Raw genomic sequence first — 72,089 nt, forward strand, 5'->3', positions numbered from 1 at the left:
GCCATCTGCTCTCAATCCCCTTTCTGTATCCTCCACGAGCTTTCCCTTCTGTGGCTTTAATAGTTCAAACTTCTTTTCTTTTATGCTTTCTTTCCACACAATCTTCTCAATCACTCTCGCCATATTGTTGTCACTTCTATTAATCAGGCCCAACCTGGCCAAATCCTTCACCTCACATTCCGGCAACGTATTGAGAGATCTCAACATTCTCTTGAAGTATTGAATACCATCATAACGCTTCACCACAAACAGCTTCATCTGTTCATCATAAATCCAACAGATAATTCCCTTCTTCGACTCAGCATAGCCTTTGATGTTATAACTCTTCTTGAACATGGCTGGAACAGCAGGCTTCTTGGTCTTAATAAACCAATGAGCACAGCCTTCCTTCCACCTAGGCTGCTCCTCCCACTCAGTCTCATCCATCTCAGCACCCATGTCGGCTTTCTCAACATCAGGGATCTCGTGTTCAATGTCTTCTTCTACTATCTCCCCCTCTTCTATTCCATCTTCAATCACAATCTGCTCACCGATCTTCTCAATCATATCACTCGGTAGCACATCTTCATCAAATAACACATCATCGCTAAACATGTCATCGTCAAGCTCCTTCAGCGCATCAATCACGTCATCCTCAACTAACACCACATCATCACCACCAGCCGCGTCGGTAGACTCCCCCTCAGCTGTGGAAGTACCAAGAGCTTGAGAAGTTCTTGGCAGCTCACCACCTGCATCTTTCGATGCATTGGGATCATCGTCACGGTCGTTTCTCTTCTTCGTTCTGAGCTCGTCGCCCTTACAGCTCATCTCCCCCTGAGATGCCAAGAACTCCTTCAAGGCATCTATAACTTTCCCGTGCTCAACCAGGAGGGATGCCTGTAGTTGATTTGCTTCCACTAGGCTTTGAATAGTCTTAGATTGCTCTGCCACGATCCGCTCTAGTGAAGCTATTCTCTCTGAATCTGAAGTAGGCGAAGGCGAGACACCAGAAGCAGGCGTAACCGCAGGTGGTACCATACCTGATAACCCTGCAGCAGTAACGACCGTTGACTCTACAAATCGTGCAGCTACCACCGACTGAGTAAGCGTTGGAGGTGGTAGTGACACGATCTCCGGAGTCAACGTCTGGAGAGCAGTGATGGATGGAGTGCCAGCAGCTGATGTAGCCACCACGGGAACATCCGCAGCGCTTGTACTTGTAACCTGTACAGAAGAAGGAACAATAGACATACCAGACAGTGCGGCCGGAGCAAAACGTACAGTCCTTGAAGTCTCTCCAGCTCCCATGCCAGCACCTGTCCTTTCCCGTCTTGATCTTCTTATCAGCTTATGTATGTCTTCTTCCTCTTCCGACTCATCATCATCCTCCGTTCTCTTCCTCTTCCCAAACGTTCTTTCTCGAGACACCATCAACCGTCTCCCCTCATTCATAATCTCATCCAAATCGGAGTCAGCCATCGACGTAGCTGCTCTAGTCATACTCACACCCAAACCTTGTGCAGCCGAGACCTGCACCTCTTCCACGTGATCCATATCAAAATAACCTTGACCTCCAAAAACAGCGTCAAGATCAATATCCTCTGCAGCAGACACAACAGGCACAGCAGGAGCAGGAAGAGCTTGAGTTGCTCTTGCCTGTTGCGGTTGAGGATCTCTGAACTCGTCCCCACCAGCAGGAACATACTCTGGGTTAATTAAAAAACCCAAACAGTGGAGTATGCCTGGGACGACGTTCAGGGTTGCTCCTCGCACTCGACGTGGGGCATTGAGCAAAGATACGTTTGCTCACTGATTCGACGTATCTGATCGGGCGTCTCTGAGGTAGACTCAGAGCCACATGGTTCAATATCATTTGGATAAAACGTGGGTACATAATGAACCGCTCCCGAGACATCGCCCTTCTTTGTCTGTCTATCTCGTAAATGACCATTTGACTGAAGCTATAACGTTTGTTATAGGTCAGTGCAGTCATTGCAGACTGCATGGTCGCACCCATGCCGTCAGTGCCCGCCTTCCTCCGAGACATGCAAACGATCATAACGTGCATGAGGAAGCGCCACTGATCTAGAAGGAAACCCTTCCTCCTCTGGGTATCTCCTAATGGACCAGAGTAGCCCATTCGGAGAAACGCTCCATCTCGGAACGGAGCTACGAACTCTGTAGGGTCATCCCTAGTCTCATCACCGAATCGTAAGGCCACCCGTATCTGTTCAGAATTGAACTGAACTTGTTGATTGTTCACCGTCGCTCGCATGACCAGGGGCTCAACACGACAGTCGTATTCGACCGTCTGCCAGAAGTCTTCGATATTCGGCAGAGATATCGGCAGAGTGTTTGTTATGGCATGAAAAATCCTCGAGCGCAGGAGGAAAGTTATGATCTCGCGGTAGTCGTCCACCCCGCTCGCCTCCGGGTCAAGTGTAATGTACATATTGTGACCCGGGAAGAATTGACGTTGGTTATCACCATCGTCTCCTCCTGCACCTCCAGCACCAACTAACGCAGCCATATCTGCAACAAACTAACCAAGTTAGAACGACACAAAGACATAGCACAAGTTCGCTTTGTTACCATGAGCGAAGTTGTGATAAACTCTGTATAGGCGAAGTTAAAGTTGAGGCGAAGTTGGGAACAACTTCGCTTCAGCTTTAAGTTCGTCTAATTAATACTAAGTAAAAATGATCTAGGCGAAGTTAAAGTTAACTTCGCCTCATCACAACATCGCCTCAGGCGAATTTAAGTTTCAGGCGAAGTTACGGATAACTTCGCCTCAGGCGAACTTAAGCTTCGGGCGAAGTTACGGATAACTTCGCCTCAGGCGAACTTACGTTTCAGGCGAAGTTACGGATAACTTCGCCTAAACCCTAACTTCGCCTAAATCTGAATCGGCGACAGTAAGATACTGCAAACATCGAAATCCGATGTTTCGGCTAGTTTAGACGATTAGGAATCCTTAAAACAAGCTTTTTAAGGACATGTTGACGATCATTATGGTGATTAACACGTAACAACAAGTTTCGAAAATCGGTTTCAAAACCGATGGTTCGAGGTTAATAACCGGGTCGAAACGACCCTTGATTATCATGAAAGAACTTGTAATATATGATAAAACAACATCTCGAACCTTTGATCGGTGTGAAAATCGGGAATAAATAACACGTAATCGGTGTAAATATCAAGTTCGCCGGAGAATAATAAGTTCGCTGTGAATAAGTTCGCTGGATTTTGAAAAACTGATGAACAGTTTGACGTTAAGTATCCCTTATATAGGGGATCTGTTGTACAGGCGAAGTTACAGATAACTTCGCCTAGGCGAAGTTATTCACAACTTCGCCTGTTCAACAACATCGCCTATATATTTACAAAATTTAACCTTATAGTTTGAACATTTTTCAATTAAGTTATAAAACTTTCCTTGAAGAGATAAATGACATGATCAATTCTAAGTAACCAGTTAAAAAATCATAAAACTATCTAAGTACAAAAACTTAAAAATTTAAAGTATAAGGGATCAAATTCAGTCTCGATAGGGACTACCACGTTTTAGAAAAGATCCGAACAGGAATCATACTAATTTCGTGACTGTCACATAGATCCGTGTTTAGCTGTATTATGACATATAGAGACAGGTTGTAAGCAGGTAATATACTTAAGATGGTTTTCATCGTTTCTGTGATACGAGTTATATTCAATTAAGCCTCAAAATTTAAGTGGGCAACAACTCTGAAATATTGATGCCTCCTATCTATCCTCAAAGCGTATTTGGCTTTCCCCAAGTCACCCCGAATTGACTTCGACCCATAGTGTTTGATTAAGTTGTAAATATTCTTGATCTGCTTCCCGTTCTTCTCTCTTACTCAATGATTGTGAAGTCTTGATATTGTCATCTCTAATATATTTCAATAACTCCAAATATATATATATATATATATATATATATATATATATATATATAATTTTTTTTTTAATAAAAATAGACTTCAAAGTAGAAATTAACTGCAAGTCCCGAATCTGGATCACTGCAGTATCTTGAAACGCTATCTTCACGGGAATCAGAACACACATGGGCTCGTGTATGACTGGGTAATCGCTTTTCTGCCTATCATTCGGACAGATATCTATGAAGACATGCAAAACTCTTAAGGAGTTTCCACGTAAAATCAAGTAAAATTAGTTTGTATCACATCTACTTTTACGCACCATAAAAAGTTACCATGACATACAATGACTGTCGTACAGCCTTTTAAGCCTAATAACTTCACTAGTTAAGCACACAGAATTAGTATATCTATCATTTTCCAAGGTTGGATCAATTTTTCGTTTAACATAGCTAACTAACTTCTTACGAAGTAATAGACTTGAAAAATAATTTCATTTCCCTTAAAAAAATTTTAACATTAATCGCCCCGACCAAAACAAAGTCTTTAGGTAAACGGCTATCCCGAAGACCCAATGGATCAGCTGGACCGACCACATACTAGTATGTGTCCTTCTAACTAAGTATGATCGACTAATTTTAAGCGAAAGAACGAAAAACTCATCATAAACCGCCCCGGTCACTATCAGTAATCTGGTTAATGGCTATCCTCAAAATCTACAAGTAGAAAATGAGGACCAAAACATGTCCGAAGACAAGTCCTTCAAACTGATGTAACCGACATATTTTTAAGCGATTAGTGACGTTTTTTTTTTTTTTTTTTTTTAAATATCACAAGAAAAGCATGGTTACTCGGGATTGATCATCCCATTCAGTTCAATAAGGTTTTGAAATCTGGATTTGTCAAACGCTTTAGTGTATAAATCAGCGAAATTATCAAGCGTATCCACCTATTCAAGAATTATCAGTTTCTTCTCAGCACAATCCCGTATGAAATGATGACGTATGTCAATGTGTTTAGTTTTACTATGTTTCACGGGATTGTTAGTTACTGAGATAGCAGCTGTGTTATCAATGCAAATAGGAGTAAGTAAGAAATTGTAAGTTACTGAGATAGCAGCTGTGTTATCAATGCTAGTTACTGAGATATTTGCATAACAGCTGTGTTATCAATGTCCTTACGCGCAGTACGCAAGCTGTTCCCGCAGGAAAAGCCTCCCAATGGTCGACGTACTTCGCCTGTTCCCGCAGCAACGGATACTAGCCATCAGGGAAGGCTACCCGCGCAGCAAGGCTACACGCACAAGGCACTTAACTCTTAAATAATTTAGTAGTGTCACCTGAAGAAGGAGTGAGCAAGCCGGGAACACTCCCGCACAAAGCCGGGAACACTCCCGCACAAATGAGCCAGTCCGTACGATACTGGAGGATCTTTTGTACTGTACCTGACGAGGTATGGACAAAAGATCTGACCAAAGATACGACAGCTCACTGACAACAGTATGACGAGCAGCACGCTCTTGTACTGTATGTCACTATCAGCCGCTGCCTACTCACCAACCTGTCGGAGGACGTGCATAGCCTGCAGTTGGTGGAACATGAATAGTACACAGCCGGCCTGGTCACTATCAGCCGCTGCCTACCCACCAACCACCAGCATGGCACGTGCGTAGCCCACAGTTGGCAGAACAGGAATACTATTCAGCCGGCTGTACCTGCTTGGAAACCTACCTTCGGCTATAAATACTCCAACACCTTGGAATGGTATGAGGACATGACATTACATTACATTACCTTATCATCATCTTATCTTTTCTAGCAATCTCTTAATATACACTTATATTCAAGAGCAATCTAGTCTGATTCTCACGCCGGAGGGTGGTCACAAGGAGGTACCCCGCCCCCTTCTCAGTGACGAGCTCACGGTGTCTGTTTTGCAGGTCACCAGAAGAACCATCTTTGCCGGACCTAACCCCTCGTGGGAAACATCTATTTAACCCCCAGATTATCCGTAATCTGCCCGGGGTCGATTAGTGTTTCTTCATTGGCGCCATCCGTGCATAAAAGCTAGAACTAATTCATTCAGTTTTTTCAAACCTCCGAAAAGATGGTTAACGTTACTCCGGTCCCCAGGCCAGGGAGTAACCAAGAAACCCCGGTAACCACAACCCCAGCTACTGGGGGGAACACCGGCGAATACACACAATTTACGAACACTACCCCGGTTACCCAAGCCGGGACAAGTGCAGTAAATTTTACGAACACTACCCCGGTTACCCGAGCCGGGGCAAGTGCAGTAAACAATCCTTCACTGGGATTCACCAATACCCAGTTGGAGAGACAACAGACGAGGCTCCCCCGCCAAACACTCGAACAAGTTAAAGCGTGGGCGGAAAAACGTCAAAGGGAATTCCAAGCTGAGTTGGATGAACGCTTACGTTCACTCCAACAGGCTGACGAATTCGGAAGCACTCGACAACAGCTCAACATGAGCAATGAGTGCGAGTACTTGGATGATGATTCGGAGGAATCCGACACCGACGTAAACCCTCGCCATAAGGCGAAAGGGAAGCGTAAGGAAACGGACTTCCAACCAAGAAAGAATTTTGGAGAAACCTTCAAACCAAAAAACGCGGGTGGAAACCCACGTGACTTCTCTAAAACCTTCAGACCAACCGCTGCAAATGCGGGAACCTCCAAGTTTGTAAGGGACATTGCGGAAGCAATCGCCCCAAGAAGTGCCAAACAGATGTCCAACATCGGCACCTATGATGGTATATCCGACCCAGACGATCATTTGAACAGATTCATAGCGGGGGCAACCGTCAGCAACTGGACGGAACCCACGTGGTGTTATATGTTCCAGATGACGTTGGTTGGAGCAGCCAGTGCGTGGTTTGACCGTCTACCGGTCCACCACATCTATGATTGGGCAGACTTCCAACAGAAGTTTAGCCAACACTTCAGCCAACAAAGAAAGTATACCGAAGAGCAATGGACAATCCTCAATTGCATTCGAGAGGAAGATGAATCTTTGCTAGACTTCATCACTCGCTTCAACTCAAAGAAGCTAAGTCTGGGTAATATTAGCGAAGATCTTGTTCGCGCTGCTTTCATCCAGGGCACAAAAGACCCAGAGCTCATCCGCACCTTAACGGGTAAAGATGGCATGCCATCCACATGGGATGCCATCATGACAGCAGCTAAACGCTTCGCGGAAACGGAAAAGCAACTGGGTAAAGATCTTCCCCAGAGCACAAACCTCTACACCCAGAAAACAAGAGAAAACAATGTCCTTACCGCCCGACTAAACAAAAAGAGGAAGCTAGGCATTTGGCAGTCAAGGGTAAACTTTGACACCTCATCCGGCTCGCACCCTCGGTTAGGGGGAAAGGATAACATGCCGTCGTCAAACCGGAACTCCAGATGGACGCCACTCACCAAAAGCGTCACCGAGATATTCGACACCAAGAGACTCCTATGGCCAAAGGCTTCAATAATCCGAGAGCGTCACAACGGTGATCAGTGCAAATTCTGTGACTTCCACAGGACAAGAGGCCACAACACCGAAGAATGCGTAGACTTGAAGGACATCGTCGAAGCATTTGTCAGAGATGGGACGCTCACGCACCTCGTGGCGTAATGAACGCTGAGCAGGTTAATGCGTGTAGAACCCCAGTTGGGGAAAACACGAATAAAACTGCAGCTTCAATGTCGGAGACTACATACTGCGTAAACAACGAGATTCCGAACCAAGTGCATATAGGCTCGAAAGGCTCGATGACACTCCCAAGAACATGGAAGGAAGCTCAATTACACAGTCTGCTTGTAGATCAATTCCAAACTTGTAAAAGAAAAGGCCCAGAGCCACTTCTAATGGAAATGATTCTCCTTATCACATTGACGCAGATGGTCTTACATTTATACTTAATGAACTTTCCACACTGATATGCCGGTCTTCACCGCATACATAAGTGGGAAAACAAGTCGTTGCGTGTGGAAGGCGGCAAAACCCGCATAAACACAAAAAACGGCAAACCTTCACTCATGTCAGTCATAGGTAAAGTTTGATCATCCTACTAAATGAAAGTGCCGGTCCTAACCGCACAAATCATGATAGATGACACCGAACTAACCTATTGACAACCGCCCGTCGAACGGTTAATTTATTCAAAACACTGATATGCCGGTCTTCACCGCATACAGAAGTGTGAAGAAATCGTTGCGTGTGGAAGGCGGCAAAACCCGCATAAACACAAAAAACGGCAAACCTTCACGCAGGTCAGTCATAGGTGAAGTTCGGTCATCCCACTAAATGAAAGTGCCGGGCCTAACCGCACAAATCATGATAGAGGAAACTGAACTTTAACCTATTGACAACCGCGCGTCGAACGGTTAACTTATTCAGAACACTTAGAAAATGTCTTCAAGGAAAAAATGAGGAAAACCTCCACGCATGTCAGATATAGATAAAGTTTAGCCATCCTACTAAGTGCAAGTGACGGTCTTACCCGCACAATCACGAAAGAGGAAGCAAAACTTTAACCTGTTATCTGCCACGTTGATAGGTTAACTTATTCAAACTACTTAAGAAATTTCTAAGTTAAACCAAAGCATGCACAAGCGAATCATATATTGTTTATGCAGCAAAACTAGTGCCAAATTAAACTATAATATGCATGAGCAAATCGTATAACGTTTATAAAGCAAGAGTGACGGTCCTACCCACACAAAAGATTTACATTCCATAAAAATTCAAGTGTTACAAGAATGGCCGGGTATCTACCCGCCTACAAGAGTGTAAATCTATACAAAAACATAAACCTATCCTAACAGTGGGAAGGGATCTAAAGGTTCAAGCTTCAGGACCACTCCCTCCAAACCCACTCGTACCCGCACCATCAGTTGGCTGTGGCGGTTCAAGGAAGGTCTTGAGAATGGTTAACCCATCATCAGTAGCAGCAACTTCGTTCACCTTCTCCACCACTGGATGCGGGAAGGCAGCATACTGGTTCACTGCTTGGTCATAAGCAGCTTCAGTATCCACATCATATAAAGGGAAGTTGGAAGGCGGGATGCCCTTCTCAACGAACCCTAGACCAAGCAGGAAGCTAGCCTTTTCCCCATCCTCATGAGAAGCGTTGAGGGTTGCGCTCATGGCATCGTCATATGATGTGTCCGTGAAGACCCGATGCACAACCTACAAGAAAAAATACAAGTATCAAAACCTTTTCTTAGTACAAAGAAAAGCGTAAAGACGTTATGAAGCTAAGCTTACCTGCGACAACGCTTCTCGTAGAAGCCATTCCATGGTAACCAGAGCCTCCTGGAGGGCAGCTTGAGCTTGGTTACGGGCGCGTTCGGTTTCACTTTTGTTAAGGTTGGCAAGCAACACTTCTTTAGCCGCAGCCTCTTCGACGCCCTTTAGCTTACGCTCAGTATGGTCAAGCACGCCCCTCTGGTCCAAGATTTCTTGGAGCTTCTTGGCGTCTTCCATGGCCAAGGCATCATGAGCCTGTTGGAGACTCTCTAGTTTGGCTTTAAATTCCTCATTCTCGAGGCGTAGAGGCTCAGCAACAGCTTCAGCCTTGGTGGCCCTCTCAGTTGCGTTCCGTGCAGTTTCCTTAGCCAGCCGAAGCTGTTCGTTAACAGCTTGGGCAGCCTTGGAACGGGCCTCGAGACGGGCCTGAACTTCAACCTCAAGGGCCTTGAAGGCCTTCTCCTTCTCCGCAGCAAGGGCGGAGAGCCTCCTGTTCTACTCCCGGACAGCCCGCGCCTGAGCTACTTCTTGGATACGAGCTGCTTTTAACTTGTCGTTTTCACGACAAAGCAGCTCGACGCGCGGCTGCATCCGGGCAAGGAGAATTCGAAGCTCGTTTGTCAGCCTAACCTCCTGGTAGCTTGACATAGCTTCTCCCAATGCACCACTGGGGGCGGCGTGGCGCGCCCACTCGACGCAGTCCACAGCCGTCCGAAGGGTGGTTCCCCGGCGGATGTTCCACCGAGGAACAAACACCTCATTCGAATCCGACACTGCAAAAACAAAAAGCAGTTAGGAAAAGATGATAAAAAAAAAAAAAACATAACAGGCCAAAATAACCCTACGCACCTGTAGGGTCGACGACAGGCCTGTAGCCGCCAAACCCATCACCCGAACCTAACGGATATCCATCCAAGAGGTCAGGCAGATGGGAAGGAGGCAGGGATTGGCTAGACGCCGCAACCCCGGACATACCTGAAGGACCGGCCGTAGTCGCCGGCGCCGGAGGAGGCATGGCGGAGGCCGCCGTGGTAGAGACCAACGGAGGTGAACTCACCGGAGGTGAACTCACAACCGCGGTCATCGCTGCGGAAGAGACCACAGAAAAACTCACCGCCGGCTCAGTGAAAGAATCAGTGAATATGGCACTGACAACCGGCGGAGACGTCGTCACAGTTGGAGCAGTTGCCTCAACCGACTGAGCAACTGAACCAACTGAAGCAGGCGCAGCCGCCTGGGTCATCGCCTCAGGTAGTTTGACCTAACCTACCATCATGGGTCCGGAGGTGCTCCTCCCCGCTCCACCCTGGAATGCGGTAGCATCCACGCCTACACGAAGACAAGATATATAAGCATAATGGCGGAAAGATATGAAGTTAAAATTAAAGGAAGTTTGTACTTACGAGTCCTCTTGAGCTTGAAGGTACGAACAGGCGGGGACGAACCCGATGGAACCGGCCTCTTTACGCCGGTCACCGTCGCTGTACTGGGCTGCCCGGAGGTGACAGCCGTCTCAACCTCCGGAGCAGTGGTCTCAACACCACCAGGGTTCCCCGCCACCTCCTCGCTTTCGGTCTCTGAGTCAGACCGATGCACCGGATCGGCAGTGGAGGCAACCTTCGCCTTCCCTTTCCCGCCAGCAGCCTTCTTCTTCCTCACGAAGAATGGACCATCTGCGGATTCCTTATCAGAAGATGACAAGATTAGAGGAATTCCAGCAGAGGTTTGAGCATTGACAGGTCGAGGGTTAAACAACTCCTTACCTGGCCGCGTGGCGCTTAGAATCGGGTGGCCCGGCGGGTAGACCTCCACGAACCGATCCGCCGTTTGCTCAAAGATGGGCAACTCGTTCTCATCTAGAACACGAGTACCCATCCGAGCGGGACCATCACTCTCCCGCGGCTGCAGGAGAGACTGCAAGTCGTTTCCCTCTGAAAACAAAAAGAAAAAACGGTTAGAACAAAAACCCTAAATTAACGGATAATATGAAGCATACCGTAAGGGACAGAGTTCAAACCGTATTCGAGGACGATGGGAATCTGTGACGCCTCCTTCCACACTCGGCTCATCCCGAGCATCACCATCCCGGACTCCGCAAAGCGGTAAACCGGAGACTGGATCCGGGAAACCTTGGAGAACCATTCCGCCTCCTGGTAGTTGGAGGCGTGAAGGTTCGGGAGAGCTCTCCCGTTCTTGAACGTCATCGCTATGGGGACGACGCGAGCGGAGATATAGAAGAACTCCCGCTTCCAAGATCGAAGACTGCGCTCGGTAGCGCAGATCTTCAAACCCTTGATCCGATTGACCAAGGTATACCACCCCTGGATGCACCTCCAGGAATAGAAGGTCATCAAGTGGTCAACATGGGGCTCCACACCCAGAATGAGACACACCCACTCGAAATGGTGGATCTTGGCGATCGCCATTGGGTGTACCTCAGTCAGATGCACACCGTGTCTCTCCAGAACACGGTATACAAAATTCGTCAATGGGAACCTGAGATTCCCATAGACGAAGAATGCAGCGTACACCCCTATCTTGCCCTTGGGGGCATCGTACACCGTCTGATGAGGTGCAGGAAACTCAGGCTCGAAAGGCTCGAGCATGAACTTCCTGACGACGTACTGATAAAGGTCGACCGGAAGAGCACACTGGCACTCGCCAGCAGTACTCTTGTCATCCTTGTCCGACGTGGACGACGGATTCTCGGCATACACGTCAGACTCCTCGGCGGTAGCCTCAAGATCATGAACAGAAGACATGTTTTGGATTTAAAAAAGAACGATTTCAGGAGAATGCTCGACAGAAAAGTTGGAGTATTCGCCGGAAATCGTTTAGAAGAAGAAGAGAGGTGAAACTGTGAGTTGAGATGCAACCTCTCCTCCCTTTATATACTCATCGCAATGAATGCGATGAATTTAATGCGGAAGAGAGAGGAAAACGCTGGTGCAATGAAACTATGACACGTGGAAAAAGCAAGCTGGCAACAGCTGTTGACAGGACGCGTGCCGTAAACTTCGCGGCCACGCGCCCGAAAACTCGCGCCCACGCGCCTGAAAAAGCGTCTGGAATGACCATATACTGTCACGTCGTCATAACTTCCTGCACGTCCTGACACTGTCAGAAGAAACCGTCGGACGACGTTTCAACAGTTTGGACTGTTCTTATCTTTTCACCAACTCTTCGAATTTCAAAAAGATTCAAAAGTAAGCGGGACTATACCCCTTACCTTGGCAACCAAGTAACTATAAGACAGGTGCGAGTACAGTGTTAAGGCACAACCCTTCACATACTTAGCACCTGCAGGGAATTGAAGCCAAGAATACCTCGGCGACCAAATAACTATAAGACGGGTGCGGGTACAGTGTCAAGGCAAAACCCTTCACATACTTAGCACCCGCAGGGAATTGAAGCCAGGAATACCTTGGAAGTAAAGTAACTATAAGATGAGTGCGGGTACAGTGTCAAGGCGAAACCCTTCACATACCTAGCACTCCGCAGGGAATTGAAACCAAGAAGGATCTTCTGGGCCATGCTTGCGGAAACGGGAATAACATCCCCGCATAGCGGGAACGTCGAGAACTAGATTGTTTGAAGCTCCAAGATGGAATTGGTTGTTTAAACATAATAGATCACTATGTTCAAAACTACCAAAACCTCATGCAGAATCTATACAAGTGGAACTCAACGCTCCTGACTTGCGAGGAAGTTAGAGACCTACCCGCATCATACCCAAAGATCAAGCAGAAAAGTCGGGAATTTCTGCACGTGACATTAGGACTTCCGCGGGAAGAATCCCCATGGAAAACCTTAAAACTAAAACCTTTTTCAAAACCCTTTGCTTAAGTCCAAAAGTTCACCTCACTTATTAACAATTCATGAGAAGAACATTGGACTGGGGGGACTTGAAGAGGTAGGTCCCAGCAGAGCCCAGTTGGACCCGCAAGACTCACCTCAAAGAGGGACGTCTGCGCAGTTGAACCTGCAAGACTCACCTTCAACAGGGACGTCTGCGCAAAGGCTAAACTCGCAAGACTCACCTTGAAGAGACGTCTGCGCAGAAACCAACTGGATCCGCAGGACCCACCATACTCAGAGACGTGACGTCCTTACGCGCAGTACGCAAGCTGTTCCCGCAGGAAAAGCCTCCCAATGGTCAACGTACTCCGCCTGTTCCCGCAGCAACGGATACTAGCCATCAGGGAAGGCTACCCGCGCAGCAAGGCTACACGCACAAGGCACTTAACTCTTAAATAATTCAGTAATGTCACCTGAAGAATGAGTGAGCAAGCCGGGAACACTCCCGCACAAAGCCGGGAACACTCCCGGGAACACTCCGTACGATACTGGAGGATCTTTTGTACTGTACCTGACGAGGTATGGATCTGACCAAAGATACGACAGCTCACTGACAACAGTATGACGAGCAGCACGCTCTTGTACTGTATGTCACTATCAGCCGCTGCCTACTCACCAACCTGTCGGAGGACGTGCATAGCCTGCAGTTGGTGGAACAGGAATAGTACACAGCCGGCCTGGTCACTATCAGCCGCTGCCTACCCACCAACCACCAGCATGGCACGTGCGTAGCCCACAGTTGGCAGAACAGGAATACTATTCAGCCGGCTGTACCTGCTTGGAAACCTACCTTCGGCTATAAATACTCCAACACCTTGGAATGGTATGAGGACATGACATTACATTACATTACATTACATTACCTTATCATCATCTTATCTTTTCTAGCAATCTCTTAATATACACTTATATTCAAGAGCAATCTAGTCTGATTCTCACGCCGGAGGGTGGTCACAAGGAGGTACCCCCCCCCCCCTTCTCAGTGACGAGCTCACGGTGTCTGTTTTGCAGGTCACCAGAAGAACCATCTTTGCCGGACCTAACCCCTCGTGGGAAACATCTATTTAACCCCCAGATTATCCGTAATCTGCCCGGGGTCGATTAGTGTTTCTTCAAAAACAAAACCGTACTCCAAAGATTTACACAACTACATATATTAAACAAATAATCACGAAATCAATCCCCTAAATCAACATACATACCCATTGCAGCCGACATTGAACAAAGTTTTTCTCGCGAATCTTGTTTTCTTCGGAATCCAACAGTCAGGCCTACGGTGTCTACGACTGCAACAACACCACATTATCGGAATCGCTTAAGTTAAAGAAGAGGGACAAAAGAGGCTGCACATTGTAGGTCTGCCGCCGCCATAGCTGCCCGTAAATGGCCGCGGACAACAGAAGGGCAACACCCTAGAAATCATAGGTTTACAACTCCCGGTCTCTCTATACAATACACGACCAAGGCCGCTGCCATAGAAGACCACAAGTGGCCGGTGATGACTCTAATGGTCGTTGACGGTGATATCAAGAGAGAGAGGCCATGGGAGGCACTACACACAGAGATAGAGAGCGTAATCAAAACAAACGTTTATAACTTTTTAAAGGAACTATTAACACATGGAGAACAATCAAATAAATAGAAAATATGTACAACATTCATAGGGATAATTACAACACATTAAGCACATTTAAGAACCAATGATCTTGTGAGTGATAACGTATTTGAAATATATAACGTATATAATTTCAATATTTACAAATGGTTTTTGAAGTGGGTTTAATTGACAAATTAAATGACATTAAATTAAGTAATGTTAGCTTCGGTTAGTCGGTTCTAAAGGTTTGAAGTTCAAATAAAAGAAAATGACATGGGCCAGGGTCGGTTCTGAAAAAGCAAAAAAAACTTTTGGGTCGAAGGCGGAAATTTTTTTGGGCCTTAAGTAAAATGAGTATTTTGTTATGTTTAAACAGTTAAATTTTTATATAAGCTTACATGGTTATAATTTGGGTTGTGTAAAAAACTTTTGTATAAAAAAAAATTAAAGATGTCTCAAGTGAGGCTAGAACCTACAACCTCTTTGTTGTAGGTAATACCCATTTGCCACTAGACTAAGTTAATGGTTATCTAATTGTGTTTAAACATTAAATATATATATATATTGTTTTTAATAAAAATACATATAATTTTTTTCAAAAAAAAAAAATTCGGACCTAGCGGGGTGTCAGGCCTGTGGCCGACGACCACCCTGCCACCTCCAATGGCTGGCCCTGACATGGGCCTATATGTATGCCGAGAATAAAGAGCCCGAGAAAAAAAATGAGGTCAAAACATTCACAATCCGTCCATCAAATTTAGTGAATTTATAATATAGAGAGTTGTTTAGGGTGTTGTGAGTCAAGGAGAGAGAAAATACAATGATGTTTCTTTATATTTGAAAAGCTTCTATATCACCCTATTAATTTTTTAATATTGTTTGAAAATGGTTCTGCGTGAATGAGAGAAAAAAGATAATGATAAATGTATAAAAAGTTTATTTAATTAAGAATGAGACAAAAATGTTATTTGTTTTAGTTAATTTTGGATTTAGAGATAAGGAAAAGGATATGAATGCTCTAAGAGCATTCAAGTTTTAACGTCAATTAATTTAAATTTTGTGTTGGGGGCTGTAAAAAAACAAAAAAACAAAAAACAAAAAAGAAGAAAGAGGAGAAGGCAGAACATGAGATAGAGAGACAAATAGAGATGGGGAGAATACAACTAGGAGAGGAGTCGGCTAGAGGAGCTCAACATCTAATCATTCAAACATTAACTTTCGGTTTGAATTGATGGTTTATACTATTAATTAGTTATTTGAACTTATTTATTATGGTTTGTTCATACTCTATGATTTTTGGCTAAACCCCTTTGTACTACCTAGGTTTTGATAAACATTGGCGTTGCTTGATTGCTTATTCGGCTTTGATTGATCACATGACTTGGTTGCTATTGAAAAGCTTTTTTTTTTAACTAATTTGATATTTGATGTGTTAAAATATTGTTTTTCTATAATTATTGCGTAGTAATTCCCCTTTTTCCCTTGATTGATTGATTTTGTGTCACCTGATTAGGGTTATTCTGTTAGGTCATAGACTTGGTGTTTTTGTTACCTGCTTATGGTTAGTGCAGCTATAGGAATCTTTTGTGTGATAAATTATTAAAATTCAGTAGATTCACATTCCTCGCGACCGAGGGGTAATAGGGAGTCGGCTTGTCTCGTTTATTTATTCGGTTAGGTTAGAACTGTGCGAGAGCGAGTTTTTGTCTTGTCCGGTTTAAATTTGCATGCGAATAAGTGTCCTAGATCGGTTAGATAATGTTACCCTTTATCCATAGAGTTGCTAGTGCCAATTTTAAGCGGGTTTTGTGCCGTTGAGTCCTAGAGTAGATGCGTTATTAGGGTACCTTAGTAATCTTTATCCCAATGTGTTTATTCAATTTTCTTAGATTTATGAGGGTTAGTTAGTGAGATCAAGAGGTGATCTAGCGAGCTTTAAAGAGTTAGTTGATTTACTTTTAGATTTAGGTCTCGTGTGGTTAGTCAATTCTGTTGACTGTTAAGCTGCTAATAGGATTTTGGCCTTGGTAGTCGTCCTCCATATTAGATAAGCTCCCGTTAATTTCGTTTAAGTTTTCTTGTTAAGTTAGTTATAGAATAATTTAAAATAAACAAATTAAGTCATTAGGCATACTTGGTTAGGGTTATTGATTTGATCCACCTCACGTGTCTTTTTGTTCGATACTTGGTTAGGGTTAGTGATTTGAGCCACCTCACATGTCTTTACTACCGCAACACCAACTGACTTCCCTCGGGGGCCGTCTTTGAGTGATATAAGCTAATACCAAGGTGGTGTCAACTTCTTTTAAAGGCCCGAAGTCAAACCGATCATAAACACTCCGCAGTAAATCACTAACACTTGCACCGTAATCAACCATTTCCTTGGTAGCCTTGAATTCCCCTATCTGAATGGGGAAAGTGGTGTCACCATTTCAACTCCTTCAACTATGTCTTTATCCTCATTGTCTTTAATGGTGATGGCACTAACATGTGCATTATTGGAATTGGATTAGCTGTTGTTTTGATGATTTGGGTTCTTCATGGTGTCACTTTGATGACATCCTGAATTATTCATTAACTTGGTCATTTCTTCCGCTAGTTGACTAATTTGTTTGTCTCTTGTTTCATTGGTCCTGTCTGCTATCTCTTTGTCTTTCTTGTACTCTTTTTGGCCTTCTAATACCAGTGTCATCAATGCATCTAAGTTGATACTCACATCATCTGAAGTTGATGAGTTACTCTGACTAGTTTGGTAACCACCTGAATTGTAACTGTGATACATCTGACCAGATTGGTACTCCATCTTCTATGAAAACTGCCCTGGAAATTTGGGTTTTGTTGAGTGTTCGCATTTCCGTAGATGAAATTAGGGTGGTTTCTAAGGCCCAAGTGATAGGTATTTGAGTTCATATTATTGTAATAATTACTCTGACCCTGTACACAATTGGCCTCTTTTACATTCCCATCATCATAAACAGCACCGCAATGTTATGCCCCAATTCTTTATATTGTTCACACACCCGAAATATTTTACCCATTTGATTATTTCCTTTCACACCGGTTACCGTCAACTTCTCTAGTGCCTTCTGCTTTTTAGTCATCCTGTCTTCATACGTCCCACTTTCCACAGCTTTTACAGTTGACCTCTTTACCATCCTATTTGATTGAGCTTGGCGTTTTGAGTTAATGGCATGCCTCTCCAAATGCTTCCAATCAACATTTTCATCATTAGTCATAAACGAACCATTTGTAGTTGACTGAAGGTCCTGAACATCATCATTTGAAAGGCAATCATGGAATGCCTTTATCAACTCCAACTACGTAATCCCATGATGTGAGCAAGTTCTTAATAGTAGCTTGAACATCTTAAATGTTTCAAGTAAGTTGTTCTTTGTGGTGCTTAGTACTCGTCTAAGAATTTTTGTTGCAGATTGTACCATGTATAGATGCAGGCTGATGATAGTGACAAAAATCACTACTTGGCTGAATCTTTTAAACTAAACTGAAAGACCACCAGTTTGACCTCATTTGTGAACCCCTGACTAGAAACAGTGGCATAGATGGAGTTGAAGTCATTCCCCTAGAGATATGGTTCTTCACTAGCTTTCCCATTAAAAACTGTGTGACTAGAAATAGTGGCATAGAAACAATTGGTGTTTAAGGAGTTTGTCAATGTAAAAAGAGGCAGGGAAAGGCGACCATAGTTTTCTTAGAGCAACAAAAAGAGGCGGTGAACCAAATTATGTAGACCGGGAACTGAAGACGGTTACTCGCCCTACGACAATCTGACTGGTGAAATGTTGCAAATAACTCTAGATCGTAAACGTCAAATAGGAGAGAAATATGGTTGGACTTGTAATTTTAAACTCTTCGTACGTTTTTGTTTTTCTTAAGTGATCGTATTTTAGTGCAATATTTTAATGAAAAAATATTTTATTTTTTTATTATATATGTTTAGCTTTTATTAAAAATGAAAAAAAAAAGATTTTGAGATAGTGGTTTTGAGGTAGTAGATGATGATTTTATATGCAAAGAGTCTTTAACCTACATGTGTAAGAAAGAAAGATTTTTTGGATCCTTAGATTAATATATTTACGGTCAAGATCATCGGAGACAACCAATAAGTTGGATAATCATTGTGCATAATTAGTTTTTGACCCTTACATTAAATTTAGTTGTGTAATTATTGTGTATAACTAGTAATATATGTCATGTAATTATTTTTGCATAATTAGTTATATGTTGATTAATTATTTTACTATATTCGTACGCTTTTAAGGTTAATATCTCTAGGTACTTTAACTCACCCATGCATTGAATGATCAATTTTATGTTTATGCTATGGGAATTCTAGGCATGATATTCATAAACATGGCACTTTTTTAAAACACACATTTTCGTAGTAGCAACGGATATTGTGACAAATTCACTTACACAACGACGGCCTATGTTAATCTACATATAGCACTAGCACATGCCAGGAAAGCAAAGGGCACCCGCACGAAGGTTGAGGTCTAAGCCAAGGCTTCATACACATGTGGTAATAGTCTAGGTGCAACAAATAGCTCAAATGCATTAGCTTTTTGAATAACTATTCAAGGACCTCCCGCCATGTCAATCTGCTTATTTGATGGGTTTTGGAACTTAAATCCATGTATTATGCTGGCTAGTATGAACTGCACAGCTTCAAGAGCGATGGACATCCCTGGGCATATTCTTCTACCACTTCCAAACGGAATCAATTCAAAATGTCGACCCTTTACGTCAATTTCTATTTTGCTTGTCAAGAACCTCTCAGGTTGGAATTCAAATGGAAAAGTCCATGTTTGTGGATCGTGATGAATCTTCCAAATATTTACCAAAAGGTGAGTGCCTTTAGGGATGGTGTACCCTCCTACAATACAATCTTCTGTTGACTCATGAGGAACCAAAAATGCTCCAGCTGGATAAAGTCGGAGGGTCTCTTTGATAATCGCTTGAAGATAGATCAAGCTATTCATGTCTGACTCTTCAACTTTTCTATCTCTTCCGACTTGGTTTTCAAGCTCTTGTTGTGCTTTTTTTAAGACCAGAGGGTTGTTGACTAGTAAAGCTAAAGCCCATGTTAGAATCACCGTTATTGTGTCACTAGCTGCTGCATATATTGCCTAAGAAAAGGAAAAAATATATAAGAAAGTTTCATAAATAAGTAGAAGTGGTGGACCTAAGATTTTTTTTTCCAATGGGTCCCTTTTTTTCGGTGCCCAGATTTCTCGCATCCAGATGTTATAACTAGGCATGCAAACAAACCGAACGAACATGAACACCTAATCGAACAAATATTTATGCTCATGTTCCATTATTTAAAAAATGAACGTGTTCATGTTTACTTGTGTTGTTTAAAATGTAACCGAATAGTTCATGAACATAAATAAACATAAATGAACAAAAATAAACAAACATAAATGAACATATTTGAATAAATGTAAATGAACACAAACAATTATAAACGAACATAAATGAATATACGTAAACAGGGCCGGCCCAATAATTTTAGTGGGCCAAGCTAGGGCTTGAGTCCTCAAAACAACAAAGGCCCCATTTTTAAAACTGATTTTTGTAAATATTAGCGGTTTTTTTATTTATTTATGCGATTGAAATTTTAACTAGAAATATGCCGAGAAGTCAGGAAATATGAATTGCCTATTTATTTATGTGATACGGTTTGCTGATATGAAAACTACAATTAATCATTTATCAAATTAAATTGCAATTAATATTGGAATTGGAAACTGTCACTATAAACTATGAATTGAGTATTGCCTTCAAATTAAAATTATACTTATTGTATTGTGTGGAACGTCCAGCCACCAAATTGTCAATGGTTTACAGCCCTCAAATTAATTATGCCAAACCTTAGAGGTTTGTGTCTCTAAATCTAATTATTTATTTAATTATGCGAATTGCTTGTTATTTGCTACTTAATTATTAGAACACTATGTTAGAACCCGTGTGATACATGGGTTGGTAATGGAATGAAAACAACGAAAAGAATGAAATTTAATAATATAAATAATTATAAACATAATGGATTCATACCGTAAAATTAAGAACATAATGCCAACTTTAAGGCCCTTAAAAACATTTTTGAAAAGGCACTTGTAACCTTCTCATATATGCCTAAAAAATGCTTAGCAGATGACTTACACACGAAATTGACAAAAGATTCAAATGTGAAATATACAATAACATCATGTTATTTCATCCTATATATAAAAACATAAAAACGATAAATTTTATGAAACACAAACTTGGCATTCTTGTCGCAAATTAATATCTAACTTGTTCGTCAACTTTGACTGCAAAAAAAATGTAAACCTATCTTCTTGAGCATCTTTTCTCATTCATATACCCTAAATCATATATATACAAATGGCAGTTAGCATAAGCCATATGAACTAAAGACAAATAGATAAGATTGTAAATATATAATATCATCATCTTATCAGACTCAACAAACTTTGATTTCTACCCTATCCATATGCTGAATTTAGTCCAACTAATGTGTGACTCTAAAGATCATGCTTAAAAAAAACAACCATAAGTAAGACATCAACCTATTAATCATTTGAATAATTTAAATAAGTGAAGTAAAACCTACAATTATCAATGCATGGCTTGTGATTGTCTTGTCCTCCAAATCTGCGAAACAAAACAAATTTGACATTAAAAAACATATTAAGAGATTACTGCACCCCACAATGATTTACAAAACAATGAGTCAAATGTCCAAAATGACATGTATTATAATAGACCAACTAAAATAAAGAGACAATTAGGTACCTCTGACACATTTAATGACTACTTAGTGAATCAAATATGTATGGTTTTCAATAAAATTGAAGAAAACATTAGCAAATACGATATACATTCCCTTTATATACTTTCAATAAGCATTCCAAATTTCAAAAATCACAATAAAAAAAAGCAGATTAGCTCTTTAGTGCAAACAGCCAAGCACTCCTTCACATTTTCCATTGAAAGCGTTATGTTTATTTCATATAAAACACAATTTTCCTAAAGTTTTCCAAGCACCTTCCTGTAAAATCGTAGGCGTCCGCTACTTTTATATTATTTGCATAGACAACTTTCCAGGTTTTGCTTCGATTCCTACCGTATGGATAAAAAATTATGTATGAAGAAGGATAAGAAGCGGAACATGTAATTTCGTTTTATAAATAAACATTAATCCCATGTTCGAGTATGAAAAAAAATGCGATACCAAATATGCGACTAAATTAAGGAAAGTGAAATGAACGACCTCAATGGATTCAAAACGCACCCTAAAACAACGAACACCAAATGTACATGCATTACCAGTGAAACACCTTCACTCTTAATTCAGCTGATGGTTTGAAAGAAAAAAAAAACGTGCATCACCATATTCCATTCTAGAACAATATTTAATATAAAATTATATATGTTCATGCATTGCGTCTAAAGCTTGTGACAACCTTTTGCCCGTATCACGTTTACTCTTTCTCTGACTCTCCAAACTATGTGTCATCTATTTCAGCCTCATCGCATTGAACTATAGCCAATTGCCGATACAATTATATCAAACAAAAGCACCAGTTTCAAAATAATAAACGTTTATAACCCTAAATAAAAGCCTAAATAACCAAATTCGATAACCAATCCAAAATTTAGGTTAATATATTAAAGACAAATACATGATGAATGGTTAGAAACGAACCTGTTAATAAAAAATACGGTTTTGCTTGAGATTTGAAGTTTATGTTAGAAAGGTATAAAGTAATACAGAAATCAGATAATACCTTGATGATGAATAAAATTGATGATTTGAGAAGAGACGCCGACAACTAAGGGGATTCGTGATGGAGAGAAAGGGGATAGGGTTGCGATAGGGTTTGTGTGGAATTATGTTGCTGATTAAAATGGCGAGATTTCTAGGGTTCCGGTGAGCGTATAGAAAGAACTGATAATGAAGAGACAGAATTGAATATAAAGGATCCATTTAATTGTTTAGGGTTTAAATCAACTATTATAACCCATACTGTGAAAAACGGATCCCATATACAATTCATCTTTCAAAACAAAGGATGAACTTCTAAATTGCCATGTGGACAAATGAGCTTTTGTGAATTCCATGTGGCATTTTAGAGTAATTTAGTGAAGGATGCTAAAAATCCACTCATTTATTATACAGGTAGAAGGTAGATTGTTCATTTTCTCTTTGCCTTTTTAGTAGAAAGCTTGAACATTACAAATTAGAAATTGTTGAATAGTTAAAATTATTACCAACTAGTGTTCAACCCGGCGCGTTGTGCCGGGCAGGATCGATATATTCATGTACCCGTCATATCGCAACAGTGCACTAATATGGGTTCGGTTGGTAGCATAATTAACCCAAAACTATATTTGGCGAAATAAAAAGATTAGCATGTAAAAAATTAAATTACTTAAAACAACATTTAATCGGTTGGTATAACCCGAGCGTTGAAACTGGACGTTGGTAAAACTCTGGCGGGTAAAAATCAAGAGTTACGACGGCGAGTCAATGCGAATTCGGTGAATAGTTCGTTACAGTATAAAAACGTTGGTAAAACTCAAGTGTTAAAAACTAAAAGTAAATTCATCAAATTCACATATAAAAAGACCAACATATTAATAAAGAAAATGTCAAAACTACATTTATTTGGTCAGTAAAACTCGGGGCGTTGGTAAAAACCAAGCGTTGCATGTCTTGGGCGTTGCACCGGTGAGTCAGTAAGACCCAAGCGTTGTCAGTTTCGGCTTTGTGGCGGTGAGTCGACACGAATTCAATCTGTTTTTGTTACGTTGGTTACGATACCGGAAGTAAAAAAAACGAGGCTCCAATGAGATGCTAGCGGCACCAAACTTCTATTTTTATATATATTAGATAATAATAATGTTTTCGGTATTAGCCCGGAAACACAAGGGTTTATATCAAAAGGTTTTTGAGAAAGGGCCTCAACTTTTGTAGTTCGTTTGAGGCCTCCGAAAACCTTGGGCCGCTACTGTATGTAAATGAACACAAATAAACAAATATAAAATCATTAGGTAGATGACTTATCCGGATAATACGTAATTATTAAAACAAACACAAATTTTTTGTTCATGTTTGTTCATATATTAAATTAACGAACATGAACGAACTTTCCACCAAACGGTTCACGAATAGTTCACTGAGGCCTAGTTAGAATTTGAGACCTTTCAGATCGGATCAAAGTACATAACAAAATACCACATTGGTCTGAATAGCGTGTGATACGAGGGGTAAATTTGGTATTGTTTATTATTATTAATTTTTGGATTTACAAGAAATGGCAGCTGCATGTGATGACAATGGATTTTTTACCATCCCGTGTTCTACATGAGTTTTAACCTGGTATATTTTGTAAGCATCTTAGACATTGAATACCCCTGAATCTATTTCAAAAATCTTAATGAGTATTGTTTATAATTCATCTTAATGAGTATTGTTTATAATTCAAAATGGCTTAATTACAATAAGGTTATAAACCTAAACAAATACTTAGTGTCTAAGAAATGTTTTCAAAACAAGATAGGCATATTCGTATAGTCTAACAGGTTGTCGAACTATTCAAATTAGCTGTCTTAAAGTATATGAAAAACTAAAACACAAGAATACTATATTAACAAAACTCGGTCATTAAGGCCTTGCAATAACACATGGCTAGTAAGGGGCCTAATGTAGGCATTTTAGTATTTAAGACTTGCATGGTGACCCAGTTGAGTAGAAAAGAACCTAATCGGAATGCATATATAACAATGCTTGGCGACCTAGATAGTGATTGAGAACGTTTCAGTTGTAGGAATACTACGTAAAACTGGAATAACTAGCATGCTACAAAATAAGAACGTCGTACATGCGACGTCGTATCCTAAATAAAGGAAAAGGCGTCAAGATCTTAAACAATATAATTAAGCATAATTAAAGAACGTTGCAATCTTGAATAACATAAGGCTGAGGGGTGTGGGGGTGCGAGAGGGGGCGCGAGTGGGGGCGCCAGCCAATAATATTGTGACGTGTGGCAGAGAGAGAAACTTGATAAGATGGGTGTTGGTTGTGGTGCTCGCGCCCCGGGCCATGGTGTGGAGGGGCGCGAGAGGGGGCGCGAGCGGTTTATTTTTTTATTTTTTTATAAATGTATTAAAAAAACGTATTATTAAAAAAACAAGAAATTATTTAAAAAAACACACATTAATTAAAAAAACACATTAATATCTAAAAAAAATTAAAGTACTAAAAAAAACATTATTCTTATTCTTCGGCTTGGTCTTCTTCGATCAACCTCTTCCGGATACGTTCCTTTTGTTTTTCCATCAGCATTTGGTCGACCGGATTTAGGTTACTGAAGTCTCTTGTAAGGAAGTCCAAATCTCTCATTCTTTTTTTTTCCTTTTTGTCATTAGAGACCACCTCCATGGTTTTGTTGAATTTATTGAGGGATTCAACAAGATCGGTGATGTTTACGGCTTCCCCCTCAGCCGGTTTTTTCCCCCTGGCGTCTCTTCCCAATGGCCGCCTCCTCGGCGGTGAAGACGTTTCCTCCCCCGCAACGTTTAGGTCGAATCCAACCCGGCAATCCGACCCGGCGGAAGTGCTGTACGCTCCAGACGAACTAGTTTTAGTCCGTTTCGGCCCTACTTCCGCATCAAGGTCCGGCGCCACCAGCTCAACCCACTTAGAACACCTTCTCAACCTCTCCCACACCTTTACATCGTCCCACGTCTTCACCGTCCCATACCTCCGCAGGCACTCCTGCTTCCACTCTTCGACAGTGAAATTATAAACCGCCAAATCGTCACTGCCACTTGGTCTCATACGACCTGCGTTCCTGTTGAACAGATTAGTAAACAAGCCGACAAATTTTCTGATTTCGGTCCAACGACCCGAAATCATATCGGCGTTCCGCTCTGTACTCCCAACGAGCGAATAGAACGTCTCCCTAACCTTTGTCCAAAAGACCTTGCTCTTTTGGTAGTCCGCTGCAAAATAAATTTGTAAGTCATTTAACTTTTTTATTTAACTTTTTTATTAAAAATCATTTTTAAAAACGTTAAAACAATTACCGCAACGCCGATCCTCATAAGTGACTATCCAAGCCCGACATAGGGCTTCCTTCTCATCCGATGACCACGGAGTGATTTTCCGTTTCGTCCTTCCGGTCGAAGCCGAACCCGACCCGTCCGTTGCAACTTGTTTTTCCGGTAGACGCGTCTTCTTTGTCCCGCAGCTTCACCTTCTGGTTCTTGTGTCTCCGGAACTACAAAGTTAGGAGATGGTTGTATGTTGGATGGTTGAAAGCCGGATGATTGTTGCGACCCCGAATAAAACATCGCTTGGTCCAGTGCCGACCATAAATCGTCGTAACTGTAATCTGAATCTAAGTTTGGGTACCAATTTCCAGCCATGTTTTTAAAAAAAGGTTTCGAAGATAGGGTGATTTTGGTATGTGATATTGGTTTTGGGTGTGGTATGTGAGAATGGTTTTGGGTGTGGTATGTATTGGTTTATATAGAGGAATATATATGTGATATATAGAGGAATATATATAGAGGAAAAAAAAATTTTTTTTTTTTTAATACACATTAATATGAGCCAACGGCTCTATTCACGCTTCCAAAGCCTCCTTCACGCTACCCCCAGCCGCTACCCCTCTTGCGCCTGCCTCTTTTTCCGCGCTCGCGCCCCTCTCGCGCCTCGGTGGTGTGGTGCTCGCGCCCCGGGGCGCGAGCGGCTGTCCTCTTGCGCCCTTTCTCGCGCTCCACACCCCTCAGCCTAAAGAACTTTGTGGTTTTAAATAAAATATATATAGGAGATTATCGTCCTAATAACATAACATTGGACATTATGGTTATACAAAAGAATAAAATGTGAAGGTAAATTCTGGACCCATTATACTATATATAATAATTGCAAACCTAATGCTACAGTAAATTTAGAGAGATCTAATCAACAGCGGTCATGTGACAGCCGCTAACAATTTTTTTTTATATTTCAAAATATGTTTTATTATTCATTTAAAAGTAATAAAAAAAGGAAGCTGCTATGATGTTATTGTTGTATTGTTGCTAGTTATAGGTTCCAAGTTTGAGCCTTCTTAAGCTAGCTTTTTTGTTTTTGTTTTTTTTCTTTTTTTGGTCTTCTCTATTATATTATTTGTTCATTTGAAAGTAATGAATGTAAGAAAAATGAAGCTTTTGTGGTGGTATTGTTGTAACTTGCAAGTCTTGAGTTCGAGGCCTTCTTAAAGCTGGTTTTTCGTTTTTTTTTTAAATAGAAATAAATTTTTGTATTATAGATTTAATACTAAATCAAGCAATGAAAAAGTAAGGTGGTGTGGTGTCTTGTTTTTCAATTTGTTTTAAATACGTTAGTTTGAGGAATTATTTTTGGTTTAGTTTTAATACCGTAAAAAACCTAGCCGATACCAACTGAATTTACGTCAACTTACAGAAACAGGGCATGGGTGTTTACAAACACTGAACAGCCTTGGCGTGACCCGACGCAACGCGCCGGGAACAACCTAGTTAAGTTTTATACAGTACTTAACAATTTTCAAAAGATGACTTGTTAAAGACTTATCAAAACTATTTTGTGTCTAATAGTTTATTCACTATAGTTGTAAATATTGTTTTTCTTAAAAATATGTCTGTGATAACATGGTATTTTAAATCAAGTCTTGATCGATAAACAAATACGAGTTAAATGACTAACTCTCGTTTATATTAACCAGAAAATATAACTTAAAAACCTGATTACAATCTTTCAAACTCAAACTTGGTTTGACTCTTGATGAACCCTAACTCGATTACATCTCGTGTGTCTCTAACTCGGTTGCATCTCACACATTCTCAATAACGTCTAACCGTGACTTGATTTATATAGACTAACCTATTTGCAAGCCAAGACACTACCTTTTATAATTACAAAACAATTAGGAAACATGTTATAATTAGAAAACATAACTAACTATGATCGACTTGTCATTATTGATCCCTCGAATTTATCGACCTGTGACATGAAGTCTGAAATTACGTCAGCATTAAATCCCTGTTTACAAAGACATGTTTTATTTAACCATGAATATTCCAAATCATTTAAAAAGAAATTGTTTTCCGTTGTCACATAAATAAACAATTGCCAGCTGTTAATATTCTAAGTGTTTCACATCTACAAGACTACAACTACTACACTACAACAAATGCCTATTTTATTTACAAAATGGGCCAGCCATGAGTTTCTATTTCACATGTTACCCCCATTATTTTATGTTGGCTCAATTGTTATTTGGTTAAAGTATAAAGACTAGCTTAAGAATTTTTAAGGTTTTATATATTTGGTAATGTCTTGGCTTGCAAGTTTGGTTAGTCTATATAAGTCGAATTATGGTTAGACATTAGAATAAGAAGTTGATGCAACCGAGTTAAGGTTTATCAAGAGTCAAACCGAGTTAGGGTTTGAGGGTGTGTAATCAGTTTTTTGAGTGAGATTTTTTGATTAATATAAACAAGAGTTAGTCGTTTAATTCGTGTTTGATTATTGATCCGGGACTTGAATTGGTATCAAAGCCAAGTTCAAGAAATCGATAATCAAACAAGCCGTCGACGGGAAGAAGACCGTCGCGTCCGGAAGAAGAATCTGTTCGCTGCCGCTCTGTGTGTCTGTCACAACCGCTGCTGGGAAAGTTAGTTCCGCCACTTTTGTTTGGTTAGTGTTTGTTTGACAAAGAAGACGAACCAGGTGGTTCGTTTGGTATTGTCGTTTTTGTTATTTAATAAAGGAAGCAAACGGGTTCACGGGGTAATCACAGTTTTGTTTTCTTTTGGTTGGTTTGACTTTTGTGGTTGGTTGAGAATTCAAAAAGAAAAAGAAAGTTTCATTCTTGAATTTGGTGCTACTGTGATATACTATTACGAAGAATTCAAAAGAAAGTAATAGTTTGTTTTATTGTGGAACACAACAGTCAGGTTTAATTTTTATTTGGTTAAACAAGAAGGTTTAATCATTATTGTTGGGTTTTCTTATTTGGATTGAGCAAGACGGTTTAATTCAGAGTTTTTATTTTATTGAGTGCTATTTTATTTGGGTTGAACGAGTAGGTTTGATTCAAAGTTTGTTTTTATACGGATTGAATGAGTTAGGTTTTAATCAAAGGTTTGATTTAATTTTGTGCGCAAGTTGGTTTGGTTCTGAAAAGTTGTTCGGAATTGATTGGCTTGTATTTGTTTCAAAGAAGTGGAGCAAAGGGGTTCTACGTCAATGGCAGGTGATGAAAAAAGACCGGTAATCCAACCCAAAGCGAGTGGGGGGATATCGTTACTGGTTCCAAAGCTGAATGTAACTAATTACATCACATGGGCGATTGTGGTGGAAGCGATCTTGGATGATTAAGACCTATGGAAAGTTGTTCAAACGGAAGAGGGTGTGGTTATTGATGCGAAGAAGAATAAAACGACAGGATAGTTTTTGTTTCAAGTGGTGGATGGTGATATTCTTCTTCAGATTTCTCAATACAAGAATGCACGAGATATATGGAAGGCTGGAAGGCTTTGAAGGCACGGTATGTTGGGGCCGAGCGAGTTCAAAAGGCTCGACTGCTAACTATGAAAAGTGAATTTGATAAACTCAAGATGGCAGAAAACGAGATTGTTAACGAGTTTACAGGAAAAATAACAAGTATGGTTTCATAGGCAACGAGTCTAGGTCACGTGTTCGAGCAAGACGTCTTGGTGAAGAAATTTCTGGATGCGGTTCCAGATAAGTACTTTCAACTCGTAGCCTAGCAAAGTGTTGATCTCGATAGTTTGATGTTTGAATATGCTATTGGAAGACTTAAGGCGTTACGTCTACGAGGGAGAGAGAGAGCTTCAAATTCACAATGTCAGTTACTTTTTAATCGATCAGAAAGTAGTTACAAAGGCAAGTCGTGTGATCAGTCCGGTAGCCGAGGTAAGGGTTAGCCAAGTTCACAAGGGCGTGGAAGAGGTCGTGAACTCGGAGGTCAAGACCGAGTCGATGAGGACCAAGATGGTTGCGAAAACCAAGGTGGTCAAGATCGTGGACCAAGTCATAAGGGACAAAGAAGAACCAATGATCGTCAAAGGGGAAGATAGGATAGATCACTGGTTCAGTGTTACCGTTGTGATGAGTTTGGTCAATTTGCGGCTATGTGCCTTGAACATATGAAGAAAAAGGAAGAATCTAATTTGAACAAAATTGATGATTTTGATCCATCTTTGTTTATGATAAAAGGTGATCAAAAGACAGTTTTACTGAATGAATATGGTGTGATTCCAAAGCGTTTCGAAACCGAACCGATGGAGAAAGATGTTTGGTATCTCGACAACGGAGCATCGAATCACATGACGAGTAATAAAGCGTACTTTTATGAATTGAATGAACGAGAAACGGGAACGGTGAAGTTCAGAGATGAATCTTGTATTGATATTCGAGGGAAATGATCGGTCTTAATTGAAGGGAAAACGGGAGAGCAGCGCCTGCTGACCGATGTCTACTACATCCCAAGCCTATAGTGCAATATCATAAGCCTTGGTCAAGCAACAGAAGGTGGATTTGAGATTCACATGAAACATGATTTGCTAACCATTAAAGATGAAACAAGTAAGCTTTTGATGAAGGTGACAAGGACCCAGAATCGATTGTACAAGATTAGCCTCAAGATAGCAAGTCCCGGTAAACAAGGTATCATTAGAATTAAGAATTTTGCAGGTCAGGATCTTCAAAGTGTTGGATTGAAAGAAGCCAAGCCGATTACGAGTCAGATTCAAATCAAAGATCCAAGTTCCAAAATTCAAAGTCCAAAGAAGAGTGTTCAAGAAACGAAATGTGTGGTCAAGAAGGAGATTCAAGCCCAAGGGAAGACGAGTAATGATCAAACGAAGCAAGTGTTACTTCAAGCTAGGTGGAGCCCAAAGAACATAGCAAGAGATCAAGAAAAGCCTCGGGAGAATCAAGAGAATCATGACAAGCCTGAAGTTGAAGATCCGCCAATTTCGAGAAGGAAATTAGGGGGTGAGTCGGGTGAGTCGGATACAACAATTGCGGGGGGGGGGGGGTGTTAGCTCAATTATTGTTTGGCCCAAGTGTAAAGCCCAACCCAAAAATTCTTAGGGTTTTATATATTTGGTAATTTCTTGGCTAGCAAGTTTGGTTAGTCTAGCCGAGTTATGGTTAGACATTAGAATAAGAAGTTGATGCAACCGAGTTAGGGTTTGAGGGTTTGTAATCAGTTTTTTGAGTGAGATTTTCTAATGAATATAAACGAGAGTTAGTAATTCGTATTTGATTATCGATCCGAGACTTGATTGTATATGTATGTTTTTTTAAATGATTTTGTATTCTCAAATAAAACGATTTTACAACACTCTATGTTCACTCTAATTCTGAATGGTTACTTGGCTTTTTCCTTTGAATGGATCTTGATCAAAAAACAATATAAGAAGATTACGCCTTGGCAAAATATCGATGTTACACAAATCCAATTTCCTAACCTAAATGGCAAAGAGTTAACATCACTCGAGCATCCTAATGATCTAACTCCTCTACAAACATCAGAACTAAGAGAAAATAGAAAGAAATTGCCTATTTAGAGTGACAGAAATCATACCAAGCAAGTGGCTTTCACAATCTCATCCGTGTTGAAGCCATAATCTTCGTCTTTTACTTCTTGTTTTACACGGGATAACACTGCAGCCATGAAGACTTTGCTCTCATCTTCCTGGAGTGTAGAAGTAGAATTCATCTTCCTTTTGTGGTCTTCTAACCATCCATTAATTACAACATCCATCTCTTTCGCCGTCTTCTTCATCAGCTTTTCATACCCTCCTAAATCTAACCACCTCAACCATGGAATGGCGTCTGATGGAACATATGCTCCCAACAGTTCCACAAACCGCTTAATGGCCTTCCGAAACTGGTCTCCGTTTTGTTCACCAGGTGAAAAATGATTGCCAAACATCATCCTTATAACTATGTTTACAATTAGGTTTCTAAACCATTCTTTCATATCAACCATTACCATTTCAGAAGGCCCTTTGTTACTTGCCCAAGTTATGTAGATGTCTTTTAGGGATGACTTCACTTCAGAGACTCGGATATGTGCTAGCGTTTGAAGATGTTGGTGAGACGATAGCTCGATCACATTTATCTTGCGAATCAGGCGCCAATATGGTCCGTAAGGTGCAAGGCTAAAATTAGCATAGTTATAGCCCATCAGCTCGCTTGCCAATGATTTTGGCCGGCTAGCCAAGACTCTATCATTGGTGGTTAAACACTCTTTAGCCATCTCAGAATTGCTAACAACTAGAACTTGGTGAACACGAAGTTTGATAGTGAAAATTGGTCCAAACTTGTCAGCCATAGTGCTCAACAGTTTGTGAGGAAGTTCAGAACCAGCTAAAAGATGCAAGTGACCAATTATTGGCCATGCTCCAGCAGCTTCTGGTGCTCTCCTAGTAACCCCATTTCTAATTCCAAGATGACCAAGATAAGAAAACATGATATGCTGGCTACAAAGATTACTAATAATAAAAGTAAATCCATGACAAGCTTTTGGGACAGTGGAAGATCAATAGAAATTTTAGATGATAATCAATGTTATTTGGCGATCATTGAATGAGTGGGCCTTTATGCTGATGTGAGACCAAAGAACCTATTAAGACAAAACATCAAAACTCATCCTTTACGTTTACATGATTTTTCAGTGGATATCCTTTTCAAAGATAAATGCCATAAACCATCATTTCTGTTTAAAAACCTTATCATGTCAGGTCCTTTGGCCCTAACTCGGTTAAATTTTTCCATTAAATCTGACCATGTTCAATACACATGAGGGTAATTTGGTAACTTTACGCATTATTTAATAATTAAAACAAAAAGAACATTTAATTTTAATAAAGATAAACATCCTCTTTCTCCAAACCCCCCCCCCCCCTCCCCCACCTTTTCTCTTCTTCTTGAACGGATTGTTTCTCACAACCACCACTCACCGCCGGCGTCTCCACCCACAACTAGGCATGTTCAAAACGGTTTGGGACTAGGAACTGGAACCGGTTCCTAACCGGTTCCTATATTCAAAACCCTCAATTAAACCGGTTCCAGGCTCGAACCGGTTAGGGAACCGAACCGGTTCTCCCACCCTCGGACCCCTAACCTATCTAACCGGTTCTTACCAGTTCCTAACCCGGTTCCTGTACCGTAACCGGTTCCAACCGGTTACAGTGTAAAAATTTTTTTTTCTTTTCGTTTTTCGTTTGCGATTTGGATTCTAAACTACGATTCGTATTTGTATAACATGAAAAATAAAAAAAACAATTAACATAAAAATAAACAATTAACTGATGAAAAAAAGACAACTACTGAAGATGTTTGCCACTGAAGACAACTACTCAAGGTTGCCACTGAAGACAACTACTGAAGGTTGCCACTGATGACAACTACTGAAGGTTGCCACTGATGAGGAATACTCATCAGTGGGAACATTCATCAGTTGCAGAGTTTGTTGTCACTGATGCAAAATATGAATCAGTGACGCATCAGTTGCAGAGTTTCATCAGTTGGAACATCATCAGTTAAATATGTAACCATTGTACAATGTAAACTTGTTCATTGGATTTGCAATACAAGTGCATTTAGTTTTTTTTTTCCGTTTTTCGTTTGCGATTTGGATTCTAAACTACGATTCGTATTTGTATAGCATGAAAAATAAACAAAACAATTAACATAAAATTCATTTTATTTACTTTAAGAAGTTCAAAAAAAAAAAGGTTACATGTTATAAAATCTTCAAAAACAAACTAACAAAACATTAAACTTATAAATATAAAGTTGTGACATATTATTTCTAGAAAAGCCTTCTTGTTCGTCGTAATTATTGAGCGGCGACTTCTTCCTCGGAATTACTTGTAGAAATGCCTTCTTGTTCGTCGTGCACTCGAACATCAAGTGGTGTTTCATCTTCGAGAGTGGTTACGTGTTGAATACGATCGATTGAGTCCAAGTGATCCTTTAAGCAAATGCACATCTCCACCGACTCCGAATTTAGTCTTGTTCTTCTCACCGATATTACCCTGCCACTAAGAGAAAAAGCGGATTCCGAAGCTACCGTAGAAGCTTGGACGGTTAGTAAATCACGGGCCAAGGTGGCAAGAATCGGAAACTCGGTTTCCTTTACCTTCCACCAAGCCAAAACATCAAAAGTGCCATATTCCTCTTCGGATAAACCGGTTGAGTAATCATTTGCACTATACCTTCCTAGTTCGCTTGAAGGGGTGTTACCCCTTTGTTTTTTAGCCGTTACGTTGCGAACGGTGTTCATAAGGCTAATCATGGGATGTCGTACTCTAGTAGCACTTGAACTTGATGAAGACCCCCCCGGCATAGGCATGTGTATGTTTGACCCATATTTATTTAAATAAAAGTCATACATAAATTTAAAATTCAAGTTAAAATCATTTTTTGCCTCTGTTGAAAAGTTTGGGTCAACTTCATGCATATCTAAGGCTGAAAAAATTTCGTCTATCACACATTCAACCCCCGTAACATTTAACATTGGGTTTAAAGCGGCGGCGCAAGTAAAAACCGGTGGCAATTCAAGAAAGTATTTTTTTAATTTAAACTTCATTGGTAATATGATGTTTGAAAACATTGGACTTTTATTTTCAAATTCTTTAAGATTGTTAACGATTAAAAATAACTCCGAAAGAACCAAGGGACTTGTCGGATAATATGTTCCCGATAGTTTCGTAGTTGATGTTTTAAAAACTTCAAGAAAAGTCGATAAGTCATTGATAATTTCCCATTTCTCATTTGAAAAGGGGATTGCCAAATCATTCTCGGCAAGACTAGAATGAAACATTTGTAAAGTTTCTCTTTGTTTCAAAGCACTTTGAAACATTATGCAAGTGGAATTTCATCGATGAGGTACATTCCAATTAGCTCCCAAAGCTTTTCTTCTCGTATCTTTACAAAATTTTCTATATTCCATTTGTCTTTTTTTACTTTTCATAAAAACTTCATGTATCATTAGTCTAAAATCGTTTATAACCGATGTAACCTCATCCGAAGCAAGTCCGTCTTGCACGATTAAATTAATGATATGTGCAACACACCTTGAGTGAAAAAATACACCATTGCAAATCGGCGTATATTTTAATTTTAATTTATCAACCGCCAATGTATTATTCGACGCGTTATCAAATGTGTAAGGCCCCGTTACCGGTAACCCTACTTTCGTGTTGGATTTACTCATAAACACAGTTCTAAATATCAGAGTTAATTAAAACATTTACGCGGAATATAAAACTTTCATAAAACTTTACATAATTCATAACTTGTCTCAAAACATTTATTGTCTTTCACATTAAGGCATTAAAATTAACACATCATAGGTCTTCAGATGCCAGATTCTTGTTCAGTGCCATGTGTCTCCTCAAGCGAGCTGCCTCATCCTACTCACCTGCGTGCATACTAAAAGTCAGCTACGCTGAGTGAGTTCTAGATAATCACATAATCATACCATTCACATAACATTATATTCTTTCATTCATACTTTCATACTTTCTTACATTCATACTTTCTTACTTTCTTTTGTATTAACTTACTTTCATATCTTATGTTATAAAGAGCATTACGCCCTACATTCCTCGAGTATTATTAGGGCTCGGTACCCTCTTTCCTCGAGTATTATTAGGGCTCGGTACCCTCTTTCCTCGAGTATTATTAGGGCTCGGTACCCTCTTTCCTCGAGTATTATTAGGGCTCGGTACCCTCTTTCCTCGAGTATTATTAGGGCTCGGTACCCTTCTTCCTCGAATATTAGTAGGGTTCGGTTCCCTAGTTCTCGAATATTAGTAGGGTTCGATTCCCTCTTCGTTACCATACAACCATACATCATACCTCGAGTATTATTAGGGCTCGGTACCCTTTTCGTAACCATACAACCATACATTATCATTTCTTTCTTCTATTATCTCTATCATGTTCATACACATAAACATACATAACATACTTACCTTACACATAGCGTTACAACCTGACAGTACGTGCAATATCCGAAGATCGTTCACGTACCATCAAGCAATCATTCCTACATTTCACATTATCCACATAAGGCATACACTTATCTCTTAGGATAAGTGTATTAACAAACATGTTGAGTATGCACACAGCCCCGAAAACATAACACATAAATGGGGCTAGAAACTCACCTGAACACGGTTACGTTCTCCGTTGATCGTAATCCCTTTCTTCAGTTGTGCACGGCTGACTGTATAACAAATATACATATCAATTTAACTATCACTACTTATAACATCTTTCTAGTCTTAATTACTACCCACAACGAACGGGCGTCCGGGGGCAGCGGGGTCTAGGGGCGGCAGCCCCTAGCAGGGTCCAAGGGGCAGAGCCCCTGGCTGGGGCCGAGCTGCCAGGTCAGCTTGGAAAAATTTTATTTCCATTAACTGTCTTAACACGTTTTTCATTAGGTTTTTAATTTATTTTCTAATCGGCTTTAGGCGAAGTTAAACCTCAGGCGAACTTAGCTTTAGGCGAAGTTAAACCTCAGGCGAACTTAGCTTTAGGCGAACTTAAACCTCAGGCGAACTTGTCATCAGGCGAACTTAGCTTGCAGGCGAAGTTCATCAGGCGAACTTAGCTTGCAGGCGAAGTTCATCGCTTGAAGGCGATGTTGCCCAGATGAAGGCGAAGTTGCCCAGATGAAGGCGAAGTTGCCCAGATGTCCGCTGTTTCGGTTTCTGATCAACATTTCGGGCGATTTTAACACCCTTGCTAAGGTTCAATACCACCCGCTACACTTCCCGACCATTTTCGGTCGTTTATACACTAAAAGCTCGGATCTTTAAACTTCCAAAATCAAGAATCATACCTTTTGAGCTTGTTTGGATCTCGTTTATCTTGGTATCACCACTAATCTTTCTCTCTTACCCGGACCTCGCTCGATCCTTCCTTCTTTCTCGGCCCGGCCGGCGGCGGTTTTGGGTGTGCTTGGTGTGTGTGTATGTGTGTGTTTAGGAGAGTGGGGGAAAATGAAGATATTTTGGGATTTTGGGGGTATTTATATCCCTGAAATCCCATTCTCATTTAACCAATCTCAATTAATCCAAGTCCAAGACCCGCTCCTTCCCCGACATTAATCAATTACGCGAAATCACTAAACATAACTTCCTTTATTCATCATTAAAATTTTAGGATGTTACAAGTCTCCCCCTCTTAAAGAGGTTTCGTCCCCGAAACCTAACTATTACATAAACAAACTAGGGTAAAACTTGCGCATCTCATCCTTGGCTTCCCAAGTAGCATCTGATCCCTTGCGGTGTTTCCATATTACTTTTACCAAAGGTATAATCTTGTGACGAAGCTGCTTCTCCTTTGCGATCAACGATCTCTATCTGTTGCTCGATGTAGTTCAATTGTTCATCAACCTCAATGTCCATTAATGGCACGTGAGACGTGTCTTCAGCTAGACACTTCCTCAGATGAGAAACATGGAAGGTTGAATGAATTCCTTCTAACTCATCGGTTAAATCCAGTTTATAAGCTACTTCACCCACACGACCTACAATCTTAAACGGTCCAATGTACCTTGGACTCAACTTTCCTCTTTTCCTAAAACGGAAAATTCCTTTCCAAGGCGAGACCTTGAGCATCACATAGTCACCCACGCTAAACTCAATTGGTCGTCGCCGCTTATCTGCATAAGACTTCTGTCTGTCTTGCGCGGCTTTCAATCTTGCTTTGATCTGATCGAGCTTTGAAGACGTTTCTTGAACTACTTCTAGGCTTCCCATTCCTTTCTGACCAATCTCGCCCCAACACACCGGGGTTCTACATCGTCTACCGTAAAGCATCTCAAACGGTGGCATACCAATACTTGAATGGTAACTGTTGTTATAGGAGAACTCTGCCAGATGCAGATGATCATCCCAACTTCCACCAAAATCTAAAACACAAGCACGTAGCATATCCTCAAGGGTTTGGATCGTCCTTTCGGACTGTCCATCAGTTTGAGGATGATACGCCGTACCGATGTTCAACCTCGTCCCCATAGCTTCATGGAATTTCTTCCAGAACCTCGAAGTAAACCGTGTATCTCTATCGGACACGATCGATAACGGTACTCCATGCTTGGTTACAACTTCCTTGATGAACAAGCTTGCTAACATTTCTGACGAGATGGCCTCTCGTATGGGCAGAAAGTGAGCACTCTTGGTCAAACGGTCCACAATCACCCAGATGGTATCATGTTGCTTAGCTGTACGAGGTAGCTTAGTTATGAAATCCATGGTGATGTGTTCCCATTTCCACTCAGGTATCTCTAGCGGTTGCATCTTCCCATAAGGCTTTTGGTGCTCGGCCTTGACTTGTAAGCAAGTTAAGCACTTACTAACATAATCCACTACATCATTCTTCATTCCTGGCCACCAGTAATCTCTTTTCAGGTCTTGGTACATCTTTGTAGCTCCAGGATGGATTGAGTACCTTGACTTATGAGCTTCATCTAAGATTTGACTTCTAAGATCACCATGGGGTGGAATCCACATACGGTCAAATCTGGTTTTAACTCCATGAGTGTTTTCCATCAACTCATCTTGCTGGCCATAAATCCTTTCTTTCTTTACTAACCCTTCGTCTACTAACACTTCTGACTGCACTTTGATGATTTCTTCAAAAAGACTTGAGTTCATGATCAACTTATATGACTTCACTGTTGCAAGGACTTCCTCATTCTTACGACTTAAAGCATCAGCGACCACGTTAGCTTTACCGGGGTAATACCTAATCTCACAGTCGTAATCCTTTATCAATTCTAACCATCTTCTCTGCCTCATGTTCAGTTCTTTCTGTTCGAAGAAGTACTTTAAACTCTTATGATCGGTATAGATAGTACACTTAGTACCGTACAGATAATGCCTCCATATCTTAAGAGCATGCACTACAGCTGCTAACTCCAGATCATGCGTCGGATAAGTACTTTCATGGACCTTCAACTGTCTAGACGCGTAAGCTATCACCTTCCCCCGTTGCATCAACACGCAACCTAACCCTTGATGCGAGGCATCAGCACAAACAACGAAATCCTCGTCGCCATCGGGCAAAGTAAGGATTGGAGCTTGCGTGAGCCTCTTCTTCAATTCTTCAAAGGCTTCTTCCTGAAACTTTCCCCAACTGAATACTATCGACTTTCGGGTCATACCGGTCAGGGGTGCGGCTATCTTGGAGAAACCCTCGATGAATCTCCTATAGTAGCCGGCTAACCCTAGGAAACTTCGTATATCAGTCGGATTCTGCGGAGTCTTCCAATTCGTTATCGCTTCAATCTTAGCTGGGTCCACGGTAATCCCTTCAGGATTAATCATGTGACCTAAAAATTGCACTTCTCTTAACCAGAACGCGCACTTCGAAAACTTGGCATACAACTTCTCTTTCTTCAGAGTCTCCAGTACCTCTCTCAGATGCTCAGCATGTTCAGACTCGCTCTTTGAATAAACCAATATATCATCGATGAAGACGATAACCGACTTATCCAACATCGGTCGACACACCCTATTCATCATGTCCATAAATGCTGCAGGAGCATTGGTTAGACCGAATGACATTATGAGGAACTCGTAGTGTCGATACCGCGTTCGGAACGCTGTCTTAGGGATGTCTGCCTCTTTCACCTTCAGCTGATGGTAGCCTGATCTGAGATCTATTCGTGAGAACCAACTTGAACCTTGCAGTTGGTCAAACAGATCATCAATCCTTGGCAACGGATATCTATTCTTTACCGTCAGCTTATTCAACTCACGATAATCTATGCACATTCTCATACTTCCATCCTTCTTCTTCACGAACAAAACTGGTGCGCCCCACGGGGAAACACTCGGTCTTATGAAACCTTTGTCGAGGAGTTCTTGCAGTTGTGACATCAATTCTTTCATCTCGGACGGTGCTAGACGGTAAGGCGCTTTCGCGACAGGTTGGGCTCCTGGTATTAAATCTATCTGAAATTCTATCTCTCGCTCTGGTGGCAACCCCGGAAGATCCTCGGGGAATACTTCTGGGTAGTCGCGCACAATAGAAACATCTTTCATTTCTTTCGTCTCGGCCTTAGCGTTGACGACATACGCCAGGTAGGCACAACACCCTCGCCTTAGCAAACCCTCGGCTTTCATCATCGAAATGACATTAAGCCCAGAACTTTCCTTATCACCATAGACCGTTACCGCGCTACCATCCAATGACTTTAACCTTATAATCCTACTCTTACATACTATCTGAGCCTCAAACTCAGACAACCAATCCATACCCAAAACCACATCGAACCCTCCCAAGGTCATAACGTACAAGGTAATCGGGAACTCATGTCCTTCCAATTCTATCTTACAATTCTTAACCACTTTTGTTATTTTAACCGAAGTGTCACTGGCGGTTTCCACCGCAAAAGTTTCAGACACTCGGCAACATTTCATTTTAGCTAGTTTACTAAATGGTGTGGCTACGAAACTTTTGTTTGCGCCCGAATCAAATAATACAGAAGCGGAAACACCGTTCACTAGAAACGTACCTGTGACAACATCCGGAATCTGCTTGGCTTGTTCTTGGGTCAACATGTAGGCTCTAGTTCTTGGCCTAGCTTGATCGGCATCCTTCCTTCAACTACCTCCAGCTTCACTCTCGGTACACTCCCTAGCAAAATGACCCGTCTTACCACACTTGTAGCATGCAGGCTTAGAACTGCACTCATGAGCATAATGACCTGCCTTCCCACACTTGTAGCAAACATTCGACCCAAATTTACATTCTCCGGCATATATCTTTCCACACTTATGACATGTATCCGAACCCCTTCCCCACCTACACTCACCACTGTGCGCCTTGCCACAAGTCTTGCACGACCTGTTCTCCCAAACTCTCGGCTGCTTGTTCTTAGGGTTCCACATCTGGGTACCGGGTCGTTTAGCAGGAGCGACCCCTTTCCTCTCTCGGCTGCTTGTTCTTAGGGTTCCAAATGTGTAAGGCCCCGTTACCGGTAACCCTGCTTTCGTGTTGGATTTACTCATAAACACAGTCTAAATATCAGAGTTAATTAAAACATTTACGCGGAATATAAAACTTTCATAAAACTTTACATAATTCATAACTTGTCTCAAAACATTTATTGTCTTTCACATTAAGGCATTAAAATTAACACATCATAGGTCTTCAGATGCCAGATTCTTGTTCAGTGCCATGTGTCTCCTCAAGCGAGCTGCCTCATCCTACTCACCTGCGTGCATACTAAAAGTCAGCTACGCTGAGTGAGTTCTAGATAATCACATAATCATACCATTCACATAATATTATATTCTTTCATTCATACTTTTATACTTTCATACTTTCTTACATTCATACTTTCTTACTTTCTTTTGTATTAACTTACTTTCATATCTTATGTTATAAAGAGCATTACGCCCTACATTCCTCGAGTATTATTAGGGCTCGGTACCCTCTTTCCTCGAGTATTATTAGGGCTCGGTACCCTCTTTCCTCGAGTATTATTAGGGCTCGGTACCCTTCTTCCTCGAATATTAGTAGGGTTCGGTTCCCTAGTTCTCGAATATTAGTAGGGTTCGATTCCCTCTTCGTTACCATACAACCATACATCATACCTCGAGTATTATTAGGGCTCGGTACCCTTTTCGTAACCATACAACCATACATTATCATTTCTTTCTTCTATTATCTCTATCATGCTCATACACATAAACATACATAACATACTTACCTTACACATAGCGTTACAACCTGACAGTACGTGCAATATCCGAAGATCGTTCACGTACCATCAAGCAATCATTCCTACATTTCACATTATCCACATAAGGCATACACTTATCTCTTAGGATAAGTGTATTAACAAACATGTTGAGTATGCACACAGCCCCGAAAACATAACACATAAATGGGGCTAGAAACTCACCTGAACACGGTTACGTTCTCCGTTGATCGTAATCCCTTTCTTCAGTTGTGCACGGCTGACTGTATAACAAATATACATATCAATTTAACTATCACTACTTATAACATCTTTCTAGTCTTAATTACTACCCACAACGAACGGGGGTCCGGGGGCAGCGCCCCTGGCAGCGGGGTCTAGGGGCGGCAGCCCCTAGCAGGGTCCAAGGGGCAGAGCCCCTGGCTGGGGCCGAGCTGCCAGGTCAGCTTGGAAAAATTTTATTTCCATTAACTGTCTTAACACGTTTTTCATTAGGTTTTTAATTTATTTTCTAATCGGCTTTAGGCGAAGTTAAACCTCAGGCGAACTTAGCTTTAGGCGAAGTTAAACCTCAGGCGAACTTAGCTTTAGGCGAACTTAAACCTCAGGCGAACTTGTCATCAGGCGAACTTAGCTTGCAGGCGAAGTTCATCATGCGAACTTAGCTTGCAGGCGAAGTTCATCGCTTGAAGGCGAAGTTGCCCAGATGAAGGCGAAGTTGCCCAGATGAAGGCGAAGTTGCCCAGATGTCCGCTGTTTCGGTTTCTGATCAACATTTCGGGCGATTTTAACACCCTTGCTAAGGTTCAATACCACCCGCTACACTTCCCGACCATTTTCGGTCGTTTATACACTAAAAGCTCGGATCTTTAAACTTCCAAACTCAAGAATCATACCTTTTGAGCTTGTTTGGATCTCGTTTATCTTGGTATCACCACTAATCTTTCTCTCTTACCCGGACCTCGCTCGATCCTTCCTTCTTTCTCGGCCCGGCCGGCGGCGGTTTTGGGTGTGCTTGGTGTGTGTGTATGTGTGTGTTTAGGAGAGTGGGGGAAAATGAAGATATTTTGGGATTTTGGGGTTATTTATATCCCTGAAATCCCATTCTCATTTAACCCATCTCAATTAATCCAAGTCCAAGACCTGCTCCTTCCCCGACATTAATCAATTACGCGAAATCACTAAACATAACTTCCTTTATTCATCATTAAAATTTTAGGATGTTACAAAATGCCATTGAAAATATTTTATTTTCTAGTTTATAAGTTTTTATAACATAATCTAAAATTTCAAACAAATTATCTCCCGTATGTGGATACTCAAAGAGTTCGAAAGCAATGGTGCGTTTCATCATTTCCCACGATGACGGGTCTATCCAATGAGCGGTGACACAAAGATAAGATTCGGGTAGACCATGTGGAGCCGACCAAACATCACTAGTTAAGTTTATTCCCGTATTTATATTTTCAAAATATGCAATTAGTACCTCTTTGGCCTTCTTCCACAATTTTAAACAATAACGTTTAAGAGTATGACGACTTACGTGAGTGTATTGTGGTTGAAGCGTATCTCGAATCATGGCGGTTAAGCGAGGGTTGTCGAAGTGGCTAAACGGAAAAGCTTCTTGAATCACAAACTTCGCCATACGATCTTGAACTCGATCAATTTGGTATGTAAATATTTTGCCTTCACTATCCATTTGCGTTTGTTGCGAATCGACGTTCTTTTTCAACGCCTTGCAATACGGGTTTTCGATGTGTTTCTTCAAATTTGAATTCGAAAGTGGGTTTAAATAAATTCCACAAAACTTGCACCGAGCCTTCAATGAATGGTCACTCAATTCAAGCAAATCCCAATTGCACCAAATCTCTTGATTACGATTATGAGATACAATACGAACGAAACTTGGTTCGGCGTTGGAACCTTGACCAACCGATGATTGTGAGGTAGCCATAACAACAAATATGAATATAGAAGAAGAGAAAACAGGAGATTAGAGAACTCAAAACGTTGTAATAGCGTTTTTTTTTTATATTTTTTTGCGTTCGGGTTTGCGTTTTGAGTGTTGTGATGAACCCATGACACCAAATACCTATTTATACTAGTAGTGGGGTGCTTGGGGGAGCCAAAAAACGGCTATTTTTGACCCCAACGGTCAAAAAAAACGATTTCCAACGGCTATATTCGATCCAACGGCTAGAACCGATTAGGAACCGGTTCCGGATGGTTCGGTTCCAGAACCGGTTCTGGTTCGGTTCCGGTTCCTTCCCGCCCCCACTCAGAAATGCAAGAACCGGTCACGGATCATCGAGTTGAATCAGATAGGGTCCGGTTCCTACAAAAAATGGATAGGAACCGGTTCGGGTCCGGTTCGGGTCCACCGGTTCGGTTCCAGGAACCGGTTTCGTTGAACATCTCTACCCACAACCACCACTCACCGTCGGCCACGTCCATCTGCAGCTCCCACAAATTAAAAACCCTAAATCCTCAATACACATCATTGAGCTTGAAGATAGGATGTAGCGACGGTGACAACTCCGACACTCAAACCTTCCCCCAAATCATATTCAGATTCACAGACACCACGTTATGGAGATCCACCACTAACTCAACCACTCCCGCCGTTCTCATCACCACCGGCTCCGACACTCACACCTTCCCGTGAGCGAACTTCTCCGTCAATCATTACCACCGTTTTTTATTCGGTTTCAAACCTAGATCTGACCAAAAATACCCAAAATCTTCCATCAATAAAAACCTTAATTACATTCTGATTGAGATGAAGGCCGCCGGCGGTGAGTAGTGGTTGTGGGTGGAGACGGCGGCAGATGGTGGGTGATGATTTTTGGAGAAACATGTAAACGGCGGTGAATGGTGGTTGTGGGTGGAGACGCAAGCGGTGATGATATGGAGGGGACGGTGGATGATGTTTGAGATAGGGGGGTCTGTATGTATTCTAGAGAGAGAGTGTTTAATTTTTAATATCATTTAATTTTTTATTTTAAGTAAAAAGACTACATTACCCTCATGTGCCTGGCACATGACCGAATTTAACGAGAAAAGTTAACTGGGTTATGACCAAAGGACATAATGTGATAGAGTTTTAAAGCATAAAGGATGTTTTTTGCTATTAAGTTTGCAAAAAGACAACTATTGAAAAAACATACAAACAAAAAGGACTAGTTTTGATATTTTATTACCTATTAATTAAGAAGCACTAGTTGTTAATTAAAAAGAGTTATTTTGTTTTCTTGTGTGTCGTTGACACGGAGTAGGTTAGAATTAATTTTAAAAAACAACATTATTGATCATTGAAGATTCTATATATATTGTGACAGATTTGCGGTATCAAAAAAGTTTAGCAAGGTTTGTCTGCGAAGCTTCCAATCATCCACTTTAAGAAACTTGGATGATGTCATGGAAAACTATTTAAACTTTCTTAAAATGGGGTAGCGGCGTAATTTGTTGTCCCGCTTACTTGCTTTCTCTATTATAATTGGATCCTTTATCTTAAAAACTAAAATTTTCTTTAAAAAAATTTGAAGAATCCAAAATATGCAATTTGTTTAAATTATGTTTTGCAAAACTAATATGTTTCGCTTAGAGTCTCTGCAAAACTTCTAGTCTCTGTAACAGGCTCGTTTCATTTTCATTTGTCTTTTGATCCAAATATATACACCATTATTCTGTCACTTTGTCAAATGTTAGTTTGTAATATTGGCAAGAGGTTAATCGGTTCACATTTGGCCTTAATTCGTCTTTGATTAGCTCGTTCCCATAGTTTAGTAGTTTGTATTGCTTTTCATTTCGGATACACTTCTAGTTATCCAAAATTGTTGTATGAGCCCTAATCTATTGATTGAGCCCTATGTTCTGTTAAAGCTTCAATACTTTCTGTTTTCAGATCTTTTGGTTCTTACACATTCCACACCTCGCGTATAGGCAAACTTACGAAATACACACGTACTATGTTCAAAGTCCCTTACTATGTTTATAGCATACATTACACATACTCATCTCATTATAGCTAATATAATACTATATCTAGCATTCATTAAATTTTACTTAAAATGTTACCATTTCATAACATTGTGTGTGTGTATATATATATATATATAGGGTAATGATCCTAAGAGAACCATTGACAAATTGAGAACTTTGAGAACCATTTTGAATCACTAAAAAAACCCTCTAAAAAAATATTAAAAAAATTATAAAACAAACAAAACCGAAAATTTTAAAAAAGTAAAAAAACCAAAATTCTTATATTTCATTCCGGTTTCATTAAAAAAACGAAATTTTTTTTCTTTTTAATTCGTATTATACCTATACACATATGTAAACTTTCATTTAATCTCTAGTTACGTAATATACACATATGTACATTATCATTTACCTTAAATTATACATATGTGTATAGAAAAAAACATGTGTGTACATATTATACATATATGTATAATAAAAAAACCGATTTTTTTCTTTTGTAATGTACACATATGTACATTATCATTTACCTTAAATTATACATACGTCTATAGGAAAAAAATATGTGTGTACATATATGTATATATTATACATATATGTATATGTATAATTTAGCTAAACCGAAAATTTTTTTTTACGTTTTTTTAAGAAACCGGGATGATAAATAAGAACTTTGGTTTTTTTACTTTTTTTATTTTTGTGTTTTTTTTTGTTTTATGATTTTTTTTTATTTTTGGGTTTTTTTGTGGTCCAAAATGGTTCTCATAATTCCCAAAAAGTTCTCACATGAGTTAAAATATATATAGGATATATATATATATATAGGTATATATATATATAGGGTTAGGTTAAAATAAAAACCCACTTGAATTGTGAAAACTCTAGAAACTCATTCTCAACCATATGTTTTTAATTAAAGTTTAAATCGTGTGATTCACAATTAAAGTTAATAAAAAATGTAAACATAAGTATAATTTTTTCTCTCTACTGAAAACATATAAAAAATTAGTTAAAAAAATGTTAAAAAATAACAAAACAATTTTTTTTGATGTTTCGATATTTTGTATTAAATATTACAACATATATTACGTGTGTAACAAAAAAAAAACGATGTTACATAGGGTTTTCACAACTTAAGTGGGTTTTCATTTTATACTTTCCCTATATATATGTGTATATATATATAAAAACGAAAACCCAAAAATCCTATGTGTTGCGATGTGGTCGTTCCCCACTTTTATGTAAGCCACTAGATTTCTTGATTTTTAAATGGATGTCTCTCATTGATTTAACCCAAATTCATGGGTATGGGTTTTACCAGAACTAGAGAGCTCTTAAACGGGTTATAACATCTCATTAAATTAAAAATTAATCTTACCAATTATTTGATATGAAAATCCTACAAAATAGGAATATACTAAAATTTAATATCCAATTTAAAAAGAAAAGGATATTATTTATAATTAATAAACAATTTTATAGTAAAAAACATAAACGGGACATGGGTCACCAAATCCAGATAGTTTTAAACGGGTTATAACATATCATTTATTTATAAAAGCCTTTCATCATTAAACCCAAAGTATATTATTAACTTTCTTACAATAAAAAAATTAAATATTAAAAAACGAAAAATGTAAAACAACCATTCTCTCAAGCAATCAGATTACTTTTTTTGTAAATGAAGGTTTTCTCACACATTTGACCCGAATTCACGGGTAAAGGTCTCACCAAACCCATATAGCTCTTAAACGGGTTATAACATCTCATTATATTAAAAAATAATCTCATCAAATATTTGATATAAAAATCCTATAAAATAGGAATATACTAAAAATTAATATCCTATTTTATTTTAAAAAAGATATTATTTATAATTAAAAAGAATTTTGTAATAAAGAAAATAAACGGGTAATGGTATCATCAAACTCAGATGGCTTTTAAACCGAATTATAACATATCATTTATTTGTGAAACCATTTCATCATCAAACCTCAAGTATATTAATTATTAACTTTCTTACGATAATAAAATTAAAATCCAAATATACATATATAAATATTAAAAACGAATAATGTAAAACAACCCCGTAATACAGGGGATAAAATCTAGTATATATATATATAGAGAGAGAGAGAGAGAAGATAGAATACAATAATTCTTATCATACAACGTACAAGATTACATATACCCTTGATTTAAAAAAAACGCGATGGCAAATTGTAAATTCATTCAATTCGATTTCGTTCTAATTAACCAATGCAATCACACAGGTGGCATAATTTCAATTGACGCGAGATCGTGATTCAGACTAGTATTCCAAAATTGCCAACCAAAATCAAAAGAAAAAACGAATTGGAATTCAGTATCGAAATTAATGGTTTGTGAAATCGATTTTGCTTCATTTTAGTTTGTAAATCGATGATTTTGTGAGACAAATGCTTCGAACAGAGTGTACATTATTGTTAGTGAAATAGAGCGTAGTTTGAAAATTGAATAAACCATTTTTTGAGCGTGATTCCATTTTGAGCGTAATTGAATTTAGTGAATCGATTTCTTGATTACATGTGTTTTTTGAGCGTAAATGTCAACTGATTATTATTGTGCTTTTTAAATGCCATCCCAGGTCTGTTCAAATTATTTGCAGAAGTTTCGTCCTCTAAACCGACCATATTAGTTAAAGAATAAAGCGGTTTCTGATTGTAACCTATTTGAGCGTGATTAAATCGACGTGAGGATATTGATAGCCTTGAGCGTTTAAAGTGTGTTTCACACGAGTGAAAATATAATAAAAATAAAAAAATGTTATATGTAATATTTAAATTTAGTTATTTTATATATTAATTTTTAATTATGACTTTTTAATAAGATTTTGACATATTATGCACTATAACTTTTAGTTGAAAACAAAACGTTGGTATTAGATATATTTTAAAACAAAATATTCATATCAATATTGTTATATTAAATATTGTGTGTATAAAGATGATATTTATGACAAAATATTGTCCAGATTTAAAAACTAAATTTACAAAGACTAAGGTTTCGTTATAAAAGAAAATACATAAAAATGTATTATATTTTAAAATTAAAAGAGAAATGATAAATAATCTTAAATGGCTGTGTTAAAGAGATATGGGAAGATAATGTACTAAGTCAAAAATTCTAACACAATTACCACTTTAGTATGGTTGGTAAGCACATTTGGTTTGAAGCATGAGGTCTTGAGTTCGAAGCCCGTATCACACAATAATTTGTTTCTTATAATTTTATAAAGCCTTAGGGGTCATGTGCCATGATATAATAAGAGACGGTGACATGGCATCTACTAGGTATCCTATGTGGAGTGCTTAGTTGAATGACATGTGGACAACTTGTTTTGCTTTAATAGTATAGTTAGATTTCTTGATTACATGTGTTTTTTTAGCGTAATGTCAATAGATTATTACTGTGCTTTCTAAATGCCATCCCAGGTCCGTTCAAATTATTTGCAGAAGTTTCGTCCTCTAAACCGACCATATTAGTTAAAGAATAAAGCGGTTTCTGATTGTAACCTATTTGAGCGTGATTAAATCAACGTGAGGATACTGATAATCTTGAGCGTTTAAAGTGTGTTTCACACGAGTGAAAATATAATAAAAATAAAAAAATGTTATATGTAATATTTAAATTTAGTTATTTTATATATTAATTTTTATTTATGACTTTTTTAATAAGATTTTGACATACATGCACTATAACTTTTAGTTGAAAACAAAACGTTGGTGTTAGATATATTTTAAAACAAAATATTCATATCGATATTGCTATATTAAATATTGTGTGTATAAAGATGATATTTATGACAAAATGTTGTCCAGATTTAAAAACTAAATTTACAAAGACTAAGGTTTCGTTGTAAAAGAAAATACATAAAAATATATTATATTTTAAAATTAAAAGAGAAATGATAAACAATCTTAAATGGCTTTGTTAAAGAGATATGAGAAGATAATGTGCCAAGTCAAAAATTCTAACACAATTACCACTTTAGTAGGGTTGGTAAGCACATTTGGTTTGAAGCATGAGGTCTTGGGTTCGAAACCCGTATCACACAATAATTTATTTTTTATAATTTAATAAAGCCTTAGAGGTCATGTGACATGATATAATAAAAGACGGTGACATGACATCTACTTGGCATCCTATGTGGAGTGCTTAGTTGAATGACATGTGGACAACTTGTTTTGTTTTAATAGTATAGTTAGATTTTATTTAACATAGCTATCATATTTCTGACAAAGGTAACCCCCTGAAAACTCAATTATGGTCATAAAACATGTTCCATCTACTGTTTAAATTAAAGGATTTGTTTAATCTTTATAAATATAATATTTTAATTGATAGTATTACAAAAGAGGTAATATGGGCATGAAGAAAGTAATTTCTCTCTCCTCTGTCTCTTGAAAACTAAGCCTTTTATATTATGGTTGTACAACACATGCAACTATCAAATCATCCTATAAAAACTGTACATTTTTTATCTTTTTCTACCTTTGAGTATTGTACTCTGGAAAAATCTATTTCATATATCCATTTATAAGAAAGAAAGTAAAAAAGGAGAAAACAAAACTCAACAAAGCAATGAGGTTGAAACAAATGTACAGTTTCTTTTTCTAATTTTTTTTTATCTTTGTAAATTAGTATGTTATTTGGGTTAACATCTAAAATTACTATATTTTGAATTTGTGTTTATATGTTTCTTACATAAGGTTAAAACTAGTCAATACATTTGTGCATCATACAGCTATCCATACTGACTTTCTTTGTTGGACTCATTCTTTGTTTAAGTCTAAACGTGTAAGGATACTTAAATCTTCTTAAACTTTTGCTCTGATACCAACTTGTTAGGCCAAAACCCAAGCACCTTACTTTAGTTGGAATTATACATGAACAATGAGTGACATAAGAGTGTTACACTTTCTAATTGCAGCGGGAATTAAAACTTTTACATAATCAAATTCTTCTCTAACTAATCTTCCATATGGATAGCCTTGCATGCATTTCAAGCTTACCACGCCATCTACAACGCCTGCATGTGTACTAAAATTCCGCTACACAGTGAGTGAGTCAGGTCTAACATTGTGAATATATGCAAATACAACACTAATAATTGTATGCAATACACACTATCGCATATACGTAATAAAACACTAATGCACATATGCGCTGTATCGATTTTTTATTTTTTTATATAACATAACATTATTGCACGTATACAATATAAACAATTGCATATATGATATTCAACACTATTGCGCATATCAAAATACACACTAGTGCACATATGCAATAAAAAAAAGTCGATGTATTGCATATTTGCACAACATCGAGTTTTTTTATCATTTTTTATTTTTATATTTTTTTCTAGTGAAGAATAACAATATATAAGAAGTTTCACAACATAATATGGATTTAGTTACATTAGTGATTCTTTTTTCTTTTAAGTTTATTTAAATTACTTTTCAAAATAATATCCAAATTATAACAAATTAACATAAACGAATAAATATAATAAGTAGATAATTTCAACGTTTCATTAAAAAATGAACATAATCCAACATAAATTAATCAAAATAGTTTCAAGTATATTATTAACTTCTTACAATAAATAAACTAAAATCCAAAAAAATACATTCACAATACTATAAACGAAACTATTAAAAACGAAAAATTTTAACAACCTCCGTAATACACGAAAAAATTAAACAACCGCGTAGCAATTTAGGTTTCTATTAATATATAGTATAATTTTTAAATCCACTATTTTATAGAAAATGAGGATGCTTGAAAAGCTCATAGTTACCCTTTGTGGGAACTATCAAAATGAGGATGCTTGAAAAGCTCAGTTACCCTTTGTGGGAACTATCAAGCAGGCATGTTCGCGAGCCAAACTCACCATGAGCTCAGCTAAAATTTCTAAACCGAGTTAGCTCGGGTCAGGGTTATTAGAACTTTCAAGAAAGAAAATATTTTGATGCAAAGCAGACCACATAATTATAAAGATATGAAGCTCTCTAGTTGCTTCCTACATTCACTCAAACTACTAAATTGTTTTATTTGTAAATGGAGGCTTCTCATGCAGTGGACCTGAATAGATGGGTATGAGTCTTACCAAACCCAAATAGCCCTTAAATGGGTTATGAGATTTTGGAGTTAAACAATTTGTTTCTTTCTTAACAGCCGTCTTTGGATCAAGTGGTTTAATTTTCTCCTCATTGATCATGTTAACCTTACTAACAGTCACATGAGGATCTACTGTCAGTGGATAGTTAATGTCCACTTCTTTTAGATCTACCGTGTATGGTCGTATGGCGTAATCATTCTGAAAAGGAAGAGGGATTTCAACAAACCCTAAACCAGGTTTACCATCCTTTTGGTGATTGTTGTTAACTTCAATAATTTCATTGAGTAGAAAAGATGAAGTTATAAATTTATCCAAATTATTCTTTAACTCTAGCACCACATTTTCAAGCTCAGTTATTTTGGTTCTCAATTCCAAAATTGTTTGAAACTGTTTTTCGACGTTTATTAATTTACACCCAACCTCAGCTTTCAAATCATGATTGCTATTCTACAATGCCTCGATCTTTTCTTTGGATTTTTGATCATTTTCAAGTGCTTTTCGGTAGTTATCACGAATACATGTTAAATCAAATACTAATTGCTCATTGTGGTGACGAATTGATTCAAGTTTAGACTTGTATTCACCACACTGAGAAAAGTCAATTTTCTGAGTTTCATCAACAACAGATGACTTTAAATTCTTAGCACAAATTTCACAAACAAGTGATTCAGATGGTTTAGAATATACCTCATGTGACGTTGCCATGGAATCATAAGATTCATAAAGATTATTAGGAAGAATCACCTAGGTAGGCATGATAATCTCCATTGCATTTGGATCATTATTCACATTCATTGATGAAGTGGTCTTAGATATATCATCAGCAAGCATAGACCGGTCATCATCAACATGAGCTTTCTTCAAATCCATTAACCACCATTCGTCAACTTCAAAATCAAAAGATTCCACTGATGAAAACTCATCAGTTACCGCTGATGTCTGAGAAGATTCAGATGATGATGTTGAAACAATCTTTCCAAGAAAAACTCCTGAATCTTAACCATAGACAATGTTAACCAATCTTTCTTTAATCTCTTCATTTGATACATGAATGTTGTTTTCATCAATTTCCTTTAATAGATTTAAAAATCTCTCCATCGTCACGATTAGACTTTTATCAGGCAAATGCTCGAATGTATCAAAATTTGGTTTACACTGCAATAATAAGCATATCGTCGATCAAGAGACATCCAAATCTCATATGAAGTGAAGCATTTTGTGTATGCTCTGGATTATCTAGTTTCATATATTACAACAAATGATATTACTGTTTCAAGTGTAACAAATGCCCTCCTTTCACGATCAAACTCAGCTTTCTCACAAGCATTCCATTCAAACTCTGGTCTGTACGTACTGTACATATCATATGGTTTCTTTTATAGTGGACGACAATATTCCCTTTCTTTGATCGGTATCAACAAATCTTTATCAATCAAACCGATAATTTCTTCAAAACGAACTTTCCAATCCATGAGATCAACAATATTTGTAAGTTCAAGAATTTTGATCTTATTATTAGAAGAAGAACTGGTTTGACCGATCGATAGTAGCAACTGAAGAATGAAAAGACTTCATGTTTGAAATTTAATGAATACACGAGCTGAGCACCGAAACAAGAATCGAAAAATTTTCCTTGATCCGAATTTGTAATGACGTCTTTGATCGAATCAAACTTTAATCCGTTGAAAAGTTTGATTAAAGGACATTCGCTAAGCTCTAAACAAATTCCAAACTCAAAAATTATCACGTCAACAGCAAACCGCAGCTTGTTAACAGTAGTTCAGCAAATTTCAGAACGAAAATGGCACGTTTCAGCATGTTTTCAGTAAGTTCAGCACATTAAACAGCAACTTTAGTGCGTTTTCAGCACTTTTAACAGCAAATCAGCAACTTAAACAGCACGTTAATAACAAACTCAGCGTGTTTCAGCACTAAAATAGCGTATTTCAGCACGTTTCAGCACCGAATCAGTAGTTCTAGCTCGTTTTTGGCCCCGTTTCAGCACGTATCAGCTCGTTAACAGCTCGTTTATCAGTAGACAGCAGCTAAAATAGTAAATTCGGTGTATGTCCAGCCCGTTAAAGCTTGTTTCAGCAATTTTCGACAAAATCAGCACCAAAACAACTCGTTTACAGCAAATTCAGCATGTGTAACAAGATTTCAGCTCGTTTCAGCAACAACACAGTTAAATTCAGCACGTTTTGTCCCGTTTCAGTAGTTTTAAACAGGGAACAGCAGATACTCAACTGCAAACAGACAAACCAGATCTAAACTTTGATGTTTACTCGTTTAAATCTCAATTTCCGTACATGCCCAAACTGCCCCTGGTCCTAAACATATGTGTATGAAACAAACACCTTCACCAAGTGTATGGAGCAGAAACAAGCTTGAATCAGTAATGAATGAACCAAAACAAATGACTTGATCCTTGAAGCTAAAGACCAAAAACGAACACCGAACATGGAATGTATGAACCGAACACAGACACAAATACAAACTCAATATCAGATCAAAGTGACTGAATTGGAACACGAAATTGGAACGAGATAAAATCAGAAAATTTACACCGGAACACGAATCGAATAAACCAAAACGAACACTGAATCAAAATGAAAATCCGAAAACGGAAAACAATACGTGGAACACAAAAACTTCATCAGAATCTGAATCGAAGTATGCATGTAGGAGTTTCAGGTGGCCGGAATCAGGATATGTGAATCAGCGATGAACTCAAATTGAACTCTAAACACTATTCAATTAATCAATTTGTTTGAAACCAGATTATATGCATAAATCATCGATATCATATCTGTTGTGAACACAGATTAAAATGATGTCACGAATTCGGCTGAATGTTTGCCGGATAATTCAGTTACTCGTCGGAAAAAAAAAACAAAATCAGTTACTTCTTCGTAATAAGCAAATGGAATTGTAAAATGAATTCAAATAATATGTACTCACCATCTGATCATCAAAGAATCTGAAAATATTATGAACGAACATCGCCGGAAAATTCTGTTTTCTGCCGGAAAAACAGTTATTATGCCGGAATGCTCGCCGGAAAAACGAAAATGGCCAGAAACACCAAATCGATTACATTACCCATTCAAGCATGAAATCACTCGTATATCAATCCTAAACATTTCTCAACATCAAACATCAACTGATTTTGATCTGAATCAATCAAAACTCAACACGAAGCACACGAACGATTCGGAATCAAAATCAAACACAACCGGTTAACGTTTTAACACGATATTCCGTGATTAGACGTAGAATCGAGCACCGAAAGGTCTGATACCACTTGTTTTTCCCGATGAGGATCGATAAACGCGATATTGATCTATGAAACCGAAAACGCACGGTGATTGTTTCGGTGCGTTTTGCTACTAATCGGTGAACGAAAACGATCGAGCTAGTACACAAGAGATAAATAATTTCGGGTTGAAGTTCATCAGAAATTTCGACAGAGTTTTGGTACAATTCAGTGTTAAGAAAACGGTTGTAACTTTGTAACCTACTAACTTTTACAAATGAGAAATATATATAGACAGACCACATTCGTTATCCTAGCATGCACATTCGTTAAGTCTTCATCATGCACATTCGTTAAACCTTCATCAAATTCGATCAAAACTTGAAGAACACGATGAACACCGAACTAATGTATTACGAGCAACCTTTGGCTCTGATACTAGTTGTAAACACGTTATAATACGTTATACGACCCAAGATCTAGTCGCAAATCAATACGTCAATCCGTAAATACATTAAGGAATACGTTATTGATATGTTATGATGAATACATTATGCCTAGAGAGAATCCGTGGTAACATTACATTAGGGGATTAAATATGGCACAGATCTCTATGCATATTCACTATGGAAGGCTTATATATAGGCAACTCTCATTCGTTACAATGTAGTAACGAATGAGGTCTTCCCATAGCGAATGACCACCCATTCGCTAAACACCCTTAGCGAATGCGCTTATTTTAATGAATGAGCCATCGTTCGTTACACTGTAGTAACGAATGAGCTCCTAACTTAACGGAATGAGTCTAGTCTATAACGAATGGACCTCATTCACTAACCATGCTTAGCGAATGAGCCATTTTACAATAAACGTAAAGACAAAACTATCCCTAGCCTATTCGAACAGCCACAGACAACAAATCATGCACTAACAGAATCCCCCTTTCCGTAGCTGTCGAATACTTTAACTTCCAATACGTTAGCTTCGAATACGTTAACGACAAATACGTTAAAGTTGAATACTTTAACTGCAAATCATCAGTCGAAATACGTTAACTCCCCATTGACTGCTGATTCTCGAGCTTGTGCAGACAGACAAAATCTCTAAGTCTTGTAAGTAAACAAACAACTCGTAGCTTCTCGTATTAGATCTCCCCCTCAAATAAGCATGTCCAGGTGATCTTCCCGATCATCCAACTAGCATATGATATGGGTCAATCTTTCAACAATTAGTAACAAGTCATCAGCTATCCGTCAGCACTGGAAAAACAAAAATATCTTTACATTTGATCTCGTCACACATCTTCATGAACAACCCGATCTTTCAACATCTTTCACTTCGGTCTTCACTCTCTTGATAACGTCTATCCCAAAATATTACTCTATCCCATTCGCTTGGATGCGCTACTGTTTTGTGCATATGATTCAGAGTTCCAACCTCCATTAATAAATCTTGAACGATCTGATTCTTCAATCCGATGACAAGACTCATATATTCCTCAATAAGATCAACCAATTCAAGAATTATCCCCTTCAACAGAAGTAATCCGCCGAATACTTTTAGCCAACATTGTCAGGATCAAAGTTCTTCAGAAAGAAGTAAACGGACAGACACTCATATCCCACATAATCAAGTTTCAATCTCGAACAAATCAATCCACAATCGACGAGCAATTGTAGTCTTGAACTCAGTCAAGCCTAGCTTTGTAATCATGTATTACCACCCGAATTGCAGTAATTTTTCAAGAAACCCTTGCAAAGGTATGAAGATAACAATAAGATAAACTCCTTGAAATTTTTATCTCCCCCTTTTCTTGACAAATTCGGCAAGGTCTTGAACAAATCTTCAAAAATCTTAAATAAACTCCTCTTTAAGTTAATCAGGTACTCCCCCTTGGCCAGTCGATACGCGTGAAATGTCGGCCGGAAAATATGTCACCAAAATTTTCAAGAAGAGTGTCCCGTGCATTCGGAATATCCCAGAAAATTTCGCTTTAGAAAATTTTTCCAAAATACTCTTTTTTTTAATCCTCATACGTTATTGGTCTATATTCGTTAACCAGATATCCTTATTCTCTACCACATACGTAATCCCCTTGTCCTTATTCGTTACATTTGAACGAATGAGTCACATTCATTAAGAAGATTCTCATTCGTTAAACCCCGTTAACGAATGAAGTCCATACATTAACACACATTCGTTAAACCCATTAACGAATGTCTACATATGTTAAACCCCCTCATTCATTTGAACAGTAGACGAATGAGGTTTCATTCGTTAAGAAATTCACATTCGTTAAACCCTTTAACGAATAAACTCATTCGTTAAAAACCCATAACGAATGAGCAACTTATATTAACGAATGAGCCGTTGATGCGGTTACTGTAGCACCGGAAAAACACATTTTGCCGGAAAATCAGTTATCTTCATCGGAAAAACGGTTTTCTCGTTGGAAACTTCAAATCTTCAAGCTCCATTAATGGCGGTTTCATCAAATCTTCAAATTAACCAACCAAAATTCACAGGAAGCTTCGGATTCACTCTAGAAACACAAATCAACCGTCAATTTCATAAATTATCCATTAAACCTTCATCAAATTCAATCAAAACTTGAAGAACACAACGAACACCAAACTGATATATCACGAGCAACCTCTAGATCTGATACCAATTGTAAACACGTTATAATACATTATACGAGCCAAGATCTAGTCACAAATCGATACGTCAATCCATAATTGCATTAAGGAATACTTTATGATACGTTATGATGAATGCATTAGGCCTAGAGAGAATCTGGCTTGGTAATGTTACATTATGCATAAATTTGGCATAGATATCTATACACATTCATTGTGGAAGGCCTATTTATAGGTAGCACTCATTCATTATATACATATAACGAATGAGACCTCTCATTCGTTAGACACTTCTAAAGAATGAGGCTTCCATAACGAATGTCCTCCCATTCGTAAAACACCCTTAGCGAATGGGCTTCCTTTAACGAATGAGCTATCATTCGTTACACTGTAGTAACGAATGAGCACTTACTTTAACGAATAAGCCTAGTCTATAACGAATGGACCTCGTTCGCTAAACATGCTTAGCAAATGAGCCTTTTTACATTAAGTATAAAGACAAAACTACCGCTAACTTATTCGAACAGTTGCAGACAACAAATCATGCACTAACAATATTGCAAAGCTTTATGACGAATTTTCTGAGTTGATGCTTTTTCTTCCGGCAACGTTCCTGATGACAGATAAGCTTGAGTAGGTGTCATCCAATAGGTGAATCCTGTCTGAACAACCAACACTTGATGTTGCAGGATTGAAGGTTAATCCCAAACTTCAATGCAAACTTCTTTCACCAGGTGTTCAAAACTTGTTGATGCCAATTTGATTAAGGCATCCATGGGCTTGTTTTCACTTCGCTTAATGTGATTCACTTTACAAGAACTGAACTACCATATAAGATCTTTAGCCTGGGACATGTATGAAGCAATTGTTTCATTTTCAGCTTCATATAATCTGTTAATTTGCCCCGCAATTAACACTGAGTCTACGCGAGCCTCAAAATGGCAAACGCCAAGCTTTTTGGTAATACGCAACCCAACTAATAATGCTTCATATTCATCTTTGTTATTTGTACTATTGAAGTCCAATCGAATTGCATAGGTGATCTTGTGACCTTCTGGATTAACCAACCGTATTCTTGCGCTTGACCCTTCACGACTTGATGCACCGTCATTAAACAAAGACCAAACTTGATCTCGCTCATGTGGTGTGGTGGGTAGCTATTTATCTAGGCACTCCTGCTCCTTATTTCTTGGTACCTCGGTAACAAAATCTGCTAAAAGTTGTCCTTTGATTGCGGGTCTCGGTTTATACTCAATCATATGTTCTCCTAACTCAATTGCCCATTTGGCTAATTGTCCAGACAACTTGGGTTTGCATAGAATATTTTTCAATTTGTATCCTGTCAAAACATAGATTACGTGACCTTGGAAGTATCTGCGGAGGCCTACGGGATGCATAAACTAATGCTAGGACTAGTTTTTCCAGCATAGAATATCTTGTCTCGACGCATACCAATGTTCTACTGACATAGTAGATAGGAATTCGTCCCGCCTTTCTATCAATTAGGAGAACTGAGCCAATTGTAATGTTAGAAGCGGAAAGATATAAAGTCAATGGTTCTCCCGCTTGGGGTGCTGACAAAGTTGGCAACTCCATTAGACACTTCTGTACTTCCCAAAATGCTTGTTCTGCCTCGATAGTCCATTTGAAATGGGTTTTTTTTCAAATAGTTGCGTAATGTTTATATGAACGGAAATGACTTTGAAGCATGATTAGATAAAAACCTATTTTAAGCCACTAATATGCCATTCAAAGTTTGCGCTTCTATGAGGGAAGAAGGAGATGGCATCCGTGCGATAGCCTAGACTTTCTCGGGATTAGCTTTAAAACCATTACTCGTCACTATAACCCCTAAAAATTTTCCTTCCCCCATTCCGAAAGAACATTTGCTTGGATTAAGCTTCATGTTTATTTCTATCAACGTCCGAAATGTTTCCTCAATGTCCCGTAACATAGGTCCTCTTCAACACTTTTGATTACTAGATCGTCCATGTATAACTCCAAGTTATGGTCGATCTATTCTTTGAATGCGTCGTCCATTAAACGCTAATAAGTTGCACCCGCATTCTTCAGACCAAATGACATCATCTTGTAACAGAAGGTACTTTGATCTATTCTAAAAGCTGTCTTATCTTCATCTCCGTTGCCATTTGGATTTGATGGTAGCCCTTATAAGCATCCAAAAACCACTTAAACTTAAAAGGTACCACCACGTCAACTTATAAATCAACTTCTGGCAGTGGGTAACAATATTTTGGTCATGCTTTATTCAAGTCTTTGAAGTCAATGAACATCCACCAAGACTCGTTGCTTTTGGTAACCATGACCGGATTTGCAGCCCAAGATTGATATTGAATCTCGCGGATGATTCCTGCATGAAGCAGGTCTTGGACTTGTTCATTCATAGCTTTAGTCTGGTCCAGACCCATCTTGCGCTTCTTTTGAACTATAGGTGTGAACGCCAAGTTCACCCGTAACCTATGTTCCGTGCGACTTCATGGAAACCCAGTCATATCTACGGGTTGCTATGCAAAAACATCCATAATTTCTGTGAACAACTGTTTTAAAAGCGTGCGGACGAATTCTGAAATAGTAGCCCCTATCAAAACTATCTGTTTTGGGAATTTGGGATTTACAATCCATTTTTCTGGCTCAGTCCTTATGGATAACTTTGGTGATTTAATGGATTTGGAACCCTCAGTTGTAAGGCAACGTTTATTGATGTGAATAATTGCTACTCCCGTTTGTGTAGGAACTCCCACTGCGCCATGCATAGTAGATGGATTAGCATTAAAACCCCCAATTACTTTTCTTCTGAGAATCACATCAGATTTGATCGTGCTGGTAATACCACCACCTCCTCAGTCCTCGAATGGACTCCATCACTAAGTGTCACTTGAAAGGTAATGACCCCTTTTGGATTGCATAACCTCATATACGAATCCTGACATCAGCGAATGGATAGGTTTCAAACGAGCCTTATCTTCATCGTCCAGCTGATCAAAATATTGTCCGTACATGATGTCGGATGTGCTTCCTGTGTCGAAAAACACATATTGAGATCGATAACGGTCGATCAACGTTGTAATCACCAGCGGATACTTCATTTAAGGGCCACCTTTGATTCTTGGGAATATAATGGGTTCCGCCTTCCAATCATCATCCTCCATCTCTGACCTCTTATACCTTTGAGTTATTATGCCTTAGATCACGTGTACATTCAGATCTTTTATCTGTTTCTTCTGCGGATTGTCACCGATGCCCGCATGTTCCATGCGCGATCTTTGTCTCAAATTTTTCAACAAATTTTCCAGCTTTCCAGACTTAATTGCTTCCTTAATATCACTTTTTAAGCTGATGCAATCATCTGTATGATGACCAATATCATTGTGGAACATGCAATGTTTGTTGGAATTCAAAATTTTCCTCCCAATCATTGGTTTAGATTTCATAAATTCAATATTCTCAATTGTTAAAATCTCAGATGGGGTGTGAGGGGAGTTCACTTCTGTTCATCACGTCCATCGGATGGTTCCTTATTATTCTGTTCAATCAATGCACGCGCATCTCGGGATGACTTCGCAGGAGTCTGGATGCGTGACCATATGTAAGAGTGTTCTGGCTGATTAGGACGGGTATTTCTAAATTCCACCTAGGAAGTTTTCTTTGGACTATCCCGCCTAAGGACTTTTTCAGTTATGGCAAACACCTTCGCCGTTGTCACGATAACATCCCAAGATTTAGGCATTCCATCTCGTCCCGTAAACATCTTATCAAATCTTTAGTGTGGATGTTCTGTCTAAATGCACCCCTCATCATATCTTCACTTATCCCACCAATATTCATTCCCTCTTTGTTAAAACGAGTTATGAAATCTTCTATTGACTCATTGTCAGGCCTGACTCCAGTTAAAATTTTTGACGGATCTCACGTATGCTTCCTTTGTTGGAAAAGTGCTGCAAAAATTTTGCCACCAAGTCCTCGAATTTGTCCATCTGGCAATTTCTCGAACCACTCATAGGCGACTCCTGTCAGCGTGATTGCAAACATGTGACACCAATAGGGCAAAGTCCATCCGATTACTCCCCCAGCTGCTATGAAATTGAGAGGATGATCACTAGGAATAGTCATCCCGTCATATTTCGCTAGATTACTAGTAATCTTCATATTAACGGGAAAGGGAGTAGTAGCTATCCGCGGGATGAACTTAGATTTCTCTGCAAAGGCTGCGGGTCGATATGGCTTTGGAAAATCCACCTCCGCATCGCTACAGTACTCAATATGTTTTACGACCTTTTTTGGGCAACTGATTTCCTCTCGACCATAGTTCCTACTATCATCACTTGGATAGACATCGTTACCATCTCGATAGGTGTCATCACGATAACTGTGAAAAGCACGACTCTGATTGTATACGGTTTTGCGGGAGACACTCCGCTTAAACGGACGACCTTTATCGCGACTTCCTTTTTCTCTTCGTTCTCCTGAACTTGTCAAAGTCCATATGCTAACGTCACGTTGACTAAGTGTAACGCCCGTAAATTTTTGTTAAAAGGACTTATGCCTTGTAAGTTTGTATTTCCAACCGAGACTCGTTCTGGCACCTTCAGGGACCTCCTGGTCATTCTCGTATGTTAAGTTCTTAACCTTTTCATCCTAGTTATCGTAAATTTCAACCTCAAGGGATTAGAATGTAATATTTTTATATCATAAACAAAAAAACCCTAGCCCCTCCCCTCTCCCACCTGCGATCGGACTAAGTGCAGCAGCCAAGGGACCCGATTTTTCTTTTTTGAAGCCAACTCCAAGCGTAAAACTTCAATTCAAGGTAGGTCCTACCCTAAAACAATTCTTTTTCACCAATAAACACTTTGTTGAGCATGTTAGGGTTTGAATTTTGATTAAAACAGTTGCAGACAGATTCGTAATCGTTTATTGCTCGGTCTGTAACTCGATGAAAATTTATTGGTTTTGATCGATTCTTATTTCTATGATGTTATACTTTGAGTCTAGTTTCTATAAAGGTATAATATGTAATTTTTGGACGAGATTTGAATGCTTTTTATGATTTTATAAGATCGAGTGTCAAAGCTTATGCGGGATGACGTATTCTGGTTTGTCTTCTCGACATCATAACTCTTTTTCGACAAGTCTAAATTGATTGGTTCCACCTTTTGAAGTTAATATTTTGAGTTAGGAACCAAGACCAATTGGAATCGTTTAATTTGGTTGGATAATGATTTTTATAAAAATAAAATCATTTTGTTGCGCACTGAAATAGCTGCACATACCTTTCTGCATTGGAGGAATTTTTATGATTTTTGTGTCCACTAGAAAAAAATAATAAAAATATTTTTATAAACCTAAGACATTTACTAAAGTCTGGTAAAAATTTAATAATTTATTTCAAAGGTTATCCTATGTAATTAAATGCATCTTCGCATGATAAAATCTGCACGTTTTACTTGTTATTGATCGATAAGTTCGTTTTAGGCTTAACCGGTGGATGTTCAATTATGTTCTTGTTGGGGCTGTTTGAAGTGAGTTTTTGCACCAACCTCTTCCTATGTGTGTCTAGTATTACATACTTTAAAATTATACACATTGGTGTTCGTTTGATTGGTCAACTAGTTGTAGTTTGAAAGATAGTTTTCGGTTGGCTAGAATGGTAGATTGTTGGTTTAACGCGAGGGTTGAGGTAATTAACGACCAATTCAGTTCGGGTGACCTCGGTTTGATGTACGGGCTGTTGGAAAGTTGTTTTTATAAGTAATGGGGCTGAATTGGTTGTTGGTTACTCAAATGGGTCGGTACAACGCGTATTCGCGTTTATTGAATAGTTAGTGCGTTGTACATGCGAATTATCGACCCATTCGACTCTTGTAGCGTCGTGTGGACTCGTTGGCTGTGAATTTATCATAATGGGTCCACACGGGGCTGAGTTGGATGTTAATCTCCTAAACAACTCTTAAACGTGCGTGTTAGTATCACGGTATCACCTAGTGCTTCCTGGGGTAATTTGGGAATTCTTTATTCCCGGGAGTATCTAAGGGTCGTGTTGGTAAATGTAAGGCCCCGGGGCCTTTTATGATTGAGTTTGATGAGGTCAAGGCTTTAGGTAACTTGAACCGTGTTAGAACGTCTCGTAGGATAAACGAGTCCTTTCGGTGTCGTTAGTAATGATTGTATGTAAACCGACAGGCGTTTGAGTTGTGGGGATACTTAGGGGTTCTCTAGCTCGTGATGAATTCGTGCCTTGTGTCAGGTGAGTTCATGATGCCCCTTTTTACTCTTTTCAAGTTTTGGGCTAGCATACACACCATATTTCAACTTTACCTGATTTTACTCGTTTAAACTAATTGGATGGTTTTATATGGCCTTACTTGTGTTTGTGGGTTCATGAAATTATGGGTGAATTATATTCTATGGCTTAGAATATTTGAGGCTCGTTTATGGTTATATATTTTACTTATGGTCTAGACTCAAGGATATAGGCTTACTCGTATTGTAGTATGTCATGAGATGATATTTATAAATGTGTATGCAGGTGTTACTTTATGATCATAGGTTCACTTTCATGATGATATATTTGGTATGATATTATTGTATGTTGTACGTATGTTTGTACATATATTATTGTATGTGCAATTATTGGCGATGTTAATTAGTCGTTATCGACTAAGAATGTTTGCGCATGCCTACTTTGTGTTTGCATGCGGATGGATGGTGATCTTGGCCGGGCCAAACTATACTACTCAGGTTCTTAAATCTTGTGGCGGGCCCTGGAAAGCCCGTAAGGGGGGAGGCTCGTGTGGCATGATCACCATCGGATGAGATGATACGTGTTTGGGTTGTACGTGTGTTCGACCCTGATGTTATTACTTGGATATTACGTGTTTGGGTTGTACGTGTGCTCGACATATTACGTGTTTGGGTTGTACGTGTGCTCGACCCTGATGTTATTACTTGGATGATATTTATGGGGATATAATTATATAGATGTACTATGTACATATATATAAGTATGACTACTTATTATTGACGATGGCCTAACTATTCGTATCCCGTTTTATTTTAAAATTCTTGGAATGATTATTATGAATGTCAATTCTTAAAACTTGAACTCGCTCAGCTCAATCTGACTTTGTGTGTATGTTAGTGTGAGTTTCAGGTTAGGAGGAGGATGCCTATCGCTTGGACGTGCTCGAGGCTACTGGGACGGTTGAAGGCATATCTAGTCGGAGAGTTTCGTTGATGAACATTGTTCTTTTCAGCTTTTATTAAATATATTTAAATTTGGTTTTGGGCACAATCCCCAAGTTTTGGAAACTTGTTGGATCAATTATGACTTTTCCGCTGATTTATACTCTGAACAGGTTTTAAAATAAATGAATTGCCTTGGGTTTAAAATCACATTTTCCTGGTTTTGAGAAATTTGATATTCCTGATTCCGCTGTTTAGTACTCTGAAACGATTTTAATAAGATGAATTGGTTTGGTTTTAAATTTTCGTGAAGTTTGGATATGACCAACTGTAGGATTCCCGGGATATGGGGTCTTACACTAAGTCATACTATTGGCAGAGGAGATGGAGACGAGGAAAGTGAATCCCCGTAAGCCAACGGTTTTGCTTGTATTCTTACATCTCGCAACATACGCTCGCACTCTTCCGAAATTCGCTCTTGCTTATTCTAAAGCCACTCTTTAGGAGTCATCGTTTGCTTTGCAGATCTATTCTAACATAAGCGAATCAAATCTCTCTTATTACGAGGAGAATCTCCAGATCTGGAGTTTGCTAACGTCAACGAGTTTCTACCGTTACTCGTCCTTCGTCAACAAAACTCGGACCTCTGGCAGTGGCAATTCGTTTAACCACTGCCAGCATATCCACCAGATTCTTCTGAATCTTACTCATATTCAACCGAAACGTACAACGAAAATGCAATTCTAGACAAAAAAAAAACACGGATGGCGCCAACGAAGAAACACGAATCTAAAACGTATTAGGGTCGGATCAATATTTCCACCGGGTGAGGGTTATAAACAGAATCAAGGTCAATATGAGTCAACAATCAAGCAAAATCCAGATCTATGCCTGCAAAACAAATCACCGTGAGTCTCGTTACGGCAAGGACATGATGTGGGTCTTCCCGTAACCACCATCCGGCGTGAGAATAAGTACCGTTCTTTAGAGAGAAGAAGTACTAAGTGATTGATGTAATATTGGAGTTGTGTATGAATACCTTATGATGGTGATGAAGGTATTTATAGCCGAGGATGGGGGGAATATGATTGGTGGAGTTGTCCTTATCTTGGAAGAAGCTTCCTTTTGATAGGAGATGACAGCTAGCCATGTGTAGGGTTGTTACAAAATACCTAGCTAGTTTCTCTCGATTGGTTGTGCCATCACATGCTCTCCTTCATGATGTAAACGTCATTGTCAGGGAATATTTTCACCGATCTTCTAGAAGGACATTCGTTATAACTGCTTTCTTTAATAAGTGTGAAGTCCTTTATTGTTTCTTTCTTGTGCAAGAAGTTTCTGCGGCTCTTAAGAAGGTGTCTGGACTTTCGTTCCTTTGTGAATGGCTCCCGCAGCTATTATGAATGATTGCGGGTGTCTCCCGCGAGTATCATGAAAGATCTGCGGGTACCTCCCACGGGTACTGTGGACGGCCCGCGGTATCTCTTTGCGGGTACTGTGAATGACTCACGGATATCTTTACTTGGTTTTTTGGATCTTTATACTATCCTACCTCTATAGACCTTAATAATAACTCTATGTTTGAGATCATGGGAGGCCACCACATCATCTATTTTTCACATAGTATATGGATATTTTTGGGTTTGGCGGTGAGGTTAATTGGTAAGCCTACTATTGTTGACTTTATGCATAATTATGACGCGAACGACATAAATTGTGTAATTATTGCATGTATTTAGTCATAGGGTCAAGTTATTCTACAAATGTAGACAAATGAGAATGATGAGAAGGATTTGTCACCACACAAAAAACCCCTCAAAGAAATTAAATAATAATAATATAAAAATTATAACTTAAAATTTAATAAAAAAACAAAAAAAAGTAAAAACACAAAAATATTTCCACCGTCTTTCTCGTTCTAAAAAAACAAAAAAAAATACACCAAAAAAAATGTTGATGGAAAAAGATCATTGTATCTTTTTGTTTATCATTGTATTTTGTGTTTATTTTTATCATTGATTGTGTCTTTTTTGCTTAATATTGTGTCTTTTTTTTTGTTTTTTGTTTTTGATATTGTGTTATATTAACAAATATTGTGTTATATTTTTTGCGATCTATTGTGTCTTTTTTTTGTTATAATTGTGATTTTTTTTCATTTCCTCATTGTGCCTTTTCAATGTTTTCTTTTTTCTTTTTTTTGAAACGGGATTGACGGGGGAAATATTTTAGTATTCTAAATTTTTTTGATTTCTATTTTTATTTTGAGTTATGATTTTTTTTATTACTTTTAGAATTTTTAAAAGGTTGTTTGTATGGTCACAAATCTTTCTCACACTTCTCATTTTTTGTACCCATTTGTATTTTAACTTTTCCCTTTAGTCATCATATGACGGGGGTGGGGGTGGTTTAAAAACCATCACTTGCTCCCACCAATCACGGTGTGCCACCTCACCCCACCACTTTCCATCACTAGTGATGGAATTTTGGTGGGGGTGGGGGTGTGATGGAATTTTTTTTTATTTTTTTATTTTTTTTTTACAATAAATACTAAAACAAAGTTATATTAAATAAAAAATAAAACAAGATTAAATAAATATTACAAAGATAAATAAATTAAAAAAACCGACAAAAAAAAACCTACGGTGCTTCCCAACCCCACTTCTCGCATAGCTCGCGTTTGCGTTGAAGTAGGATCAATCTAAAGGGTTTGTTAAGATGTTCGTGAGGTTGTACGATGAATGTTAAATCGGCGTTTTTTTGTTTTCATTCAAATGGTTGATATACGCCTCGTCACGTTTTAATTTTGAAGCAAGAGCTAGTTGCTTTCGCTCCTTCGTCTCGACCATTTCCGCCAACTTAGCCGACTTGTATTCGTTGAAGTCCTCGGCCACCGTTTCCTTTCCTAATCTTGACGATTCCCCACTTTTCTTGCAATGCAGCCGTGTGGGTGTGGGTGTGTCTTTGTCGGGATCGTCTCCGGGTTGATCGTTCAAGTTCATGTTCGGCGTGTTGCTTGACAAGCCGTCGGTAGACGTTGTGTAATTCCCGGAATCGAAAGTTTTTGATCTTTTTGAAGAAGATCCTTTTTTCCTTGGAGCCGTCGGTCCGTCCATGTCGACCACGGGAACCGGTTCCCACTTCGGGTGGTGTCTCGCAATCTCTCACGCATCCAAGTGGGGAAAAGATTTATATCGGAAAATCTTGATATAATTGCTCAAGGCGTTCTTTATGATAGTCGCCTCGCTCGCTCCGCTTATCTCGGCTCTACAAAACATTTCGAAAAATATATATATATATATATATATATCAAAATTGTAAAAATAAAGTAATAAATTATAAAAAAAATTTAACTAATAAATTTAAAAAAATAATTACCAATTGGATGTAGCAAGCATTAAATTTTGACATTTTTCTATTCAAATCTCCCACTTGGAAGTCATTTTATCCATGTTTCGATCGGTTGCACCGGGAAGTTTTTCGAAATGTGCAATAACACGTCTCCTTAACATATCTCATTTTTGTTGGTTTCCGTGCTTTTTTGTTTCGGAGGCGTGTAAATAAGCCTTGGTCAAGGCGACCTCCTCCGCAGACGACCAAGGTCTACGGACGATGGCATCCTCCTCCGCGGGTTCATCTTCATCAACATCGTCGTCTTCATCACGAAAAGCACGTGCAAATTGATGTATAACATTGTTATCCTCTAAAGGATCGACGGACGTTTGTGACGGTTGAGATTGAAACATTTCAAAAGGATTATTTTGAAATATTTGACTAGAAAAAGGTGGAATAAACGGTTGGTTTTGATACGGTGTCGATGAAAACGGTGAATTAAATGTTTGAGATTGAAATGGTTGGTTTTGGAACGGTTGTGGTTGAAAAGGTTGTTGTTGGAATGGTTGGGTTGTGTCGGGTTCATCTTGTAATCGGAATCTCGCCGGCTCGCCAAGATTTTGTCGAACCTTTGGTCGGGATTGGGTTTTCTTTGAACCGGAGCCACGTTTCTTTGAACCCTCCATTTGTGTGATGTTAGAATGTTGTTTGTAGTAGAGGATTTGAGTTAGATTTAAGTTGGATTTGAGTTGGATTTGATTATATTTATATAGGTTAATTAAGTTTTTCTTTTTATATCCTCTCAACGGTAATAATGTTTTCCAACGGTTGAATTGAGTGCGTGATGCCATCACGGCCGGCCCCTCATCACGCGTGATGGGAGGACCGGCGGCGGTGTTCGTGATGCCATCACGCGTGATGGCCACCTATAACGGACCACCCCCACTCCCCTTAGTTAATGTACGTAATCGTTATATTTTGTGAAATTGTCGTGTGTAATTATGGTGTGGATGAAATATATTACCTCTCTCTTACGTGTGGCTTCTTGGTAACTTCGTTCGTTTTCTAGCTTAAGCACCCTTTGTACATTAACTCGCCCCTTTTATAAAACTAGTACTTTTAGTTCTTTGAAGTTGTGAAAAATATAGACATGATATTCATCGGGTGGCTAACACATGACTTCATAACTTCCTTTTGTGGGTTAAGGACACGTTGCATGTTAACTCACGCCTTCATAAAACTAGCATTTTGTGATTTTGAAGTTGTGAAAATTATAGACATGATATTCATCAGGTGGCTAACACATGACTTCGTATAAAGTAACTAAGTAGTTGTGAATATTTTAACATATTAAAAACATGCTACTTTTTTTTAAGTACTTGATACACTTCCGTATTAGCAACGGTTATTTGTGAAAAAATCACATACACAAGTATGACAATGTTTATTAAAGTATAGCACAGACTAATAAATGCAAGCAGAGGACACCCGCACGAAGGTAGATGCCTAATTAGCTAGGACTCCATACACATTTGGCGATAGTCGAGGTGCGACAAGTAGCTCAAGTGGATTAACTTTTTGAATAACTATTCCAGGACCTTCTGTCATGTCACTATGTTCATTTGATGGATTTTGGAACTCAAATCCATGTATTATGCTGGCTAGTATGAACTGCACAGCTTTAAGAGCGACAGACATCCCAGGGCATATTCTTCTACCGCTTCCGAACGGAATCAACTCGAAATTTCGACCGTTCACATCTATGTCTCTTTTGCTTGTCAAGAACCTCTCAGGTCGGAACTCAAATGGGTCAGTCCATGTTTGTGGATCGTGATGAATCTTCCAAATATTTACCAAAAGGCGAGTGCCTTTGGGAACGGTGTACCCTCCTACAATGCAGTCTTCTGTGGACTCATGAGGAACAGAAAGCGGTCCTGCCGGATAAAGTCGTAAGGTCTCTTTGATAATGGCTTGAAGATAGATCAAGTTCTTCATGTCTGACTCTTGAACTTTTCTATCTCTTCCAACTTGGTTTTCAAGCTCCTGTTGGGCTTTTTCTACGACAAGAGGATTATTGACTAGTAAAGCTAAAGCCCATGTTAGAGTCACCGCGGTCGTATCACTAGCTGCTGAATATATTGCCTAAGAAAAGCAAGAAAATATAAGAAAGTTACATTAAACAGTACTAAAATGATTTCATAAATTTTTTTTTTTTACTAAATTATGTTGGTTATAAAAAAAAAACCATGGTTAATGGTTTTAACCAACCTGAAACACCTACAACCAGTGTTTTGGAACAAAGGCGGGTTCAGCCGGTTGGCCTGGTCAAACCGGGACCCAGAACCTCTGCCAGTTCAGCTAATGGTTTTAAATAGATAGCAGTCATACCAGACGATTTCTGTATGAACCCGGACGAACCACACCACAAGTTTTCAGAAATGAAAATTTTGAATGAACAAATATTTTTAGGGCTATAGTTATCGAACCTGTAAACTGAAGTTAATTGATGGTGAATGTTACATTGTACTGTATTGCACATATTTGTATTTCTTTTTCTTAGCTAAAAAAATATTAAAATTCTAATACTAAATAATAAAATACTTTGGAACAAACCCCCTATTCTATCACCAAAAGATTAGTAGTTTTAAGCTTATAACTACATATGTATGAATAATAGGGTAGTTAACAAAACATTGCCTTAGATAATTTTAAATTAATTATGATGTCATCCGGTTCAATAGAAAATAGAAAGAAAAATTGCTAGTTTTGAGTAACAGAATTCATAGTTTCATACCAAGCAGGTGGCTTTCACAATATCATCCGTGTTGAAGCCATAAACTTCCTCTTGTACTTCTTCTTTAACACGGGATAGCACTGCAGCCATGAAGACTCCGCTCTCATCTTCCTCGAGTGCAGATTTAGAATTCATCTTCCTTTTGTGGTCTTCTAACCATCCATTAATTACAACATCCATCTCTTGCGCCGTCTTCTTCATCAACTTTTCATACCCCCCTAAATCTAACCACCTCAACCATGGAATGGCATCTGATGGAACAAATGCTGCCAATAGTTCCACAAACCGCTTAACAGCCTTGCGAAACTGGTCTCCATTTTGTTCACCGGGTGAAAAATGATTCCCAAACATCATCCTTACAACTATGTTTACAATTAAGTTTTTAAACCATTCTCTCATATCAACCGTTACCATTTTAGAAGACCCTTTATTTGTTGCCCAAGTTGTGTAGATGTCTTTTAGGGATGAGTTCACTTCAGAGACTCGGATATGTGCTAGCGTTTGAACCCGATGGTGAGACAAAAGTTCGACAACAATTATCTTGCGAATCAAGCGCCAAAATGGTCCATATGGCGCTAGGCCGAAATTAGCATAGTTGTAGCTCATAAGGTCGCTTACCAATGATTTCGGCCGGCTAGCAAAGACTCTATCATTGGTAGTTAAGCACTCTTTAGCCATCTCAGAATTGCTAACAACTAGAACTCGGTGAACACCAAGTTTGATGGTAAAAATTGGTCCAAACTTGTCAGCCATAGAGCCCAACAATTTGTGAGGAAGTTGGGAACCAGCTAAAAGACGCAAGTGACCGATTATTGGCCATGCTCCAGGAGCTTCTGGTACTCTCCTATTAGCCCCATTTCTGAATCCAAGATGACCATAGATAAGAAAGCATAATATACTGGCTATAAAGATTACGAATAATAAAAGTAAATCCATAACAAGCCTTTGGGACGATGGAAGATGTACAGATAATTTAGATAATGGATAGAAGTGGTTATCACAATCAGTTGAAGCAAGAGACCAATGAACCTATCTTGTCCACCGTTCAAATAAAAGAAACAACGTTACCTGCAGCCACCTGTTAATTGTAAATAGTTTAATTGATTTTTAATGTATCATTGGCCCGGGGTAGGTTAGACTTTATTAAAAATACAATTATTGATTCCTTAAATCCTTGAATACTTTAAAAAATAGTGATAGTGTTGGGAGACTAAACAAATTAGTCACCATATTACTGTATATTAATTTTGATGATGGGTGCGAATAGTATTCTATTTATTTATTT

At 38.9% G+C, this 72,089-nt stretch overlaps 1 protein-coding gene and 1 pseudogene across 2 annotated transcripts; both read right to left on the reverse strand.

Moving 5' to 3' along the window:
* Window positions 1-19,190: 19,190 nt before the first annotated feature.
* LOC143546412 (cytochrome P450 CYP82D47-like) lies at window positions 19,191-32,252 on the reverse strand (annotated as a pseudogene). The gene is made up of 2 exons (XR_013137587.1): window positions 31,278-32,252; window positions 19,191-19,742 (listed from the first exon to the last, which is right to left on the reverse strand). The product of XR_013137587.1 is annotated as a cytochrome P450 CYP82D47-like (transcript).
* Window positions 32,253-69,491: 37,239 nt separating this feature from the next.
* Window positions 69,492-71,755, reverse strand: LOC143546390 (cytochrome P450 82A3-like). Its single transcript, XM_077038072.1, has 2 exons — window positions 70,805-71,755; window positions 69,492-70,152 (listed from the first exon to the last, which is right to left on the reverse strand). The coding sequence occupies exons 1-2, from the start codon at window positions 71,738-71,740 to the stop codon at window positions 69,517-69,519; spliced, it is 1,572 nt and encodes a 523-aa protein (XP_076894187.1). The 5' UTR covers window positions 71,741-71,755; the 3' UTR covers window positions 69,492-69,516.
* Window positions 71,756-72,089: the final 334 nt, after the last annotated feature.

Source organism: Bidens hawaiensis, unplaced genomic scaffold (assembly GCF_021521415.1).
Source record: "Bidens hawaiensis isolate Kalapana, Puna unplaced genomic scaffold, B.hawaiensis_p1.1 tig00000904_1, whole genome shotgun sequence".
NCBI lineage: Eukaryota > Viridiplantae > Streptophyta > Magnoliopsida > Asterales > Asteraceae > Bidens > Bidens hawaiensis.

What these genes read in the sequence shown, in the direction of transcription:
- LOC143546390 (XM_077038072.1), bottom strand. Translation starts at nt 71,740, where the DNA reads ATGGATTTACTTTTATTATTCGTAATCTTTATAGCCAGTATATTATGC. An exon ending in TTGTGAAAGCCACCTGCTTG is followed by an intron (nt 70,153 to 70,804) that starts GTATGAAACTAT and finishes TGCTTTTCTTAG; the next exon opens with GCAATATATTCAGCAGCTAG.